Source organism: Haliotis rufescens, unplaced genomic scaffold, assembly GCF_023055435.1.
Source record: "Haliotis rufescens isolate VD_foot unplaced genomic scaffold, xgHalRufe1.0.p SCAF_60, whole genome shotgun sequence".
NCBI classification, from domain to species: Eukaryota; Metazoa; Mollusca; class Gastropoda; order Lepetellida; family Haliotidae; genus Haliotis; species Haliotis rufescens.
In genome coordinates this window covers 180,419-252,507 of record NW_025964335.1, presented here as the reverse complement: position 1 = coordinate 252,507, position 72,089 = coordinate 180,419, and the positions used below count along the sequence as shown (strand labels likewise).

The 72,089-nt window shown below is 40.0% G+C and overlaps 2 protein-coding genes across 2 annotated transcripts; both read left to right on the top strand.

Moving 5' to 3' along the window:
- The first annotated feature begins 23,133 nt into the window (after positions 1 to 23,133).
- On the top strand, positions 23,134 to 47,109 carry LOC124140812. The gene is made up of 5 exons (XM_046508586.2): positions 23,134 to 23,534; positions 43,134 to 43,309; positions 43,746 to 43,831; positions 44,733 to 44,928; positions 46,846 to 47,109. Exons 1-5 carry the CDS (start codon positions 23,240 to 23,242, stop codon positions 46,960 to 46,962), a joined length of 870 nt encoding a protein of 289 aa, XP_046364542.1. The 5' UTR covers positions 23,134 to 23,239; the 3' UTR covers positions 46,963 to 47,109.
- Positions 47,110 to 53,413: 6,304 nt separating this feature from the next.
- Positions 53,414 to 57,906, top strand: LOC124140811 (C-type lectin lectoxin-Lio2-like). Its single transcript, XM_046508585.2, has 3 exons — positions 53,414 to 54,113; positions 55,935 to 56,129; positions 57,497 to 57,906. The coding sequence occupies exons 1-3, from the start codon at positions 53,825 to 53,827 to the stop codon at positions 57,706 to 57,708; spliced, it is 696 nt and encodes a 231-aa protein (XP_046364541.2). The 5' UTR covers positions 53,414 to 53,824; the 3' UTR covers positions 57,709 to 57,906.
- The last annotated feature ends 14,183 nt before the right edge of the window (positions 57,907 to 72,089 follow it).

Below are 72,089 nucleotides of genomic sequence, written 5' to 3'. Positions count from 1 at the left end.
AGTAGGGACTGGCAGCTTGATCTGAGAGATCTCCCAGGAGAGTTCTATATGTCTCCAATTGAATGCTTGCCGTATAAGGCGACTAACGGGATTGGGTGGTTAGACTCGCTGACTTGGTTGATGCATGTCATCGTATCCCAATTGCGTGGATTGATGCTCATGATGTCAAACACAGGATTGTCTGGTCCAGAGTCGATTGTTTACAGATCCCCATCATTTAACTGGAATATTGCTGAATAAGGCGTTAAACAAGAAACAAACAAAAGAAAACATACAATTGAGTAAAACGTACACTAATGACTGTGTCACAAAGATACACAGCTTCACAGGCGATGGGCCGACTCGTCTTCAGGAGAAAAAAAACGGGCGTATTCCTTCGCCAGCAGGATTCTTCTACCAGTAAAAGAACTGCACATCGGGATTGTCCTCTAGTGCCATACAGTTTGTTCTGACGTTTACTACACAATATCTGAAAAACTATTGGACCTACTCCAGTCAAAATTGATATGAGATTATTAAACAGTGATACATAACTGGATATTACATTTAAAGACAATCGGTGCATGAATAAAAAATCTGTCTATTTAGCTATCACTTTATTTCATCAACAACCAGACCTGTTCGTCACGGGTGGAACGAGCATTCATTGTAACAGCCATCTGCATAAAACTATCCCTGCGTCACAGGGCCGTATGACACAGTTGAACCAATCAACACAGCTCGAACGGTTGCACGGGAATCACGCACGCACGAATACGGTGTTAGCATTAAATTTCATGATGTCTCAGCGCAAGCATCTTTCCGCTGATGCGAAAGGTTTTTTAGTTAAACTATTTGAATAATTTAAGGCTGAAAGCGAAAGACGTTCGCCCTTCTTTTACATTTCAAAGTACATGAAAAGAACAAGTCATGCGTTACAGCTTCCCAAACAAACCGTAGTTAAGATTTTGAACTCTCATAAAACACATGCTCCCCTGCACATCCCTTAGGGGGCATATCAAAACAGGATAAGAAATTAAATTAAGATTCCTTTGATAAGAAAGTTGTCAGGGACACGAAAAAATGAATTTTTTTCAACACGAACACCAAAACAAATTCTCCTTACAGAGCATGACTTAGATATTTCCAAATGAACCATTTGTAAACTCCTTTCCAAATTTGGATATCAGTACAAAAAGACGAAAAGGGTAGAAATTACCAATGTGTGAACGACCAGATATCATTCGTTTGGATGAAGCTGGGTTAACGCCTGCCACACAGCGGTTTACCAATGGTCTCACCCAGATACCAGAGAGCCACAGCGCAAGATCCCCCTGGTAAAGGGGAGCGCCTGATTGTCCTCCATGCAGGCTCCCACAAAGGTTTCCTCCCTGGGTGTGATCTAGTGTTCAGATCCCGATCTACAGATGGTAGAGACTACAATACCGAGATGAATAGTCAGGTTTTCACTGCGTATGTTGAGGAGCAGCTCCTCTTAACACTGCCTGATAAATCCTTGGTGGTTATGGACAATGCTCCCTATCACAGTTGTCAAGATCCTATTCGGGGTTGTCCAACTTCTAATTCCACCAAAGGTGAGATATGTCAGTGGTTGGACATCAACAGCATTGCTCGGCCCACGAAAGCCAAAAAAACTGACTACTACAAACTGGTTCTTCAGAACAAACCCCCGCCCTCTTATTTGATTGACAACACGGTTGAGAGAACACGGTCACGAAGTGCTTAGACTTCCTCCTTACCATTGTGACTTGGATCCCATCGAATTAATCTGGGGTGATTTGAAAAATATGGTAGCACGGCAAAATAAGACCTTCAAGCTTGCCGACGTCATGCAGATTGTCTTGAAAGGGATGGGGGAAATTATAGATGTACGTTGGGCAAACTGTGTCCAACATGTTATCAAAGTTGAGGAAGAGTATTGGAAACGAGACTGTATCCGATCTGATACTGTTGACTCCGAATCTGACAACGAGGGCATATCGTGGGACCAAGAATAGTGCAATACATATACCCCTGTTTCACTACGACATGTAAGAACCCGAATTACCACGGATATGAATTCTTACATATTCGTACATATTCTTAATAATTTCTTAATAATCTTAAATATATCTTATTTGATTCCCAAACATTTTTGTAGTTCTTTGGATTCATGAGAAAAAATTTGTTTATCAAAGAATTTCTAGGAATTGCTACGAATTTCAGGTTTGTGCTTTGTAGTACATGCCGTAACCGGATCTTGTCCACTTTGTGCAATTCTTGGCTCAGAATTTGATTCTCTTTCACCCACACAGCCCCGAAAGTCTCGAATCATCTTCGAAAATACTAAAATATTTTCTTGGAAACCATAAAGCAATGATTTGTCTAAATGAATAATTACGTATGATATATTACACCTAATAACGTGATGCATGAAATATGATAATGTGGCAAGAAATGATACATTCAAGTCAATAACACTGACCTGAAAAAGAATGCAAACATAATTGGATAAATATAATTTTTTTTATCAAATAACTCCTTGAGACGCCCAACGCTAACACCGTATTCGTGCGTGCGTGCGTGATTCCCGTGCAACCTTTCGAGTTGTGTTGATTGGTTCAACTGTGGGCATTATGCAGATGGCTGTTACAATGAATGCTCGTTCCACCCGTGACGAACAGGTCTGGTTGTTGATGAAATAAAGTGATAGCTAAATAGACAGATTTTTTATTCATGCACCGATTGTCTTTAAATGTTACACTGCAAAAAAAATCCATATATACAAGCTTGTATATCCTTTGGAAAGATGATATTTCCAAAGGATATACAAGATTGGAAAGATGATATATACAAAATATACAAGTTTGTATATATGACATATACAAAATATACAAATTTGTATATATGGTGTATCCAAATTTGTTTTGTTTGTATATATTGGTAAAGGGAGATAATTATTATGTATTTGTGTATAATTATGATATATGTGCAAATTGAAGTGTTTTAAGTTGAGCACTGTGTTTCTTTGTATATGTTGGTAAAGGAGGATAATTGCTATGTATTGCTCTATAAATGCTTTGTATGTGCAAAATAGTATCAGCAAGTTACAAAAAACTGATTTAGTGGCGGGTAACATTACTGGAAGGTTTAATTAGTACTCCACACTGTTAGCGGGAGTACATACTGTCCTTGCAATGATATTGACGGGTGGGCGGTTGAGGCGTCTGGTACTTTTCCTGGCGCGGTGCTTGGTATGTGAGTAGACTTTATGGTCAAATGCACAGAGGGGATTAGCTGTCGGGGGCGATTGCTTTGGCGGTAACTTCTGTATTGAAAGTGTTTGAGCTTGGATTTGTTTTACGGGGAGGCCGCGATGTGTTTTGTAACATGCTCTCGTGCACATATGCCAACAGAGTGGATTGCACAGAGGATGAAAACTATTTTATCACTACTTAAAAGTGTTGAATTTGGTTTGTTCTGAGCTGTCGGTTTCATTGTAGATCTACATTGTTATAATGTGAAATCTCGGCGGAAACGCGGAAAATCGCGTTTTGTAAAACGGTAGTCCTTGGGGAAAATTGTATTATGAGCAACCGGATGCGTAAATAACGTGCGTAATATATTCCCGTATTATATTTTATAATACTTGTTCTTTAAATATTGTTATCAATGCGAGAACGAAGATTACCTTGAAAAAACACAACAGCATGCATATGTTCTAGAAAAAGGAAACTTGATATATATTCATTTGGCTTAATTTCTACTTTGGAAAACTTAGTTGGCGCTCTAAAAGCTTGACGCTGTATAATTTGGCACGCGCATGGTTGGGTGCAAACCATATGTACATCAATAATAATAGTAAAAATAATAATAATAATAATAATACATCATGATGGCAGTTTCAATGTAAAGATTAAGTATTTTTAAAGATATGGAAAATAAATCTTGATAACTGCTTTAATCTTTGATCTTTGGGAAAATAATAATGGAATTGGTTGAGTGACTAACGTATTCTACTTTAAAAGTGACAGGAACGTGATTTACATAATTAAAATATAGAATAATATACAAATTATAAGAAAGGGTTTGTGATTTATTTTGGGATGAAGTCAGTATTTAACTTGCGCTTTCCGACATTATGCGTATTTCGCACACGGTTAAGAAAAAAAATGCAATTCATTTATTTATAAAAAGTACGAATGCATCAATCCTACATCACAGGACCATGTACATAATTTGTTGAATGTTATTTCATGAATACACAAATTGCATAACACATTCCCTGAGGACAAACCCAAATTGCCCGAATGTATTGCCACCATATTATGTCCCGGCACTTTTATGACATGTAATGAACCTAGTCAATCCCTGGGTCTGTAACAACAACATGGGTCTAATAAAATCAAAGTAACATAAATGTTACGTCATTCGAATTAAAAAAGAGACTGAAAAAATGTAACATGAATATAATTGCCCTTTTGAGGGTAATATAATTTTGGGAAAATATACGTTTTCTTGTATTTATGGACGACTTCACACAAGCTGAAAAATTTAACATATGTTTATATAGCTATATTTACATACATGGCATTAACATGTAATAATAATATTGATCATGTTTGTTAATTTGTACATTTCGTTGTTATTGGTATCCTGAGTATGTTGTAATAATGCATGTGTTCTGATCTTATTTGACGTAGATTACATGAACTAGTAGAGTGACTTTCTTTCATCAGCGTGGAAGGATTACCCACACATATACCCTTAATCCTTTGTCAAACAGAAAGAAGTCATATAGATATCATATCTAACTGGTACTAAAAGTTCACTATCAATCTCCTCTGATAACAAACTTACATTTAATATCCCATAGCTACAATACCAAGCATGCTCATGTAGTAATTATGAGAAACCCGAATGATATCCTGTCTACGTGGTCACACCCGGTGATTGTTAAGACATTCAGACAATATGGCAGTCTGTATTCATTTCTTATATCCCAAAAGTCCCCACCAAGCTTCCTTTTATTAACATTGGGATGAGGGGAGATATACATATTGTATTAAATAATACATCAATACATCAAAACAGAACAAAAAAGATAGGTCAACAGTGCGGTTGATGGAAAGGGGTTTGCTAAGAAAAGTTATTTAACTCTTTAATACTTAATACGTGTCTCAAAGTATGTATTAAGTCTTACTACTAGTTATTATATATGTGCAAATCCACCCGAACGTCGGATGTACATGGCCGATTTCAAAATAGCTAAATTAGGCACTGTTCAAATTGTTTCCAATAAACCACTGATTAGAAACTCACTTAACCTTTAGAATAGAATCGTTTCTAAATATATTGTAGTTGGGGCATGTGTAAAAATTAATGCAGTGTACCATTGTGACAGCCACAAGAGCATGCATGATGTGTTATCTGAGATGTGTTTTTTAAGCCGATGGAAGTTTAAAGTGACAAAATCTGGTATCATGGCTTAACTGAATATAACATTGTCTAAGTTTAATAATCCTCTTTTTCGGGTGACTATTCCAATTATTAATGGTTTCAGGTAGGAATGACTTGCATTCAGTTCTACAACGTATAGCCTGTGAATTGGTTAGATTTCTTTATATGTAATCACTAACAGCAAAGATGTTTTCCATCTTGTAAAAAGGTGTAATGGCTACGTTGGTCTCACTCTACATTTTCACGTGGCTTGTACCTCTTATTGGCCCACAAATAGTCCGTAATCAGTGAGTGGGCGAGGTAAAAATTAACGTCTCATCGGCATTATTTCAGCGTCCGTAATGAATTAATGTGTAGACATTCTAGGATTAATTCTTTTTCTTTGGTACAATTATCCAAAACATGGGAGCAAAATATTGGCAATATATATATGCTTGTTCATGACTTATGTAAAAGGGGTTATTTATCTGAGTGATTGAGTATGGTTCACGGCGGTGGACACCAGAAAGGTATTTAAGACAATTAATCATAGGGCTTACCTCGTTAACTCGCCAATATCATAATCTGACTGAAATATTAATACCAAAGTCCTTTCATTTTAAGATTAGGTTTTGCACTTGGGCACACTTTGACGTGATATTGAACAGTTTTCTTTTTCCCTGGATTAAGTTTTACTTGCATTCATTCATTTGGTAATTTTCTCCAAATTGGCATTAATATTTTATGCAGTAGTATTTGGAACTGTCCATTTTGGGAATAGGGTTGACCCCACCGCAAGCACAGTAAACAGAAATTCCAAGGTGAATAATATGTACTATAGTTTGTTGGCTCGACATGCAAGACTCCATAATTTTAGCTATAAATTCATAGTAATATTAAATTAAATTTTTTTATAAAGAATTCCTTGATGTATTTGACATGAGACGTAGCGACACTCATGTATTTTATAATAATGCACAATTTCAATGCCTTAAATCTGTTGCATTAAACAAATTCTTTGATTTGATGTTGTCATATTGTGACTCAATTTGTGTCTAGTCTTCCAAATGTTCTATTGCGAATACATATAGTGTCAGCGCTCATGATCGCCATATCTATGAATGGATGAAAATATCATCATTAATAAACTTACCTGAGCTCAATATGTGTTCTGAAGACAAATCGCTGTAAAGCATCTTGCACGGCTTCGTTCACCCTCAAATGTACGAAAGGAAAATCTGCAACTGTGCGTGTTCAATGTTCGTTTGCATTTTTGTGACAGGCGGTCGTTATTTTCATTAAGATTCCACAAATTCATAAATCACAACTGATGTAGCTGCCTTGGTTAACTGGAGTCAGGATATAACTAATTACAAACTCTGTTCTAATTATGCTAATCGAGGAAGTGCATTATACTGGATGACAAACTTAGTAATCCTTTCACACTAATCCTTGTTTACAATGAACGCATGTTAAATGACTAAATAAACATCCTTTTTTATTTTCTTAAGTAGAAGTATCACAATGGGCGGTGAACACAACTGTTTGTAGAATGATAGTTTCAGAAAGGAATACAAATACAAATATACAGAAAGGGGTTTAAAATGGTTTCTTTCTTTGCATCCACGCATTGTTGTTGTGGATGCGGTTATTTGCTGTCGGAATTGTTTTTGCAATTCAATTAGTTAATTACATGTCACATGACAACTGCATGTCATGGGGGCCTGGACATAAATCACGTGGTGCACTATTAGGCCTATAATAACCCCCAACCTTGATTCTGCATCAATTCAAAAACTCCCGAATCCTCATCGACTCCTGAACACTTAGATTTTGACGTTGTCATCTTGATCATCAGAACCATCAAAGGCGGCAAAATACAGTAAGCAACTTTTCTCCCACTTTTCAATTCAGATGTAGACAAGTACAACACGTTTAGTAATGATTTAAAAAATTGTACGAGTTTCTTAGTGTCAATAATTAGTAGAACAGACGTAAAACAGACATACGAATGGACACGTTATAGACAACAATCCTATATATTTTAGTAACAATGATTAGTTGGAGTGACCAGTATATATTTGCAAAAAATAGATTTATAAAAGTTCAGCTTATTAAGTACAATACACCCATCAAATAGAGCTGCATGTGTCAGGGACCCAATCTAGATAGCGCCAACATCTAGAACCGCTGCGCCGGAAGTAGGTAACGTTTCTAGCTCTTACATCGAGTAAAATCAGAAATGATTCGCGTGATACATATATGATGTACATATATGTGAACAGCCTCTCGTTATTAATGCCCTTTAATTGTAGTCATCTTACTATTTGATCGTTTGTGCCACACAAAGCTATAAGTTCCGTAATAAAAATACGGAAAAATGAACAGATTAATCTCATGGACATATATTCAAAAATGGTAGCATAACGAATGAAGTAATGTTTTAATTTCCGTTCCCATAATACTGTTTAGATGAAACACCGTTAGCAACATGAATGGGAATAAACAGTGGTAGCTGTCACTAGCCAAAGGATACTAGACTATACAAGAACAGTTTTAGCATCTCACACCGTCCCGACAGGCGCCAACCTCTCAAATATTGCACAACATATATTGATGGCGTAGTATGATATTAATATTACATTGTTTCTTGAATACTGTGCGAAGAATATTTTGTACGATGGCAAGATTCAAAACAAGTATCATTATCTTCTTTGCGAGGAATTTAGAAGTTGGAGTATTGAGAGAGGATAAGATCTGTGGATGAACAACATCACTTGCTTGATAATGGTGTTACAACATACACCTAAGCGTCGCTCCTAACTGTAATAAAGACGTTGTTCATCAATATATCTTATCTCTACTCAGTTTTCATTATCGCTAAAATTAGACAAAACTGTAAAAATGGTTTAACATGTGTGGTAGCACAGCTAGTCCCTGTAAAATTTTCATTAAAAAAAATAAATAAAAAATCACAGCGCACAGGGAAATTGAGCGAGGCTCAATTCGAACGGTATTCCCATGTTATGTTATGTTTTTCTGAAAATGTACATGAAGCGGATTGGTCAAGAAGTTTATATGAAGACCACTCCGGAATACAATGATTCAAAAATGCATACATGATATTGTAAATATATCTAGATTTTTAGACAGGATAATGCATAGATAATATTCCAACAGTCAGATTAACCAGATTAAACAGATTCCTCTACGCTGGGCAAACACTGGTCTATGTAGAATCATATCGTTATCTGGGACTACGGGTTGACGAGCATCTAGATATGTGAAACTGTGAAAGAGTTGTACAATTCTGCCAGCCATGCTTTGTCTTATTCTGTTGGGTGTATGTCTTATGATGTTTTTTATGAAACTCTATGAAAGTCTTGTTGAGCCGGTAATGATCTATGGCTCTGGTATATGAGGATAAAACATTAATCTAATCCACAATAGAGCCCGTAATTATTTCTTGGTGTTAGTAACGGTACCTCCAGTATAGCCACTAATGGAGACATGGGTCTCTCCTCCCCGTTTGTTACATTACATGCTAATGTTTTTAGACTACCCCAAGATTTAATAACAGTACTTGTAACGCTTTGATGAAGAAAATCGTTACTATGTAAAAGTTAATGGAGTACTAAAGTTGTTAAAATTGCCTGTAATCTTAATATTTATGATGTTATGAATATTATGACTGCTCCAATGTCCCGAAAGAAGAAAATTGCCCATATTAAAAACGTTCTCGTAAACAAAGATGAACTGAGCTGGAGAACAGAGCTTTGGAACGATAAACATAACGTTAAGGGCAATACATTAAGAACTTTCATGATCGTAACGTTGTTGCTCCTTATGTTTTAAATACAGGGACCACCGTCGCATTTTAGCTAGTTTGAGATCTGGATCGAAACAGGACCATTTACACCCCCCCCAAACCTTTTAGAAAATAGAATCTGCCCGCACTGTTTTAAAATTGTTCATAAAAGTTTGTCGAAAATGAATTTCACTTTATTAAATGTTATGTCCTTTATGATCTCAGAAGTATTTTACTTAGATAATGGTCATCTCTTTTGAAACACGTGACGCATTCATAAAATAACTTCCTCTGTAAGGTTCACACCCAATTGTCAGACATCCCATTTGGCAGGTGACCGAATCATCAGACAGACCAGTCAAGTGTGACCAGTGTATTCGCCTCGTCTAAACTACTAATTACTGTGCTGCTCTCGACTGTGGGCAGAGTAAGCTATTCACCACTCGTTAAGTGATACAGATTAACCAGATTCCTCTTCGCTGGGCAAACACTGGTCTATGTAGAATCATATCGTTATCTGGGACTACGGGTTGACGAGCATCTAGATATGTGAAACTGTGAAAGAGTTGTACAATTCTGCCAGCCATGCTTTGTCTTATTCTGTTGGGTGTATGTCTTATGATGCTTTTTATGAAACTGTATGAAAGTCTTGTTGAGCCGGTAATGATCTATGGCTCTGGTATATGAGGATAAAACGTTAATCTAATCCACAATAGAGCCGGTAAATTATTTCTTGGTGTTAGTAACGGTACCTCCATGTATAGCCACTAATGGAGACATGGGTCTCTCCTCCCCGTTTGTTACATGACATGCTAATGTTTTTAGACTACCCCAAGATTTAATAACAGTACTTGTAACGCTTTGATGAAGAAAATCGTTACTATGTAAAAGTTAATGGAGTACTAAAGTTGTTAAAATTGCCTGTAATCTTAATATTTATGATGTTATGAATATTATGACTGCTCCAATGTCCCGAAAGAAGAAAATTGCCCATATTAAAAACGTTCTCGTAAACAAAGATGAACTGAGCTGGAGAACAGAGCTTTGGAACGATAAACATAACGTTAAGGGCAATACATTAAGAACTTTCATGATCGTAACGTTGTTGCTCCTTATGTTTTAAATACAGGGACCACCGTCGCATTTTAGCTAGTTTGAGATCTGGATCGAAACAGGACCATTTACACCCCCCCCCCCAAAACCTTTTAGAAAATAGAATCTGCCCGCACTGTTTTAAAATTGTTCATAAAAGTTTGTCGAAAATGAATTTCACTTTATTAAATGTTATGTCCTTTATGATCTCAGAAGTATTTTACTTAGATAATGGTCATCTCTTTTGAAACACGTGACGCATTCATAAAATAACTTCCTCTGTAAGGTTCACACCCAATTGTCAGACATCCCATTTGGCAGGTGACCGAATCATCAGACAGACCAGTCAAGTGTGACCAGTGTATTCGCCTCGTCTAAACTACTAATTACTGTGCTGCTCTCGACTGTGGGCAGAGTAAGCTATTCACCACTCGTTAAGTGATACAGATTAACCAGATTCCTCTTCGCTGGGCAAACACTGGTCTATGTAGAATCATATCGTTATCTGGGACTACGGGTTGACGAGCATCTAGATATGTGAAACTGTGAAAGAGTTGTACAATTCTGCCAGCCATGCTTTGTCTTATTCTGTTGGGTGTATGTCTTATGATGCTTTTTATGAAACTGTATGAAAGTCTTGTTGAGCCGGTAATGATCTATGGCTCTGGTATATGAGGATAAAACGTTAATCTAATCCACAATAGAGCCGGTAAATTATTTCTTGGTGTTAGTAACGGTACCTCCATGTATAGCCACTAATGGAGACATGGGTCTCTCCTCCCCGTTTGTTACATGACATGCTAATGTTTTTAGACTACCCCAAGATTTAATAACAGTACTTGTAACGCTTTGATGAAGAAAATCGTTACTATGTAAAAGTTAATGGAGTACTAAAGTTGTTAAAATTGCCTGTAATCTTAATATTTATGATGTTATGAATATTATGACTGCTCCAATGTCCCGAAAGAAGAAAATTGCCCATATTAAAAACGTTCTCGTAAACAAAGATGAACTGAGCTGGAGAACAGAGCTTTGGAACGATAAACATCAATGTTTAAAACTACTTTCAACTACTTGTTGCTGGCGTACGCATTTTATATTGATCAAACTGTTATTAAGATCTGTAAAACATAACGAAATACAAATTATTTCATAACATCATATAGTTGTCATAATGAAAATAGTATTAAAGCATTATTGTCACATGCAATGATTATACTGTTCGGTATCATTAGTAAACTTTGCAACCACATTATGTGAAACATTCTATAAGAGGTGAGGAAATTGAATGAAGCAGTGGTAAAATCTAACCATATATACAAAATTGTATATTTTGGAAATACCAACTATACAAAATTGTATATTTTGGAAATATCAAATATACAAAATTGTATATTTTGTATATATGGGTATTTTTTCTTGTGTTATATCCAGTCATGTATGACTGTTTAATAATCTCATACCAACTTTGACTGGAGTAGGTCCAATAGTTTTTCAGATATTGTAGTAAACGTCGGTACCTTAGATTAACTTCCAGACTTACTCTTGTGTAATTAAATGGTAAAATAAAATACCGTTTCCGAAGCGCGCTTGTCGTCATGGTGGAATGGAGAAGAACAGTGTTTTGAAATTTGAGGTACTATAAATGTAAATTCCATCTTTATTTAATCTTAATTGAGCGCTATCGAACAGTGGCCTCATTTGATCTTGTGGTTACTTTGTTGATTGTGTATTACTGGACCTCGGCGGCGTGGAACGCTGCTAATGGTGTCTTCCGCTGATTAAACTAACTGAAACTCAATTGCAAACTGCTGATTCAGAGCAGCCGTACCGAGATATAGGGTCAATTGTGCACTGGATGACATTCCAAATATTTACAGATATATGGCCACCCCAAAAATCCAATATGGCCGCCAAATCCAATATGGTCGCCATGGAGTAATGACATTTTAGTACTTTACTCATGTGAACATGACCCACAACCTAAATATATGATGAGAAATGAATGTTTTGGAATATATTTACCCAAGACATCTGTAAACCAAATAATATTACCATAATAGACTATTTATCTTTATTTAAGTCATCAAAGTGTGAAAAAAACCCCATGAATTTCTTTCTTCTTCGGCAGATCGTTGAGACATATTTCATTGAGGCCAATAAACTATACAAATATTGTATACCCAATATTGAAAACAATGACAACAACAGAATATTTAAAGAACGGCATTTGTATTTATTGAGATATGCTTAATATGGCTAATGGATTGGACAGTCGCCACCACATTTGTAAAGTGCTGATAAAATATGCCACCACAGAGTTACACCTGGCTCTGCGCCCAGACAAAAAAATTCTTTTTAAACAACCGCCTCCGTGGTCTAGTGGTAGAGCGTCCGCCCAGAGGGCGGAGGTCCGGGGTTCGATTCCCGGCCGCGTCATACCAAAAGACGTTAAAAGATGGAACTTGGTGTTACCCGGCCTGGCGCTCGGCATTAAGGGGCTAAAACAAGGACGCGTGGCTCGGAGTCAGTATACTGTGTCTGAGTGGGATATTCATGTTTAACTACGGCATGGTATCTCAGTGGGCTAGCACTATAAATCGGCATAAGTCCCTGACCAGTACAATCAGCCACACACACACACACACAGACACACGTGCATGCACGTCTCTATAGAAGTGAAATAATCTTGGACGCGACGTTCAACCCCATTTCACCTCACCTTTTTAAACATGTCAAATACTGCCAGACAGCGAAATATCCTGAGCATCGATCGACGCAATGGAAGAGGTATCTATTCTACAGTGGGACTACATCAAATTTCAAAACACAGTAGGTTTATCTCCATTCTACCATGACGGCAACAACGCTTTGAAAACGGCGCTCTCTTGCAACGCGTAACAACACAGGTGCACAGGTCCACAATCATAGAACATTCCGGGTCTTCACGGGTCACATGTCACAAGAGCTGCAGTTAAAGCTGGTCGCAGTTGGGAGTGTTGGTTGGTTGGTTGGTTTGTTGTTTAACGCCGCACTTAGCAATATTCCAGCCATATGACGGCGGTCTGTAAATAATCGAGTTTGGACCAGACAATCCAGTGACTAATCGCCTATTGTTCTAGGTTTGTCAGGGCTCTGGGCTTTCCTCCAACACATTGAGCTGACACGCCGTGATATAAGTGGAATACTGTTAAAAGCGGCGTTAAACCCAACTCAGTAACTCACTCATATTTCAAAAAATAAAAATAAATGTTTTTGAATATTCTGTTATTTACTCTATGAATTCAATATTAGTATAGTTATTTAGCTTTAATGTTATATGTCTTAAAGATAATGATGCCAAAAGAGAAAGAAATGCATATTTGTTTTCATTTGATAACTCCTTAGATTACCTAAATCAAAACAAACAGTCTACCACAGTTATTTACTTTATATATGTAGCGTTGAGTAAATACATTCCAAAATGTTCAGTTTCGTTAAATATTTAGGTTGTGGGTCATGTTCATACGAGATAAACTAGAATGTCATTCCTCCATGGCGGCCATGTTGGTTTATTTTGGGTGGCCCAATATCTGAAAATATTTGGAATATCATTACCTACAACTGTGCAAAGTTTCATGCTTTTATCACAAAGTGCACAATTTGTCATGAAACGGCTGCACTAATTAACCTACAAACAAGACTAGGCGTTTATTAACTCTAGATCTTTGGAACAAACGAGTCGACCTTACTTCAAGAAGAACTCAAGAAGCAATATTGCAATGGTCTCTGACAACCGTAAATAAATTATTAAAAGTATAGATTTGAGCTCTGTGGAATCTATAGAGGCATAAAGCGCACGGGAAACTAATTACGACTGGAGGACACATACAAAGGCACGCCCTATCAACGTTCATTATCAATGTATCCGTTTTGTTTGTTCATTGCTTTGTTTTTTTTGTTTGTTTGTTGTTTAACGCCGCACCAACTTTCCCGTGTCAGCGGGCATCTCATCATAAGTTCCTTAAGAGTGTTATGTTTCTAGGTTTGTCAGGGCTTCGGGTTTTCCTCCAACACATTAAGCTGACACGCCGTGATATAACTGTAATACTGTTAAAAGCGGCGTTAAACCCAACTCACTCACTCACTCCGTTGCTGGTTCCTGGGCCTTTCCCATTTCCGGCTTGCCCGTGAAGATTCCGGGGTAGAATAGATCTTCAGCAACACATGCTTGCCGTAAAAGGTTACTATATTGTCGTAAAAGGCGACTAACTGGATCGGGTGGTCAGGCTAGCTGACTTAGTTGATGCATGTCATCGATCCCACTTGCGCGGATCGATGCTCATGATATTAATCACTGGATTTTCTGGTCCAGACTCGATTATTTACAGACCGCCGTCATATAGCTATAATATTGCTGGGTGCGGCGTTAAACAACAAACCAACTAATTTACCGACAGTGCACAGAGCAATATTTCATTATTTGTCATCGACAGCTAAACTGGTTCTACTGACGCAAGTTTAGCGCTTTTAGCCTACATACGACTGAGTGAAAAGAGGTAGAAATTACAGGCGCAAATGCGTAACATCCAGAGGTTGTCAAATACGAATGGAAATAAACATACGTTCACGAAAGATATGGTTTGGCCGCGAACACGTTGAATGATTGATTCATTACGCTTGGTTAGGGCCCTTGCGAAAATGAAGACTTGCCTTTAATCGGTGGAAATCATATTAACAGTAATTCAAGCGAGGTTACTCTGCTTCTGCCTCACGTTGTCAATAGCTGATACTTATTTCATAGACGGAATAAGGAGTTCGATTCCAGTGAAAGTTGTATGTGCAGTAAATCTGCTTTTGACTGAAGAAGAGGGGGAAGCAGATTTTGTTTTCTGATTAATTTTTACTAAATTGCAACTTTTTGAATTAAAAATAGTAATAATAATTTTTCGTTTTAAAAATGAATTCTTTTTTCTGCAATTTAGATGTAAAGTATTCAAATTGTCAACTTAATTAAAACGTAATTGTGACGTGTTTAATATTTGAAAGTTTGACCTTGATTTGACCTTGTACTGCGACCATACTGAAAACTAAAACTTCATACGGCCGTCACTTGTCCGTTGTTTCAAAATGCAATTAAATTTGATTTATGTGAAGTAAGTAGTTGGGCTCAACACAGATGTTTCTTTTTTGCGATATTTTGACTTTTGATATTTATTTAACTTTGCACGTTGGTCCATACTCCGAGTAATTCTCTCAAAATATATTTCCACGTTGTGCAAACATTATTTGCACCACACGAAGGGACAGTATTCCCAAAGGTATGCATGCTAGAAAGTAAACGTGTAATCCGAGCTCCATATCTCCAGCGTTTCAAATGTACGTATCATTTGGCCGCCAAATTTGCACACACTACGCAGGTCATGGAATTTCAGAAAACGTGTCTCTCTTATGCTCCATTGCATACATGTGTAGTGTTGGAATAACGATGGATGTTTTTCATTGTCTGAAATGTCCACTGTTTGATTTGTTTGTTGTTTAACGCCGCACTCAATATCATGAGCATCGATCCACGCAGTTGGGATCGATAACATGCATCAACCAAGTCAGCGAGCCTGACCACCCGATCCCGTTAGTCACCTTTTACGACAAGCATAGTCACCTTTTACGACAAGCATAGTCGCCTTTTACGGCAAGACCTATTCTACCCCGTATCTTCACGGGTCTTGCCAAGGAAACAAAATTGAAAAATCCCAAACTGTCCAAAGGCACAAATTCACCACAAGACCTAACAATGTGCCAAGTTAGGTGAAGAAATATTGTAACTTGTTGCTATGGAAATATTGAAACTTGTTGCTATGGAAACTCGAAAAACATTTTTTTGAAAACAAAACAAAACTTTATAAAACACACCAGTTTGAGCACAAGTTAATCACTGGGCCTATCTATGTGCCAAGTTTGGTGAAGAAATAATGTACAGTTTTTGAGATCTGCTCCGGTAATGAACACTCCTGCCATCTTCAGTCCAAGTCAAAGTCGTTTATACTGGAGGGGTGGTCGGGTAGCCTAGTGGTTAAAGCGTTCGCTCGTCACGCCGAAGACCCGGCTTCGATTCCCGACATGGGTACAATGTGTGAAACCCATTTCTTGAAATTGCTGGAATATTGCTAAAAGCGGCGTAAAACCATACTCACTCACTCACTCACTCACTCACGTTGTTACTTGATCTACCTCCGGCTATGAAATTACTCAGAGATGAAGAATATTAAATTTCCTATCTGATGGTATACATTTACCTGCAAATATTAAACCGGTTTTGAAAAAAAGACATTTCTAAGTGTTGTCCGAAGAATTATTCTGCATTGAAATACAGCAAATTTCGCCGCTATTTATCGTACACAGATAAAAGAGAGCGGAAACTGTGAGCGAACAAAATACTCCCTAATATCTGAATGACCTAAATGTACATCAAATGAATTTATATATATATATGCTCATGTATACAAAAAATAGCTTGCCGTAAATGACGACAGAGAGGTTACACACGTACAAGGAACAGGGGGCGCAACAAGGACAATTTATTTTTGTGGTGTTTTGTTCATGAGGAACCGTACTATTCCAACACAAATATCGATAATGAAACTGTATACGTTTAGGCGTAAACAAACCCATAAGAAACGATGAAATCGTACTTCATAAAAAAAGTAGTAATAGCGAAATGGATGGCCCATACTAACCTATAAATTAGTCCTTAGATTCCAACATTCTCCTGATAGTGTAAGTGAATTTGATTATTCCATTATTAATGAAGCATTAGCCTTATCATCAAATATAGTGACTTACTAAAAATGACACCTTTCTATTTGACAGTGGTATTTTGATTAATATATATCTCCCCTAATTTTCGTTCATGGTATGGAAAATCTCGATGTGTAAAACGGAATTTGACGCTTTTTCGATAAAACATAAATAGCTGATTTTACCATGTAAATAATGTCTTGAATAGATAAACAATTAATCATATAATAGATCGTTTGCCATGTATCCTAACTGGACAAGACACGCACCTGTTTAGCATCAATTTTACGTAATCAAATACCCAAAAGAATAATTCAAAACAAACAAACGTATATTCAATTTTGAACATATATTTGTTCATTATTATGTAATTATTTCTCTTAATCTCGTTTCAGAATAATACAATAAAAGATGCGAAGAAAGATTCTTTGGTATAAAATTAACAGGATAATCGAAAAAGGTTCCTCCAGCGGGGTACAGGACACGGTTTATATTGTTTAGACTTTTTACAGTTCTTGGAGAAATAAAGAAAACAGTTTATTATCCCGTGATCTCAATATTTAAAAAATGGTGAACCCATTGAATATATAATACAAAACGAGAGGAATAATTCGTAAATCGACGGGCTAACGCGCACCTGGCGAATCGTTAGGCATCACCGTTCTGTATATCAAACGACATAAGATAACAATTCCAGACCAAGACAATTCTTTTAAAAATTGTGTGTAAATATTTTAACAAAAAAATATTATCCACTTTATTACAGTTATATATTCAGTTTTAGTTTTAAAATAAAATGAAACGGCCATTCATTAACCTGTTTATATGAAATTACAATACTGATTATTACATTCTAAAGTTACATTTACATTTACATCTTCTTACACATCTTCTAACACTTGTCTGATGGAAAGAAATATCGCATACGACACTAAAAACTTTTTAATTTCTTGTTCAAATGTACAGAGAAACAGGGTATTATCAAAGGTTCATAGAATTTGTTGCCTTTATCTACGTATGATATCATACAAAACATTGATAAATAATTATTGTGAAATTACTTGTGACAAAATGTATGAAAGATATGCAAAATCAACATCATAATTGAAACTGTAAACAACAGGATACACTGATCGTGTACACTGTCATTCAAGGACCTTCACCTCAAAGAAATTACCAAATGTATACAACAATGTTGACGTATGACATCACTTCCGGTGACCGACTTTTACAAAATAGCGTGTTCAGTGACAACATCACGCGGGACTTTACGAGGGGACTTTCGTTGATTTAGGGATCGTGTGTACTTAAATGTGACAAGTAAGTAATCAGACACATTCTGACAATCTGTTTACTGTTATTTGTTGTTATATTTTTCATTGAAACCGAGAGAAATAGTAAAAAATGCCGATAAATACCGTTGTCGTTGTAGATCTACGTGATTTTGCATCTGTCATGGCGCCACGTAGGACGGAAACGTAAACAATTTCTGTTCAATTTACCAAATCATTGCGATGTATATTTTTTTAATTCCCGAATTCTTGCTACGATTCTCTTACCATGCATATTCTGAAAATGTTGAGACAATGCATGCAAAGAATAGACGAATGGATAGCTCAAAATAGTTGAAAATGCTACAGTGAAAAAATCTGAATTTTGCTTTGTTTACATTTCATAACAAGCGCAGTTTTCCGAGCACAGCGTTCGTTTTCACACCAAACTTCTTACACGCTTGTGGGTGAGAAACCCATTTGAGATAACTGGCATCAAACATATGTGTGAGATCGAATTCCAGGCCCGTGATTGGCTACTCCATGGTGATGACCTGAGGTCAGATTATGACGGACTACTTTCCTGATGTAAGTAATTGATAAGTTGCTCGTGCTTCAGTCGAGTGTTCAGCTACGTCTGTGTTGAACGTTATGGGATTTTTTAGTGTAAAGCCCCTTATTGATTCCACATCGACATATATGCCACTCCTCTTCAACCCTCACTTCCAAGTCGAAAAAAAATTAAAATACACTACGCACACTAGGCCTAGCACACTTCGCAGTTTTGAATTCGGTGGGAAATTCCCTCTTCTGTGATATCATATCCACTGTCATTTTAGGCAAAGCAAAATTACCATTCACGGCGTTATTTACTCCGTGTTTAGAAATCTAAATATAGGATATTTACTCAAAGAATTGAATTTCAAAAGTAGCATATTCTGTATCTGAATCTGGGTATCTGTTTTTTCATCTAATCACTAATGATAGATTTGAAACGTCGCCTAGAATCGGTTAGAATGTTTTGGAAAATTCGCTCACACAAACGCCGAAGTGTACGTGCCACCATATTGGATAGTGTTTACAAAATCACGTTTCAGGTGCCGATTATGAGACGCCTATTAGATCATATATATTTCCAACTCAGCTGCGATACATGCATCCCTGAATTCCTCATACATTTTAGAATAAAATGGCAAGTGGTCTTTGTCACAATGCAACTTATCTAGACGATTGGTTTGTTCGACGATCGCCGCACTCAAAAATATTTCAGCTATATGACGGTGGTCTGTAAATAGTCGAGCCTGGACCAGACAATCCAGTGATTGATATCATGAGCATCGATCCAAACAATTGGGATACGATGACATGCATCAACCAAGTCAGCGAGCCTGACCACCCGATCCAGTTAGTCGCCTTTTACGACAAGCATAGTCACCTTTCACGGCAAGCATGGGTTGCTGAAGACCTATTCTACCCCGGATCTTTAAGCAGCACACCTTACTTAACATGCTGATGAAATAACATACATTGGAACAAACTACACTTGCATACAATAGGCCAAGTTTGTTGGTTTGTTTGTTGTTCAACGCTGCACTCAGCAGTATTCTTGCTATAAATAATAAATAATTAATCGAGTCTGGACCAGACAATCCAGAGATTGACATCATGAGCATCAATCCAAACAATTGGGATACGATGACATGCATAAACCAAGTCAGCAAGCCTGGCCACCCGATCCCGTCACTCACGACAAGCATAGCCGCCTTTTAAGGCAAGCATGGGTTGTTGGAGACCTATCTTTACGGGACGTGAGATGAGTTGGGTCTAACGCCGCTTTTAACAGTATTCCAGGTATAACATGGCGTGTTAGCCAGAGGTGATATGCTGTTTGAAAATGTTGTTTTTCGAAAGCTTAATGAAATCACAATAACCAGGTCTAAGTGGTTGGTCACGTTTGTCACAGACAGGCAGTTTATATCCAGATGCGAAAATGACATAGAACAAGTCAAGTTAACTGTTCGACAATTGCTGACTCGTCAGTATGTTTAGCCGAGTTTAGCCGATTGCATACCAGTAAGTGAGTATGGTTTTACGCCGCCTTTAAGCAATATTCCAGCATTATCACGGCGGGGGACATCAGGAATGGGCGTCACACATTGTACCCATGTCGGGAATCGAACCTGGGTCTTCGGCGTGACGAGCGAACGCTTTAACCACTAGGCTACCCGACCGCCCCCGATTGCATACCAGGCAGAAGCGATCATTGCTACCGTTTGTCAGGAAGGCACTAAGTTTCCTGTTTTTTGTAGTATCTGATGCATATCTGAATACAATTAAACGGAATATTAAAAAATAGCAGACAACCAGATAGGATTAGCCGCCATAGTAAAGGAAGAATTTTCGATTCCAAACACATCCAGAGCACGAATCTCAGAAAACAGGCATGCCATTCATGAAGTCATTGACAACCTGGGTATAATTGAGGGAAAGATTTCAAATGTTACAAAAGAAGTGGACAAACGAATCTTGGAAATAGAATGGGCAACCAAAACATATTTACAAATTGAATTAGTAATCGAGGAGTGAGTGAGTGGGTGAGTGAGTGAGTGAGTATGGTTTTACGCCGCTTTTAGCAATATTCCAGCAATATCACGGCGGGGGACACCAGAAATCTGCTTCACACATTGTACCCATGTCGGAAATCGAACCCGGGTCTTCGGCGTGACGAGCCAACGCTTTATTCACTAGGCTACCCGACCGCCGCAATAATCAAGGAAATTAGACAAATGTTACAAACCTTGATTTAATTCATGAAACACCTCAAGTTAGAACTGAATTTGCTGGCACTGTGACATTTATCCCCGAGTACCATGACCCCTAGCCATTTACTGGCCCTTCTGAATGATGCAAAAACCCAATTTCCTGCAAAGTTTAAATTGCTGGCATGCCAAAGGAAGATTTAGGGAACTTCTATAAAACATTGACGTGTACCACGGTATTAGATGATGATAAAAGTGTCATAATTACATCGATCCCCTTGTTAGATATCAATGGGAGAATTTAAATTTATCAAGCTTTTAACTTACCTATGCCAATATGACAAACGCACTGCCCGACAGGGCTGAAGAAATGAGCCGTATGGTCGCTAAGTATCGCGTGGAAAACCACGTGTTAACTGTAATTGCAGAACGTACTAAGTGTGCATTTTTAAGAATTCGGAGGTCGAAACATGCACCCAGCCTTAAACAGGCTACTGTCATATCCAAAGTCCTATATACCCCACCAAGTTAAGTCAACTTTGCATAGTGGCTCTGTTTATGAAAAAGGAAGATAGAGTCAAGCAGGCATGTCAAACAGGAGTAACGTCTAATGCTTTATTGCCGATGGCAGAGTATTTAACAGATAGCCGCTGGATAGTTAATACTGATAAGAGATTAGACTTTGCAGTCGTGTGGGGAGAGGGCGACAGATATTCTCAAACCATAACGGTTTTCCCCACCTTTAGGTGTGAGTGAGTGAATGAGTGAGTTGGGTTTAACGCCGCTTTTAACAGTATTCCAGTTATATCACGGCGTGTCAGCTTAATGTGGGAGGAAAGCCCGAAGTGATGCAGGTCTCAGACGTTTACCACTTCGGTGAAACCCACGAGCACGGGTATGGTGCTGACAAACCTAGAAATATAATTGGGGCGAACCGGGATTCGAACACACAATCATAAGTTTCTGGCGTGCCCAAGGGACGCAACTCTGCACAGCAAATCGCGGCGCCTAAGACGACTGGGCCACCCGTGCCCCCTCCCCACCTTTAGGGACAATAAGGCTAAACGCGCCATGTTCTGCCTCAAACAGTCATTTATGTTTACCTCCGTATTACCATAATGAAACTAAACATGTGCAGTGTAGACCCGTGAAGATCCGGGGTAGAATAGGGCTTCAGCAACCCATGCTTGCCGTAAAAGGTGACTATGCTTGTCGTAAAAGGCGACTAACGGGATCGGGTAGTCAGGCTTGCTGATACTATCGTGAAATTTCAAGATAATAAGTTAACATCCTAAGATGTAAAAATACGTTTGAAGTGAATAATCTTGAGATATCAAGATCCTACAGAAGCCTTTTAGGGCCATTTGTTTATTTTCGATACTAAGTTAAAATTTCAAGATACTATTTCAACTTAGTATCTTTAATTTCAACTTCTATATCTTGAAATTTCAACTTAGTATCTTGAAATTTCCACTTAGTATCTTGAAATTTCAAGATAGTATCGAAAAAAAACAAAAAAAACAAATGGCCCTAAAAGTCTTCCGTATGATGCACATGGACACAGTTAGTTAATATGGTGCATCTGAATATTCATCAACACTACGAAGATAGTGTTGCATAATTATGCATGATAATTCTATATACATCCCTGAAAAATTGACAATAGTATTAGTACTCACCTGTAGTATCATGACTGTAGTTTTATTGTTTGTGAGGATGGGTTTACTGTGGAATCGATTGATTCTTCTAGACGGTCAATAATGTAATTATGATTTGTTACACTTGATGTATAATGGAAGTATGTGGAATCACGTATCGCCAGTTTCTGTAGTTCTACTGTGTTGATAAACAAACAGTTCTCCGCCACCACCACGGCTTGGCGTCCTAAGTGCACGGAGGTGTCACCCCATCCCTCTCACAAAGACGCATGTTTTACTTATGAATCAATAAGAGTTGAATGTTGATTCGAACACAGTGCTCCCGGATAGGAGTCCTGTTACATGCATAATGTTTATTGATCTGGGACAGAGTCAGAACTGACAACACGTCTTTTGAACAGACGAGTCAACCTCGCAGTTACGTAGATCCCGGTGTTGAAGTGTGGAGGAATCACTATGTTCAAACGGGACATCTTTCTCTTGACGCTTGTATTCCATAAACTGATATCTGCCCTTCAGTCTTGTGGTGGGTTTCATGTTCGACGTCACTCAAGTTTGGACAATCTGTTGTTTAATGAGGCCTTTATGTCTGAACACGTCGTGGAAGGAAAATTATCATGTACAGGACGTTGTTACCGTCACCCCCTCTGTAACATGCTGCTGTACAACCCAACGTCCAAACGATGTCGCCTGTACAAGTCCTCCATCAACACAGGAGGCACTGAAGAGCCGGGCTGGCAGTATTATGCAGGTGATCTTAATTTATATAAGGAGAGCGTATGTGAATTTATTTGTATATCACGTGAGCAATTATTCAGTTATATGCGAGTGAGTGAGTGAGTGAGTGAGTTAAAATGTAAAATCACATCGGCACTGTTGCAGCCATAAAATGTCACGAACAATTTATACATTAACAATTGAGACATTTAGATTAAAAAGACCCATGTCAACAATGGACTGTAAAACAACTTGAGCCTTTTACGACAAGCATAGTCGCCTTTTACGGCAAGCATGGGTTGCTGAAGCCCTATTCTACCCCGGATCTTCACGGGTCTACACTGCACATGACTCACGATGCATATCGTGTAAAGAGACAATGAATGAAGACGGTTTCGTTACTATAATAAGAACAATTAATCCAACTAAGTACTTCCAATTAAATGTCTCATAATAGATCAGATAACTGTTCGATCAGATGCCCCATGGGAATGCGTTCTATTTGTTTGAATTTTGGAGGTAGTTTCATTACACCCAGTTCTCGCCCAGCCTGGAGGAATAGTTTCCATAGTGACATGTTTGAAACATTTGGGCTACGAGCCAATTGAAGGAAACTGTTCTCGAACTCGTATTTAGTTTCATTATGGTAATACGGAGGTAAACATAAATGACTGTTTGAGGCAGAACATGACGCGTTTAGCCTGAATGTCCCTAAAGGTGGGGAGGGGGCACGGGTGGCCCAGTCGTCTAAGGCATCGCGATTCGCTGTGCAGAGTTGCGTCCCTTGGGCACGCCAGAAACCTGTGATTTTGGGTTCGAATCCCGGTTCGCCCCAATTATATTTCTAGGTTTGTCAGCACCATACCCGTGCTCGTGGGTTTCACCGAAGTGGTAAACGTCTGAGACCTGCATCACTTCGGGCTTTCCTCCCACATTAAGCTGACACGCCGTGATATAACTGGAATACTGTTAAAAGCGGCGTTAAACCCAACTCACTCACTCACTCACTCACTCACCCCTAAGTGCCGGGGAAACCGGTTTGGTTTGAGAATATCTGTCGCCCTCTCCCCACACGACTGCAAAGTCTAATCTCTTATCAGTAGTAACTACCAAGCGGCTATGTTACGACGTAAATTGTAATAAAAAGGTAAATTTTAATACTTGCAGCAAATTGTAATAATTTTGACGTAAATTGTTATAACAACGTAAATTGTAATAAAATTGACGTAAATTGTAATACGCAAATTGTAATAAAAATTGACGTAAATTGTAATAATCTCAACTTGCGGTAAAATGTAATAACTTTTTACGTAAATTGTAATAACCTTACTACCGTAGTGTCCAAGATGCCAATTGACTAGAAATGATCACAGGAAACTTAGTGACTTCCTGACAAACGGTAACAATGATCGCTTCTGCCTGGTCTGCAATCAGGGGCGGTCGGGTAGCCTAGTGGTTAAAGCGTTCGCTCGTCACGCCGAAGACCCAGGTTCGATTCCCGACATGGGTACAATGTGTGAAGCCCATTCCTGATGTCCCCCGCCGTGATAATGCTGGAATATTGCTTAAAAGCGGCGTAAAACCATACTCACTTACTGGTATGCTTTCGGCTGAACTCGGCTAAACATACTGATCAAGCCTGTTGACCTGTCCGAGTCAGCAATTGTCGAACAGTCAACTTGACTTGTTCTATGTCATTTTCGCATCTGGATATGAACTGCCTGAGAGGTGCAAAGTCTGTGACAAACGTGACCAACCACTTAAACCTGGTTATTGTGATTTCATTAAGCTTTCGAAAAACATCATTTTCAAACAGCATATCACCTCTGGCTAACCCAAATAAGAAAAGTAACAGTGGTAGACATGTTTGTCTGTCCCCTTCAATGTCATATGGGGTTGACTGTTCCTCCTGAGCGTCTGTCTGTCCGTCAGAAGACATGTCATCGTCACTAGTCCTGAGCTGGTCTGGCTCCAATTTCTACCTTAGGCGTGTCCTGTTCTTCTCTGGGAGGGTTGGTTGGTTTGTTGTTTTACGCCGCACTCAGCAATATTCCAGCTATATGACGGCGGTCTGTAAATAATCGAGTCTGGACCAGATAATCCAGTGATTGACATCATGAACATCGATCCACGCAGTTGGGATCGATGACATGCATCAACCAAGTCAGCGAGCCTGACCACCCGATCCCGTTAGTTGCCTTTTACGACAATCATAGTCGCCTTTTACGGCAATCATGGGTTGTTGAAGACCTATTCTACCCCGATCTTCACAGGTCTCAGGAACCCCTGCAACACCTCCGTGCACTTAGAACGACAAGCCGTGGTGGTGGCGGAGAATGGTTTGTTTATTAACACAGTAGAACTACAGAACCAGTCGATCAATAGTTACACAGTCGAACATAGGAAGTCGACGAAGTCACGTTGACACTTTGGCAGCTGAGGGCTGGGCTGGCTGGACAGTGCTCGTCTCTCCTTGTCCCTGGTTTTCCTCTCTGCTATTGTGACTGCACTTCTCCGATTGTTTGTTAACACAACCTGCCTGCTTTTAAAGGCAGCTGACCGATCATTATTCTGCTGAGCTAGTCAGTTCTGATTAATTTGACAGTCGCTATGTCAGTAGTTATGCTGTTTATATAAGTACTTGACATTTGCTATGTCAGCAATTAGGCTGCTTATATAAGTACGTCAGCTGACCAATTATTATTCTGCTGAGTTGGTTAATTATACAGTGCAGTTGCACGACTCTTCAGTGCAGTTGTTAGGGCTCACAAAATGCCCATGGCAAATAGTGTAACAATGGCGAGGCATGGACATGAATCGAAATGTTGTTTGAAACATTTGAATTGCGTCTGGTAATTAGACATATTCAAATATGTACTGTTTCTTAAACACAAGGACAATCTACCTAATATTTGGAATCGCCTATATGATATATAAAGGTAAACAAAACGTACATTAAGAGTATTTTAAAGATATTCATCTCCACAGCTAACATTGCATTACTGAATGAGTTTATTTGTTTTTTAACGCCGTACTCAACATTATTCCAGCTATATGACGGCGGTCTGTAAATAATCGAGTCTGGACCAGACAATCCAGTGATTGACATCATGATCATAGATCCATGCAATTGGGATCGATGACATGCATCAACCAAGTCAGCAAGCCTGACCACCCGATCCCGTTAGTCGCCTCTTACGACAAGCATAGTCGCCTTTTGCAGCAAGCATGGGTTGCTGAAGACCTATTCTACCCCGGATCTTCACGGGTCTACACTGCACATGACTCACGATGCATATGGCGTGAAGAGACAATGAATGAAGACTGAAAGAAGGTATAATATCTTCAATGAGGTAATTCGCAAATCTTGTTAATGTAATTCTGAAAAGGATCTGCTATTTTAGTTTGCGAAGCCCAAGGATTGTCGTCCAGCAACGTTTCATTTTAAATGCACAAGCTTTCAGATGGCAATAATAATCCATAAGAGTGACAAAGCCCTTTCCATAAGAAATCTCCATATTGTACGATTCCGACTATATGACAATGGCAAGGGGGGGGGAGGGGGAGGAGGAGGAAGGGGGGAGGAGGAGGGGGGAGGAGGAGGAGGGGGGGGAGGGGGGGGGGGGGGGGGAGGAGGAGGAGGGACGGGCCCCAGTTGTCTGAGGCGCCGTGATTCGCTGTGCAGAGATGCATCCCTTGGGCACGCCGTGAGACCTGCATCACTTCCGGCTTTCCTCCACTGGGCCACCGCGCCACCGCGCCTCCGCCATGGCCAAGACTGTCACGTCAGAAACAGTAACTGTAGATAAAACGAAGGTACCATTGTAGCTGCTACACCATCCCCCTTATTATTTTAATTTAAGGATCTTAAATGAACTTATTTCATATCCTTGGACAGAGAAACATTATCCAAATATGACACGATCAAAAGAATGTTCCAAATAAAGGAGGTCCTTTATTGTTTGCATTACTTAATGTGTAAGTAAGGCTTGGATTGGATTGGGTTGGATTGTTGTTTAACGCCGCACTCAGCAATATTCCAACTATATGACGGCGGTCTGTAAATAATCGAGTCTGGACCAGACAATCCAGTGGTTGACATCATGAGCATCGATCCACGCAATTGGGATACGATGACATGCATCAACCAAGTCAGCCAGCCTGACCACCCGGTACGACAAGCATAGTCGCCTTTTGCAGCAAGCATGGGTTGCTGAAGACCTATTCTACGCTAAAGACGGATTCTTCACGGGCCTATCACATCAAGGGACAGAGAAACGTTTCACAAGGGAACCAAGTCAGCAAGACTGACCACCCGATCCCGTCGCTCACGACAAGCATAGTCGCCTTATTCTGGCAAGCATGGGTTGCTGAAGACCTATTCTACCCCGGATTCTTCACGGGGGAGACAAGCATGGGTTGCTGAAGACCTATTCTACCCCGGATTCTTCATGGGGGAGACAAGCATGGGTTGCTGAAGACCTATTCTACCCCGGATTCTTCACGGGGGAGGCAAGCATGGGTTGCTGAAGACCTATTCTACCCCGGATTCTTCACGGGGGGAGGCAAACATGGGTTGCTGAAGACCTATTCTACCCTGGATTCTTCACGGGGGAGGCAAGCATGGGTTGCTGAAGACCTATTCTACCCCGGATTCTTCATGGGGGAGACAAGCATGGGTTGCTGAAGACCTATTCTACCCCGGATTCTTCACGGGGGAGGCAAGCATGGGTTGCTGAAGACCTATTCTACCCCGGATTCTTCCATGGCCTATCACATCAAGGGACAGAAACTGTTCACAAGGGAATGTTCCTACTTTTCCTGTACCAGGTTAGCTACAGTGGCACAATGCTCTTTCGTAAATGTTCAGGAACTGAAATTATCTGTTAATTATGTATTGCTCTTCAAGCAAGTGGTGTTTGTTAGGGTAAACATGACTTCGCGTCTCTTATCTGGTTGCATGGATACTACCAACCGAGTTCTCTCAAACACAAAGCCATTCGTGGATTCTGACGACATGTCTACTAAATAACGGATAAGCTGTTTTGTACAGTGTGTTTGACAGTGGCTTTACATCGATCAAAAGGAGGAGGAAAGTCAGATTTGTTTGAAGTATTTTACTTGTATCAATTTGGTTTAGGCGAGGCCATATTGATCACATGTATTCTCTTGTCCACGTGAACAATGCCACTGTGGTTATACTCTTCAACATGAACTGTGTTGAGTACAAGCAGGCAATTTGCACCCAGCCCGTAAAGATCCGGTGTAGAATAGGTCTTCAGCAACCCATGCTTGCCGTAAAAGGCTATGCTTGTCGTGAGTAACGGGATCGGGTGGCCAGGCTTGCTGATTTGGTTTATGCATGTCATCGTATCCCAATTATTTGGATTGATGCTCATGATGTCAATCTCTGGATTGTCTGGTCCAGACTCGATTAATTATTTATTATTTATAGCAAGAATACTGCTGAGTGCAGCGTTGAACAACAAACAAAGCAACAAACTTGGCCTATTGTATGCAAGTGTAGTTTGTTCCAATGTATGTTATTTCATCAGCATGTTAAGGAATGGTGTGCTACTTAAAGATCCGGGGTAGAATAGGTCTTCAGCAACCCATGCTTGCCGTGAAAGGTGACTATGCTTGTCGTAAAAGGCGACTAACTGGATCGGGTGGTCAGGCTCGCTGACTTGGTTGATGCATGTCATCGTATCCCAATTGTTTGGATCGATGCTCATGATATGAATCACTGGATTGTCTGGTCCAGGCTCGACTATTTACAGACCGCCGTCATATAGCTGAAATATTTTTGAGTGCGGCGTTAAACAACAAACCAATCGTCTAGATAAGTTGCATTGTGACAAAGACCACTTGCCATTTTATTCTAAAATGTATGAGGAATTCAGGGATGCATGTATCGCAGCTGAGTTCGAAATATACGTGATCTAACAGGCGTCTCATAATCGGCACCTGAAACGTGAGTTTGTAAACACTATCCAATATGGTGGCACGTACACTTCGACGTTTGTGTGTACGAATTTTCCAAAACATTCTAACCGATTCTAGGCGACGTTTCAAATCTATCATTAGTGATTAGATGAAAAAACAGATACCCAGATACAAATACAGAATATGCTACTTTTGAAATTCAATTCTTTGAGTAAATATCCTATATTTAGATTTCTAAACACGGAGTAAATAACGCCGTGAATGGTAATTTTGCTTTACCTAAAATGACAGTGGATATGATATCACAGAAGAGGGAATTTCCCACCGAATTCAAAACTTCGAAGTGTGTTAGGTTAAGTGTGCGTAGTGTATTTTAAATTATTTACGACTTGGAAGTGAGGGTTGAAGAGGAGTGGCATATATGTCGATGTGGAATCAATAAGGGGCTTTACACTAAAAAAATCCATAACGTTCAACATACACGCAGGTGAACACTCGACTGAAGCACGAGCAACTTATCAATTACTTACATCAGGAAAGTAGTCCGTCATAATCTGACCTCAGGTCATCACCATGGAGTAGCCAATCACGGGCCTGGAATTCGATCTCACACATATGTTTGATGCCAGTTATCTCAAATGGGTTCCTCACCCACAGGTGTGTAAGAAATTTGGTGTGAAAACGAACGCTGTGCTCGGAAAACTGCGCTTGTTATGAAATGTAAACAAAGCATAATTCAGATTTTACACTGTAGCATTTTCAACTATTTTGAGCTATCCATTTGTCTATTCGTTGCATGCATTGCCTCAACAATTTCAGAATATGCATGGTAAGAGAATCGTAGGAAGAATTCGGGAATTAAAAAAAGATACATCGCAATGATTTCGTAAATTGAACAGAAATTGTTTACGTTTCCGTCATGTGTGGCGCCATGACAGACGCAAAATCACGTACAACGACAACGGTATTTATCGGAATGTTTTACTATTGCTCTCGGTTTCAATGAAAAATATAACAAGAAATAACAGTACACAGATTGTCACAATGTGTCTGATTACAACGAAAGTCCCCTCGTAAAGTCCTGCGTGATGTTGTCACTGAACACGCTATTTTGTAAAAGTCGGTCAACGGAAGTGATGTCATACGTCAACATTGTTGTATACATTTGGTAATTTCTTTGAGGTGAAGGTCCTTGAATGACAGTGCACACGATTATTGTATCCTGTTGATAACAGTTTCAATTATGATGTTGATTTTGCATATCTTTCATACATTTTGTCACAAGTAATTTCACAATAATTATTTATCAATGTTTTGTATGATATCATACGCAGATAAAGACCACAAACTCTATGAACCTTTGATAATACCCTGTTTCTCTGTACATATGAACAAGAAATTAAAAAGTTTATAGTGTCGTATGCGATATTTCTTTCCTTCAGACAAGTGTTAGAAGATGTGTAAGAAGATGTAAATGTAAATGTAACTTTAGAATGTAATAATCAGTATTGTTATTTCATATAAACAGGTTAATGAATGGCCGTTTCATTTTATTTTAAAACTAAAACTGAATATATAACTGTTATAAAGTGGATAATATTTTTTTGTTAAAATATATACACACCATTTTTATAAGAATTGTCTTGGTCTGGAATTGTTATTTTATGTCGTTTGATATACAGAACGGTGATGCCTAACGATTCGCCAGGTGCGCGTTAGCCACAAACGATTTACGAATTATTCTTCTCGTTTTGTATTATATATTCAATGGGTTCACCATTTTTTAAATATTGTGATCACGGGATAATAAACTGTTTTCTTTATTTCTCCAAGAACTGTAAAAAGTCTAAAAAATCTAAACCGTGTCCTGTACCCCGCTGGACGAACCTTTTTCGATTATCCTGTTAATTCTATACCAAAGAATCTTTCTTCGCATCTTTTATTGTATTATTCTGAAACGAGATTAAGAGAAATAATCACATAATAATGAACAAATATATGTTCAAAATTGAATATACGTTTGTTTGCTTTGAAGTATTCTTTTGGGTATTTGATTACGTAAAATTGATGCTAAACAGGTGCGTGTTTTGTCCAGTTAGGATACATGGCAAACGATCTATTATATGATTAATTGTTTATCTATTCAAGACATTATTTACATGGTAAAATCAGCTATTTATGTTTTATCGAAAAAGCGTCAAATTCCGTTTTACACATCGAGATTTTCCATACCATGAACGAAAATTAGGGGAGATATATATTAATCAAAATACCACTGTCAAATAGAAAGGTGTCATTTTTAGTAAGTCACTATATTTGATGATAAGGCTAATGATTCATTAATAATTGAATAATCAAATTCACTTACACTATCAGGAGAATGTTGGAATCTAAGGACTAATTTATAGGTTAGTATGGGCCATCCATTTCGCTATTACTACTTTTTTTTATGAAGTACGATTTCATCGTTTCTTATGGGTTTGTTTATGCCTAAACGTATACAGTTTTAATATCGATATTTGTGTTGGAATAGTACAGTTCCTCGTGAACAAAACACCACAAAAATATATTGTCCTTATCCACCGCTAATTCTAAGCATAGAGGAGTTGCGCCCCCTTTTCCTTTACGTGTGTAACCTCTCTCGTCATTTACGGCAAGCTATTGTTTGTATACATGAGCATATATATATAAATTCATAAATTCATTTGATGTACATTTATGTCATTCAGATATAAGGGAGTATTTTGTTCGCTCACAGTTTCCGCTCTCTTTTATCTGTGTACGATAAATAGCGGCGAAATTTGTTGTTTTTCAACGCAGAATAATTTCTCGGACAAAATTAGAAATGTCTTTTTTTCAAAACCGTTTTAATATTTGCAGGTAAATGTATACCATCAGATAGGACATTTAATATTCTTCATCTCTGAGTAATTTCATAGCCGGAGGTAGATCAAATAACAACGTGAGTGAGCGAGTGAGTGAGTGAGTGAGTGAGTGAGTGAGTGAGTATGGTTTTACGCCGCTTTTAGCAATATTCCAGCAAATTCACGATGGGGGACACCAGAAATGGGTTTCACACATTGTACCCATGTCGGGAATCGAACCCGGGTCTTCGGCGTGACGAGCGAACGCTTTAACCACTAGGCTCCCCGACCGCCCCTCCAGTATAAACGACTTTGACTTGGACTGAAGATGGCGGGAGTGTTCATTACCGGAGCAGAGCTCGAAAACCGTACATTATGTCTTCACCAAACTTGGCATATAGATAGGCCCAGTAGTCAACTTGTGCTCAACTGGTGTGTTTTATAGAGTTTTGTTTTTTTCTTCAAAAAAATGTTTTTCGAGTTTCCATAGCAACAAGTTTCAATATTTCCATAGCAACAAGTTATAATATTTCTTCACCTAACTTGGCACATTGTTAGGTTTTGTGGTGAATTGGTGCCTTTTGACAGTTTGGGATTTTTTTCTGTTTGTTTCCTTGGCAAGATCCGTGAAGATACGGGGTAGAATAGATCTTCAGCAACCTATGCTGGCCGTAAAAGGCGACTATGCTTGTCGTAAAAGGCGACTAACGGGATCGGGTGGTCAGGCTCGCTGACTTGGTTGATGCATGTTATCGATCCAAATTGCGTGGATCGATGCTCATGATATTGAGTGCGGCGTTAAACAACAAACAAATGAAACAGTGGACATTTCAGACAATGAAAAACATCCATCGTTATTCCAACACTACACATGTATGCAATGGAGCATAAGAGAGACACTTTTTCTGAAATTCCATGACTTGCGTAGTGTGTGCAAATTTGGCGGCCAAATGATACGTACATTTGAAACGCTGGAGATATGGAGCTCGGATTACACGTTTACTTTCTAGCATGCATACCGTTGGGAATACTGTCCCTTCGTGTGGTGCAAATAATGTTTGCACAACGTGGAAATGTATTTTGAGAGAATTACTCGGAGCATGGACCAATATGAAAAGTCAAAATATATTATACACGTCACAATTACGTTTTTCAATTAAGTTGACAATTTGAATACTTTACATCTAAATTGCAGAAAAAAGAATTCATTTTTAAAACGAAAAATTATTATTACTATTTTTAATTCAAAAATTTGGACAAAGTTGCAAATTAGTAAAAATTAATCAGACAACAAAATCTGCTTCCTTTCTTCTCCAGTCAAAAGCAGATTTACTGCACATACAACTTTCACTGGAATCGAACTCCTTATTCCGTCTACGAAATAAGTATCAGCTATTGACAACGTGAGGCAGAAGCAGAGTAACCTCCCTTGAATTACTGTTAATATGATTTCCACCGATTAAAGGCAAGTCTTCATTTTCGCAAGGGCCCTAACCAAGCGTTATGAATCAATCATTCAAAGTGTTCGCGGCCAAACCATATCTTTCGTGAACGCATGTTTATTTGCATTCGTATTTGACAACCTCTGGATGTTACGCATTTGCGCCTATAATTTCTACCACTTTTCACTCAGCCGCATGTAGGCTAAAAGCCCTAATATAAGCTTGCGTCAGTAGAACCAGTTTAGCTGTCGATGACAAGTAATGAAATATTGCTCTGTGCACTGTCTGTAAATATTATACTTCTGGTCCACATCTCCATTATTAAAACATCCGAAACATTTCCACACAGGAGATTAAAATACATCGTCAATTCTTGTTTCTCGGTCCAAGGGGCGGTCGGGTAGTCTTGTGGTTAAAGCGTTCACTCGTCACGCTGAAGACCCGGATTCGATTCCCGACATGGGTACAATGTTTGAAGCCCATTTCTGGTGTCCCCCACCATGAAATTGCTGGAATATTGCTAAAAGCAGCGTAAAACCATACTCACTCTAGTTTCTTGGTCCATGACGATAACAAGATTTTAATAAAATATTCTCTGCGATGCGATCGACAGCAGATGTTGATAAACTGGTGAGTTGTTTTTGTCTTTTTATCATTTATACGCAAACAATAGCAAGTAAGTATTCGATGACTTGATAATATATCACAGATTTAGGTAAACAATATTAGTGCAATTAATTTGACAGACTGCCGTCATATAGCTGGAATATTGCTGAGTGCGGCGTTAAACAACAAATAAACAAATAAAGCATAGGAATACGAGAGTAGCTGAATAATATTTTGCTTCCTTTTATAATCATTTGGATATGGAGTGTTAGAAACGTAGTTATAAGCAGAACTGGAAAGATTAGAGCACAGCCACACATTGCTAATCTCCGTTAATTTTTAACTGCTCTCTCCGCATAACATTGGGGGTTCAGTAGCCTCTGTATGAATACTGTCTGTCTGTCTGTCTGTCTATCTATCTATGAAATAAACGACGAGGGGTGTGTGTGTGTGTGTATCATAATTCAAAACCCTGCTATCTATCTATCTATCTATCTATCTATCTATCTATCTATCTATCTATCTATCTATCTATCTATCTATCTGTCTATGAAATAAACGACGAGGTGATGGGGGTGTATCATAATTCAAAACCCTGCTATCTATCTATCTATCTATCTATCAATCTGTCTATGAAATAAACCTCGCGAGCAAACAACCAACGACCACGAGCGGTTTATTTCTTATATGAGCATATGAACATCCCTATGGATGTTAATAAAATTTACAAGCTATAAATATTTTTAGCCGTATTTAAATAATGGTGACTCTCTGAATACAATCAAATCGTGGCAATGGCGGACGTGTCCATTTTGTGTACGGTGCGTGGGGGTTGGGGGTTGGTGGGGGTAAGTTTGAGATTTCCTGAATATTCTCGCGACGGTTATCTGTACCGTTTCTCTCAGTATAGATTGCCATATCCCACTTTGGGATGCGATGGTTTGGCCATTGCGGTTATTTGCGTTGCCAAGTTGCATCTAAGGGGAACAACTCACTGCCCTCTCAATACGAAATACGAACGTCGTCCAGTTGTATCGGATTGCGACCGGTGTTCGAATCTCCGGAAATGACGTCATGATAGAACGATGTTTTATCGTGAAATAAACCACATCAACTTAGTGTGCAACTTCTTGATATAAGGTCATTGAATTTCATTTCGGGACCGACCATTTCATAAAAGACTTACACTCAGTCATCATTTGGAGACCAGAGAAGATCCGGGGTAGAATAGGTCTTCAGCAACCTATGCTTGCCGTAAAAGGCGACTATGCTTGTCGTAAAAGGCGACTAAATGGATCGGGTGGTCAGCCTCGCTGGCTTGGTTGATGCATGTCATCGATCCCAATCGCGTGGATCGATGCTCATGATATTAATCACTGGATTGTCTGATCCAGACTCGATTATTTACAGACCGCCGTAATACAGCTGGAATATTGCTGAGTGCGGCGTTAAACAACCCACCAATCAACCAACCAGGGATCGTTGACGTGCATCAACCAAGTCAGCGAGCCTGACCACCCGATCCCGTTAGTCGCCTCTTACGACAAGCATACTCGCCTTTTACCTATTCTACCCCGGATCTTCACGGGTCGTGTCATTATGCATGTACACTAACTCAGTTTGGACTTTTTTGTTAAAAAAACTCAAAAAATTCTCGCAGTGTAGAAAGATAATAATGTGCCCTTTTCTTGCAGACAAATTTCCAATGAATTCAGATCGTTATTTATATTTATTAACGAAAGGAACAAATGTCTCGCAGTGTAGAAATAAAATAAGGTTACCTTTTCTTGCAGACAAGTGTTCAAAAAATTAAGATCGTTATTTTTTATTTATTTTTATCTGAATTAAAGACGATGCGATAAGTTAGAACGTTATCAGAAAACATTCACCAAAACACACCCTGTGCACACTTTTTGCAGGATTCAGTGAATTTCGTGCAGTCAGGATAGATGGGTAAAAGCAGGATTTTGGGAACTGATAAAAAATGTTCGTACATGAATGTTACATAAATACCGGTGTGGGGCAGAGCAAGGATTCGGCATCAAACAGAACATTAGAGAAATGCCGAGACTCACACAAGAGGAACGTGACAGCTACTGAGTAAGTGAGTGAGTGAGTATGGTTTTATGCCGCTTTTAGCAATATTCCAGCAAAATTACGGCGGGGGACACCAGCAATGGGCTTCACACATTGTACCCATGTCGGGAATCGAACCCGGATCTTCGGCGTGACAAGCAAACGCTTTAACCACAAGGCTACTCGACCGCCCCGACAGAGCATCTGGTATGGCCGATATTGGGGCCTCTCAAGGGCACACTGCAAGAAGACTTAACTGCAGTCAAACCAGTATCAGCAACTTGTTGAACCGTTATCAGCAAACAGGCTCGACACAAGACCGTCCAAGATCGGGAAGACCACGTTCACAACGCCAGTTGATGACCGCTAAATCCGTACAAACCACCTGCGGAACCGGTACGTGACGGCGACGTCAACGGCGGCGATGGCACTGAGACACCCCATCAGCAGACGAAGAATCTTACGACAACTCCGCATTGCTGGTATCCCGACCGCCCCATTGTGGACAGCCAAGGGGTACCCTTTTGCAGCAGAATAATGCACGACCACATACCGCGAGACTTGTTCAGCAATATCTGCACAACGTTAACGTTAACCGACCGCCCCATTGTGGACAGCCAAGGGGTACCCTTTTGCAGCAGAATAATGCACGACCACATACCGCGAGACTTGTTCAGCAATATCTGCACAACGTTAACGTTAACATATTGCCTTGGCCAGCATGTTCTCCAGACATGAATCCCAAAGAGCATCTCTGGGATCATCTCGATCGACAGCTGAGACAACGCGTATCTCCCCCAGCAAACAGACAGAAGCTTGAACAGGCTTTATTGGACGAGTTGCGCAGAATTCCTGCTGACGTCATCCGTTGACTGACGACACCCATGAGGAGGCGTATTTTGGCGTGCATTGATGCAGGGGGCTGTCACACACGCTACAAAGGACATGTCTTGTCACATGATTTGACTTTATGAGCACCTTTGAACTCGAAGTGGACACTGTTTGACTCGTGTTAATGTATTTTTTTAATTTTGACCCCCCAAGTCTCTTTCGCTCGGCCTTATGGCAAGTACACTATTGATATGGCATTGCAATTTTGTACGGACCACGAAAAATGATTCCTTTCATTAAACTAATCATCATATAGTTAGCAACTGTCTTTGTTTCTTTTTACGGAGCTACTGAACAAGGTGATAAGTTTCTTTTGCCCGGTATATTTAAAAAATATAATCAGTGAGTTAACAGACCCGTGAAGATTCCGGAGTAGAATAGGTCGTAAAACGTGACTCTGCTTGTCGTAAAAGGCGACTTACAGGATCGGGTGGTCAGGCTCGCTGACGTGGTTGATGCAATGCATCGATCCCAATTGCGTGGATCGATGCTCATGATATTAATCACAGGATTGTCTTGTCCAGACTCGATTATTTACAGACCGCCGTCATATAGCTGGAATATTGCTGAGTGCGGCGTTAAACAACAAACAAACAAACAGTAAGTTTACAAATCAATACAAATTACTGCACATCAATTACAATGGCAGTATACAATAGATCGGTAGTACAATATTCAGTGGCACATCGGCAGTATTTCAGCCATATCGTGACGAGTTTCAAAGAATGACGCACAACTCAATTGGCATAAAGACTCTGGTACACTGTTTGTAATAGACTCAATTTCATTTTCAATAAAATATCTTAATTTTAACGCTCCCTTAAAATGATAACCATTCAACAATATCAAGTTCCCAAGGCAGATAAGATACTGTATCTTTATTTAGATAGCGAAAATCTCAAAGATCAGAATTCGTGACTTTAATTTTAGCTCGGAAAGAATTAGTGGTTAACATTCTTTGAATAATTCTGCACTGAAACCTTAACTTTGTACAAGTGTCTACTAGAAATAGGTTTTTTAGAAGATTGGAGTCCAGTCTATCTCTGATACTTTGAACCCTTCTTAACTGAAAATAAAAGCTTTGCACTCGGAGAATTATCACCACAACACCCAATCTCTTTTGTCGGTAAATTAAAATGTTTCAAATAGCCTTTTGTACACTGAATAATGCCAAAATAGTCAGGTTATACATATAGTACACTACGGTTATAACAAACTCAAAGGGACCACTAATTTTAGTTCGTTATAACCGTAGTTCGTTATAAGCATATACACAGCAAATGGAAGGAACCAAGAAGAGTTCGTTGTATCCAACAGTTCGTTATAAGCGTGTTTGTTGTTAACGGAGTTTACTGTATTGTTAAATTCTGTGAGGGTAAGAAATTCTTCAGAATCATAAACTATGTCACAAATTTTAAAAAAATACTCTTTTCAAACCATTTCTTTCTGAATACAGACTTAAAATATTTGGGTTGTAAAAACTGTTTTCAGGCAAATAATCTTCAAAGGTTTCGCCTTTGCTAGGAGGTCAGCATCTTCCCGAGGCAACTGACTTTAATAGTCCAGTTTCAACCCTTGCCGAACTAAGCTGGAATTACTGGGCTGGATCGTAGCGCCACCAGTGGTTATTACCAGTTATGTCCCTTCTAAGCCTACCAATCAGGTTCCACCTCTCGTATCGCTTGCGTTTGCTTCACACAAAATGGTGGCGCCCAGTCAGGACGATCTGCTCGATAATCAGGATCTACATTGTGATAAAACGGGTCTTACATCGCGAAATGCATCAAATCACGTGAACACCTTGATTAGAAACATGAACAGACTTGGAAAATATTTGCTGACAACGAGTTAGCGGTGCACACGATTTGCAATCGATCGAAATCTGCACGACAGTTTACGAACCGGATTTCGATTTCGGTGCGCAATTTTGATTGGACTATGCATAGACTCGTTAGTCCAGCCAAAATGTAATTCCATAATACCAGCTTATTTCGGCAAGGGTGGAAACTGGACTTTTATAGTCAGTTAACACTCTTGCCTCGGGAAGATGAGGGGTCAGTGAAGCCATGAAGACAACCTTCCAAAAAGTGTTTCCAAGTGTTCTGATAATGTTCTTCAGATGAAAACAACAACAAATTTCAAACTTCTGACATAAGGAACAGTTTTTAGAATAAATATCTATCCACTTCAGATTCTTTGAAGCAACTTTCTGATCCATGCTTTTACGTTATCAAAGACAATAATCTTTCCTTAACCATTTATTGGTTTATAGCCCTTTTAATTTTGTCAGGCTTATCATCCCCAATACATTTGAACATCTTTTGTAATTGCTTAAGAAAAACAAGAAACAATATTTTATTTTTTGCAAACTTGATTGGTCAACAGGCGCAATTCCTATTTAAAGACCCTTCCGATACAATGATATATATATAATATATATCATAACACACAGTGGATGATAAAAGGTTCAAACATATGTACACCCTTAAAAAAAACAAATGCACAGGTAGTTTTCAGTAAATTTATTGTACCTAATAAAGTAGATATATTTCATTTAATATCATAGATACAAATATGAAATTTTGGAGCTCTACAGTCACATGTTCTCGTTGTACAAAGGCATTAAAAACTGTTCATTGTCATATCACATAAGGCCACAAGGTTACGCTGAACTCAGTATATCGTGTGACCGTCCCGGGCAGCAATCACGACTCTGCATCTCCTCGGCACTGACTGGATCAGTGTTCGAATTCTGTCCTTTGGAACTCTGCGCCATTCTGCTTGTAACGCGTTGGCCAGTTGTGGGAGTGTCTGCGGCGTATTCTGACGTTGACGTACACGTCGATCAAGTTCATCCCAGAGGTGTTCGATAAGGTTGGGATCTGGAGATCTCGACGGCCAGGGCAGACGTTGATGTTGGCATTATGAAGGTAGTCTACCGTGACACGAGCTGTGTGCCATGGAGCGTTGTCCTGTTGAAATAGCTCCCTCTGGCGGTCAATGATTGGAAGAAGGTGAGGTTGAAGAATTTGATTCATGTAGTGATTTGCTGTCAAATTTCCCTGAACCACAACCAAGTAAGATCTCGTTGTGTAGGATATGGTCCCCCACACCATGACACTACTGCCACCGAATTTGTCGAATTCACGGACACACTTTGGGTCTAAACGCTTATTTCGACGACGATAAACACGTTGTCTTCCATCTCGCCGGTGAAGAAGAATTCGTGATTCATCGCTACACCACACTCGTCTCCAGTTTCTCAAATTCCAAGGCTGTAAGTGGGCACGGGTGGCCCAGTCGTCCAAGGCGTCGCGATTCGCTGGGCAGAGTTGCGTCCCTTGGGCACGCCAGAAACCTATGATTGTGGGTTCGAATCCCCGTTCGCCCCGATTATGTTTCTAGGTTTGTCAGCACCATACCCGTGCTCGTGGGTTTCACCTGCATCACTTCGGGCTTTCCTCCCACATTAAGCTGACACCCCGCGATATAACTGAAATACTGTTAAAAGCGGCGTTAAACCCAACTCACTCTCTCACTCACTCCAAGGCTGTAAGGTATGACACTAACGCAAGCGTCGCTGTCGATGGATCGGTTGCAAAACAGGGACGATAACTGGTCTTCTGGGTCGGATTCCAGCCCCGCGAAGATGGTTCCTGCAGTCTCCATAGCTGTGGCATTCCGATGACGTAGGTGGAACAGTCGAATGTCGCGATCCTGTGCAGGGTGGTAACTCTTGGTCGGCCGGTTCTCGAACGGTCTGCAGTGGAATTGAACTGTGCATATCGGTCACAAAGGCGGCAAATGGTGCTGAGGTGGACGTTGAAGTGGCGTGCAACAGAAAACTGCGATGTGAAAACGTTTGTCGAATATCAGGCCATCAACATTTTCCAATAACATATATCCAATTTATATACAGGATTTTTTGTGTAGTCAGGTTCAATGAACTACATACTACCTGTGCGTTTCTTTTTGTGAAGAGTGTAAATGTAAACAAAATGTCCAACTATTTTATAGGCGTTCAAGGCGTCAGAGTAAAATATGCATGGAGAGATTCTATAAGTCTAATATTTGTTCCAGATGACAGACACTTACAACACAGTTTTAATATCGTAACCATTTATATAAAAGAAATACTTCTAATGTCCGTATACCTTCTACATTGGAATAAATAATGAAGATTATCTTCGTAACAGTGACCACAACGACACTTAAGGCCAGTAACAACAAAACGGTCAAACGTATGTCCATTCAGGTCACTGCAATCGAGTGTTATTTTACAGTGTGTTTTTTTCTAGTACCTTAACATTGAAATAAAGGATGTATATTGCTAATATTATGTTTTTCCTCATTCTTTTCAAATTGAATTTGTTTAATTCAAGTTTAATTCCTTTGAACATTTCTGCCACTTCCATGTATGTATCACTATCCTACAACATACTCCAGACCCGTTAAGATTCCAGGGTAGAATAGGTCTTCAGCAACCCATGCTTGCCGTAAAAGGTGACTATGCTTGTCGTAAAAGGTGACTAACGGGATCGGGTGGTCAGGCTCGCTAACTTGATTGATGCATGTCATCGATCCGAATTGCGTGGATCGATGCTCATGATATTAATCATGTCTGGACCAGAAAATCCAGTGATTGATATCATGAGAATCGATCAGCATGGGTTGTTGAAGACCTATTCTACCCCGGATCTCCACGGGTCGAATACAAAGTAAAATATCTGGGAGGAGGATTATTGCCCTCCGGACAATTGCCACTCGGACAAATAAAAATATCACTTCATCATTATTTCTTAATGAATTCAATAATCAAATATAGATTCCAATAGTTTCGGTTCGCCACGATTATGTTTCAAGGTTTGTCAGCACCATACCCGTGCTCGAGGGTTTCACCGAAGTGGTAAACGTCTGAGACCTGCATCACTTCGGGCTTTTCTCCCACATAAAGTTGGCACGCCGTGATATAACTGGAATACTGTTAAAAGCGGCGTTAAACCCAACTCACTCACTCACTCACTAATATTGTCAACTGAAACAAATACTATATATATTAATAACATTGATAATCACACAGACGGCCATCCAAATGATATGAAATCTAATTAGTTTTCAAGAAAGTAGCACCTCACCGCACTGCATGCAACACAAAGGTGTCAATGTTTGAGGTTAATGGATTGCCTTATTGCCTACCACATATTGTGGGAATAGTATCAATACAGGCAATATACTGGTATGTGCCAGATCACACTGCCAATTAGCCCTTGAAAAAAGCGACTGATGCGTGATTAAAAAAAACCCTTTTATTTTCTCTAAGTTGTTAAATTTTCATCAACTGTAGTTAGTCATACGTGTTCCATAAGATATAAAAATAAATAGGGAATTGCAAAAGAACTTTGTACTCACCATGTACTTCATAACTGCCGCCAGCAAACTGTTGTTGCATTCGTGACCAACTCGTGTTATTCCGGGACAAGTCGAATCTTCTTTCAGGTTACGGAAAGGGGCGAGTGGTGACGAATGACTGTTGTTATTGACACAACATCCTCAATCTTGGATGTTGCGGTGACAGCACATACTACTAGTTTTGACAACTTACTCACACGATCTTCCTCAAAATTACTTACTTAATCAAATTTATAGAAACTTGGTTGTTTTACTAAAAGTCCGGGTTTAATTATTTTTCATGTCAATTTCTACTGGTCTATTTACGCCTATCAATGTAATCTCTTTCGTCGGAAATTCGAGACTGGTTATTCTCTGGCATTGGCCTTCTATATGACTCTATTGTCCATTCATGTTCAGCTGAATGCAACCACTTCCGCGTGGAGAATGCCCTGTCGCTGACAGTCGTGAACCAGTCTGTGGACGTTGCCTGTGGAAGCGGGCTCACACACATCCCCTCCTCTCCATTCCACTGTTCCCTTGGCACTGAAGTCCTCAACATTGGAATGTGTGCTCAGACACGTTGGATCAATCTGGTATGTTCGTGAAGAAACGACGCTACATTTTCATCGTGGTCGTCATAAAAATAACAACATGTGCCAGAGCCATGTGATAAACATGCCAATGTGGCTTTATTAATTAAATCTTATATGTTGTATTACTATCATGAGCAATTTGAGTCAAATGAGGCTGTATTATATTCAACGATTCAGAAAAAAATCATTATGGACATATCAGTGAGTGAGTGAGTGAGTATGGTTTTACGCCACTTTTAGCCACATTCCAGCAGTATCACGGCGGGGGACACCAGAAGTGGGCTTCACACATTGTACCCACGTCGGGAATCGAACCCGGGTCTTCGGCGTGACGAGCGAACGCTTTAATCACTTGGCTACCCGACCGCCCCTTATGGACATATCAAAGGGATAATAAGTATACATTTCAAAATATTTTTCCTTTACTTGATGACAGGTGTCTCCTTGGGTCACCGATCTTCCTGCACCGTTATCCCCTGGGGCGGAGATCAAAGTGAGAGGTGCAGGTGATGGTGCTGGAAAGTAAGTTCTCAAACATTAACAACCAGTAAACATGTTCAGTATTATGAATAAATCTTTTCCCTTAACTAAAAACCAAATATGCAAGTAAGAAATGAAACTCATTTCAACAGAATCACAGCCAAATAATATGCAGATAGCCTACATCTTTATCAACGTCCAGACCCGTGACAATCCCGGGTAGAATAGGTCTTCAGCAACCCATCCAGTCGTAAAAGGCGACTATGCTTGTCGTAAAAGGCGACTAACGGAATCTGGTGATCATGCTTGCTGACTTGGTTGATGCAGGTCATCGATCAAAATTGCGTGGATCGATGCTCATGATGTCAATCACTGGATTGTCTGGTCCAGACTCGGATTATTTACAGGGCGCCGTCATATTGCTGGAATTTGCTGAGTTAATGGCCGTGACTGAAGATCAAGGTTATTAAACCGGAAATGTTTTTGTCTCTGTTGGTAAGATAGCTGGAGACATAAGACTTTCTGTTTGAAGGTCGTACTTATTGGGCATGTGTTTTACCAGTACTAATGTCATTAAACCGGACGTGCATATACGTTTTGTTAATATTTTAACAAATGACAATCTAGGCCATTGACGTTCATATATTACTGCATTGGGAATGCGTTTAGAACAAGACAGGCCCGTGAAGATTCCGGGGTAGAATAGGTCTTCAGCAACCCATGCTTGCCGTAGAAGGCGACTATGCTTGTAAAAATGCGACTAACCCGATCCAGTTAGTCGCCTCTTACGACAAGCATAGTCGCCTTATACGGCAAGCATGGGTTGCTGAAGACCTATTCTACCCCAGATAGTCACGGGGATGCTACTGAACACGTTTCAAGTTTGTATTATGTTTTTAAGGAGAAAGCTCAAAGGTCTTTGTGTTTTCCGTTTTGACTACAGCACTGACGTGAACCTGCGGGGAACTGACGACCTAATCTCTGTGTTCCTCCTGTCTATCCGTTGGTCGAGACATGATGCAATCTTCAACACAAAAATCTCCGGGACCTGGGGGACTGAACTTGGGCCATCGACCTTCATATTTTCTCCAAACGTGGTGTTTGATGTCCTCGTGAGAATAACAACAACCAATTTCCTGGTAGGTGAATTGTCCTTGGAAGAGGAGGATGTACTAAATTAATTGAAAATGAAATAATTTTGGTCAGTTGGTTTGTTGTTTAACGCCGCACTCAGCAATATTCCAGCTATATGACGGCGGTCTGTAAATAATCGAGCCTGGACCAGACAATCAAGTGATTGACATCATGAGAACCGATCCATGAAATCGGGATACGATGACATGCATCAACCAAGTCAGCGAGCCTGACCACCCGATCCCGTGAGTGGCCTTTTACGACAAGCACGGGTTGCTGAAGACCTATACTACCCCGGATCTTCACGGGTGTAAGAAGCAATTCGTGCAATGAATCACCATGAAATCCGGAACACATGCTACAGACAGTAATTCAGTGGATGTGTAATCCCCAATCTCCCTCTCACACGGGATGAGTTTGGGAGAGACAGATTAGGACCGTGAGGAAAGTAGTGAATGCATTATTGTATGACCTGCATGATGAACGGCAAGTATGGGTTGCTGAAGACCTATTCTACAAATAAAACAAATGACTATTAGGGTCCTCCAAACAGTCTCTAGTTTTATCGACATCACTACATCTTTGTCTGGTTTCTGATCACAATGAATAACCATAAAGATATTAAGCTACCCATTCTTCAGGTTATAGCCTGGAAAAAGAGGAAGGATTAACTGTAGATCAACGAAAACTGTAACATGCCCTCCTCAGATCTATTTTATGGTCTATGTTGAGACTGAGGTAACCGTTACTCCTTGCTTAGTGGGGCGGTCGGGTAGCCTAGTGGTTAAAGCGTTCGCTCGTCACGCCGTAGACCCGGTTTCCATTTCCGACATAGGTGCAATGTGTGAAGCCCATTTCTGGTGTCCCCCGCCGTGATATTGCTGGAATATTGCTTAAAGCGGCGTAAAACTATACTCACTCACTCCTCAGGGTGTGACCAAGATAACGTGGAGGTCAAGGTCACAGTAAAAGTAATTTGTTTGGCATGTTCCCTTAAATGACTTTTTGCAGATAATGTCCAAGTGGTATATGCATGTAGTGTTTTTTTCTGATTTAGAGTTGTCTTGCATTAAGCACGTGTTTTCCTAAACCGAATGTCCATATTATTTTCTTATCTATGTTTTACGAAACCTGAAGTGATGTCATTAAACCGGAAGAGCTTATGACTGTGTTGTTACCCAGGCAAGGGGCGGAGGTCGTTCGGTTTCAAAAGTGAACATCACTTGGCATGAGGAATCGCAGACCAGAAGTTATGACGTTTAAACAGAAGTGCTTACAACTCATCTATTTATAAATAAATGTATTACGAGACATATGCCTTTCTGTTATAAAGATGCCTTGTAATGGACATGTGTTTTCCCAAAGCTGCTGCTTCTGTTTTTTACAGGTAATGCAAACACCTTGCTAATCCCAAATAATGATGTTTCGATCGTTACTATATTCATGCAAATTATACACACAATAGCCAGAACTAATGCGTACGTATAGAATTTAATAAATGCCCATATCAGTGGTTGATGTCGGTCGATCCCAATTGCGTGGATCGATGCTCATGATATTTATTGTCTGGTCCAGGCTCGATTATTTACAGGCCGCCGTCATATAGCTGGAATATTGCTGAGTGCGGCGTAAAACAACAAACGAACGACAAAAAGGTCAATCAGGACCAGATTAACGTTTAACGAACAAACATTGTCATGTATTTACATTTAAATACACATTGAGAGTGAATAATAAATGCAGTACCACGCTTCTCGTCAGATACACTTTCTTTTGAACTTTCCTTCGATCAGTTCATAGAAATCTTCTCGTATCTAACCAAAACGAGTATTATATATACTTAAGTCCATTTGTATCACAGTTGAACATCTAAGTGGATAATGAGTCAATATTTATAACTCATACTCATGTGTTAATTTCAGATATTCATCGATGGCAATAACTTCTACGAAGCCCCAATACGAATTTCTGTCGATAACGCCGTGAGGCTTTACATCAGCTTCAGTCGCCTGGAGTCAGTGGAAATCAAATATCCATGAAACGTTTATTTAAATTTTGTTTTCTTCTTTGTTCTTAATCACTGCACTATTCAAACTGATTGTATAATATGGTGGCCTGTAAATACCCGTGAAGATCCGGGGTAGAATAGGTCTTCAGTTGGTTTGTTGTTTTACGCCACACTCAGCAATATTCCGGCTATATGACGGCGGTCTGTAAATAATCGAATCTGGACCAGACAATCCAGATATTGATATCATGAGCATCGATCCACGCAATTGGGATCGATGACATGCTTTAACCAAGTCACCGAGTCTGACCACCCAATCCCGTTAGTCGCCTTTTACGACAAGCTTAGTCGCTTTTTACGGCAAGCATGGGTTGCTGAAGACCTATTCTACCCTGGATCTTCACGGGTCACAGAGCATTGAGGCAAGTGTTACAGAGTAATATTGTACTAGTTGTCAATAATGAAATGACGAATACTGATATCGTCTCATTGTACATCTTCCCGAGGCAAGGGAGTTAACTGACTATAAAAGTCCAGTTTCCACCCTTGCCGAACTAGGCTGGTATTATGGAGTTACATTTTGGCTAGTCCAATCAAAATCGCACACCGGAATCGAAATCCGGTTCGTAAACTTACGTGCAGATTTCGGTCGATTGCAGGATTTGCATAGCATGTGCACCGCCAACTCGTTGTCAGCAGATATTTTCCAAATCTTTTCATGTTTTTAATCAAGGTGCTCGCGTGATTTGATGCATTTCGCGATGTAAAACCCGTTTTATCACAATATAGATCTTGATTATCGATCAGATCGTCTTGACCGGGCGCCACCATTTTGTGTGAAGCAAACGCAAGTGATACGAGAGGTGGAATCTGATTGGCCCATAGGAGAGGCTTAGAAGAGAGATAACTGGTAATAGCCACTGGTGGCGCTACGATCGAGCCCAGTAATTCCAGCCTAGTTCGGCAAGGGTGGAAACTGGACTTTTATAGTCAGTTAACTCTCTTGCCTCGGGAAGATGCTCATTGTATGAAACGTTGCACTGCTAAGTACATAAACTCCACAGTAGACATTAATTGTTGAACTGCTAGGTCCATGTTACCTTATTGTCAGAATGAGCATAATACATGTCAAGGCTGTCATGATCTGAAGGTTGTGTTCCCTGCTTCAACAGCAGTATTTGCGGAGTACCACTTCTTGTTTGTATTTCACTTTTCATATGAATGCATAGTCCCGTACAACATCTTGCAAACATATGTCCTCCGGAAATCACAATGGTGCCTACGTCGCAACGATTTTCTGTTTTTGTATTTTATGTATAAAGTGCTTTTGCTATTGTATTTAACTTTTACAACCATTAGCTACTTTGGTCGTGCTTTCTTGTTCTCACCCAATCCATATTGGCTATTTAAATATTTAAGATCGTATATTTTGTTATCACCACAATCAAGTCCCGGTAGGTAGCTTGTTATATTTATGAACCAATAAGAGTAGAATGTAAACTGTAACACTAATCCCACGTTGGTGTATGTTGTCTTATATCCTATAAATACTTATTGGTTAGAGTCACCACAAACTGCAGGTCAGTGGTGAAATGGATCTCACCTGTAGCTCACCTGTCTTGCACTAAGCAACATTACACCGGGGTGCCGTGGACTTGCATATTCCCTTTTCACTGCATCCTCCAAGCAAACGTCACTTGGTTTAAGTTCAAACCTTATAATGCCATTTACAATGTATGTTCTCACCCAGTTGTCACCGTTTAGATGCTTGGACATTTTTAAAGACAATATTCGAGTTTCGTGATTGGTTGGTTGGTTGTTGTTTAACGCCGCACTCAGCAATATTCCAGCTGTGTGACGAGCGAACGCTTCAACCCCTAGGCTTTTAGAATAGGTCTTCAGCAACCCATGACTGCCGTAAAAGGTGACTATGCTTGTCGTAAGAGGCGACTAAAGGGATCGGGTGGTGAGGCTCGCTGACTTGGTTGGTCGGGTAGCCTGGTGGTTAAAGCGTTCGCTCGTCACGCCGAAGACACGAGCTCGATTCCTGACATGGGTATAATGTGTGAAGCCCATTTGTGGTGTCCCCCGCCGTGATATTGGTGGAATATTGCCAAGCACGTGGATATAAACAGAATATGAAATGAACTTGTGTAGGGTGTAAAGGGCCCATAACATTTGTAAGTATTAACAATATATATAGTGGGTGAGTTAAAATTTATTTCAGCCATATAGCGATGAATCCAAGTTAATATATTTACAATTTAGTTTTTGATGCAAAGTTTTATTTAAAAACAAGTTGAGCATACTATATTTAGAAACAATTTATGAAACATATTTGAGCATGACAATATTATAGATACAGTTTTAAAACACAGGCTTTAGGCCACCAGTAACCAAAGCTAGGCCACCTCGCTGGGGATCATGGGGATTTACAGTAAAAGAAAATATATAAGTAGCAACTTGTAAATCATAACTAGCAATGCTATAACAAATGTAAATGGTGTAAAAGGGTAAATTACATGTTGAAAAGGTTGGAAGCGTGTATCACAGATGTTTCGTTTAAAATCCGGAAAGTATTGTTGGTATGATAATAACATGCACTTGTCACATTAGTTACAAGTTGTAATATTTCACATTTGTTTTTATTATAGCTTGTACCTGTCAAAAATAAGCCTTAAAATTAAAGGGCCAGTAAACGAATTTGAAGGAAATACATAATACATAATATTGGTCACAATGTTTCAAGACTGAATCAAGAATGTATGATTCAAGAATGTATGAATCAATCTATGCTGAAGTTTGAAATAAACCGTTCAAGACAGTGTACAGAATTGTGTGTCAATGGCCAAAGTGTATCCCCTACACTTACCATTGATGGAACGGGGTCCGGTTAATTTCTTACAATGTTCTCAATTCTCTCATGATAGTGGGGCGGTTAAGGCTGGATTTTAGTCAAAATTGTGCGTTTTGGGTTAAAAGCACCAAACTTGGCACACTTATACATTGAATCATTCCGAACATTTCTGGATATGGGTCCTTCTCAGCAGCGCCACCTGGTGGTAGAAAATCCAAGATGGCCATCAAAATGGATAAAATCTCTTATGACGTCAATTTATATTCAATATACCATCATTATTTTGTCAGTTTTAGTCATTTATGTAAAATTAATTGCAACAGTGTTGTATATAATTCAGATCTAATATGCAGCGCCCATTGGCCGCCAAAATGACTTAATCTTCAAAAAATGTCAAATGTTTGTCCACAATATCAGTATCATTTCTTCATTGCAATTATTTCAATCAATCTTTTAACCCATAGTGCACAATTTTAGCCTTAACCGCGCCACTATGAGAGATATTTACTGTATTGGCTATTTCACGAGTGGCGAGTCGTCGTTCATCTAAATAATATTATGTTTTTTATCAACATTGTTCTACGTAGTGCCAGTTGAAGGTCTTTCTTTATGTTGGATCATTTTGAGGCTCTTTCGTGCCCTCTTGAAATCCGCTGCTCACCTCGTAACATTGGCAAAAGATGAAGCATCATCCCCTGAAGTTGACCACCACATCAACTACAACTATATGACAGCGGTCTTGTTGTAAGAGGCGACTAACGGGATCGGGTGATGCATGTCATCGATCCCAATTGCGTAGATCGATGTTCATGAGATCAATCACTGGATTGTCTGGATTACTACATCATTGCCTGCTGTCCGAGTCGTCTAAGGCGCCGCAAATTTCTGAGCAGAAACCTCTGAATGTTGGTTCGAATCCTACTATACTCCGATTATGTTTCTAGGTTTGTCAGCACCATACCTGTGCTCATGAGTTTCACCCAAGTGGTAAACGTCTGCATCACTTCGAGCTTTCCTCCCACATTAACCTGACACGCCGCGATATTACTGGAATACTGTTAAGAGCGGTGTTAAACCCAACTCACTCAGTTTCAGCATGATAACGCCCGTGCCCACATTGCGAGAGCAACAAGAGACTTCCTCCAACAGAATGGCATCAGAACCATGCAGTGGCCTGCCCTCAGTCCCGATTTAAATATTATTAGTCCCTAGCACCTGTTGGGCGAGATTCAAAACGGCTGAATGACATCCGATCAAGGCCGACAACTGCAGCTGAATTGTGTCAGGCGTTCCTCAGAGTGTGGGCTCAAGTGCCTATGGCCTTTATCAACCGCCTCATCCATTCCATGTATCGACGTTGCACGGCAGTCATTAATGCACATGGCGGACACACGAGATACTGACTTGTGATGCCATTTTCTCAGAGACTAGAGTTGTGTTTCACTTAAAGAACATTTGACACTTTAATTTCAACCTTGATGATCAGTTTTCCCAAGTTTTACTTTTTAATATGTCTCAAAGTATGTTTGCAGTGTTTTGACAAATAAGGTTTCTCATATATCTATCCATGGTGACGTTTATTTTGCGCTTCAGTATATAATGGACGGTCATTGTACAGGTTCCACTGTATATGTAAGTATATCAGTGTGAGGTAAACAATATACGATGGACGCCAATTATATGGCTTGTTTGTTTGAGTATACCAGTATTGTAGGCTAGACATCAATTATGGACGTTCATTGTGTAGGTTCCACTGTATATGTGAGTATATCAGTGTATATACATGGTGGACGGGCATTTTTAGGTTCCACTATATTGTGGACGCCCGTAAGATGCATGTTTACACGTGTTTACGCATGCATGAAGACCATATTTCAACAAGCACGCTGTATGTTTTATCAACTGTGGCAACTAAAAGTAACGTTTACTTACTTAGGGACGCTGTTACTGCAGTGACCCCCCTTCCCCCGTTCAATGCCCACCCCCGTTAATTATGTTTTTGTTCAGATTTCCGGGAGTTATTGAGTGTTCGATGCTCAAATTTTAACATTTGAAACTTCCTAATCTAACACCTTGGTACATCGATCATTTTGTTTCTTCATGTGGCAATAAAAATCTTGTTGGAATAGAAACACAGATTTGCAATCATGTCCCATTTAAAGGGAATGGCTATTTTGTACAATTTAATTCAATTATTCCTGAATAAAATCTACCTATTGAATGACTAAGAATTTTTGCGTCTTTCTTGAAGATTGACTTCTTGAAGAGTGGTTACCTTTATACTTGTAAATATAAGCTTTGAATACTGTTGTTAGGAATTGAGATCAGCAAAATTCCGAGGGCCACCAGACAGCTGGACTGTCATACACACTTTGAGATCATAAGATCTAGTGAGTGTGGAAGGTTTTACGCCGCTTTTAGCAATATTCTAGCAATATCACGGCGGAGGACACCAGAAATGGGCTTCACACATTGTACCCATGTCGGGGATCAAACGAGTTTTCGGCATGACGAGCAAACGCTTTAACCACTAGGCTACAATCCTTCATAAGATCTGGATTTCTTTGGTCTGAAATTTTAAGATTCTTTGGGTTAGCTTTTGGTTTTGTACACACCTCAAGAAAGATATGCACATTGAGAATGTGTCTTGACGCGATGTGCATCAGGACTCATGTGTAGTGTAGACCCGTGAAGATCCGGGGTAGAATAGGTCTTCAGCAACCCTTGCTTGTCGTAAAAGGCAACTATGCTTGTCGTAAGAGGCGACTAACAGGATCGGGTAGTCAGGCTCGCCGACTTGGTTGATGCATGTCATCGATCCCAATTGTGTGGATCGATGCTCATGATGTCAATCACTGGATTGTCTGGTTCAGATTCGATTATTTACAGACCGCCGTCATATATCTGAAATATTGCTGAGTGCGGCGTTAATTAACGAACAAACAAACAAAAGTAATTTAATCTCTCTCTTTCATATTTTGGGAAATGTTAGAGTAACTTGACATTTGGTTAAGAACTGGAAAATAAATGATAAACGCCTGACGTGGGGTTTTGACGACGACGTCGGCGGGGACAAGAAACAAACAACGCTTGCGTGGTGGCCTTAGATGCTTGGGCCATAATTTGCTGCCATATCATGGCTACAGCTCGATTCTCTTGCTTCCAACGACATTGTTCCTTTGTGCTACAGTTGAACCTTTATAGGCATATTCAAGATGTGTTTGGATTATACAGTTCGGTCGTGATACAGGGGTGATATACTCTAGTAAATACGGCATGAATAGCTATATTTGTCCACCAAATAAAATACTATGCTGGTTCGGCTCATTCAATTGGAGACATATAGAACTCAGAGGTCGACATTACCAGATTGGCCCATGAGCCGCCGCCTTGACACAGGACTCCAGGCAGACGTGTTTATACGAAGTTTAACATTCAAAGCCCAAATACAACATCATGTAGAAAATCAAACAAGCAAGTTTCCAGCACAGTGCTTGACATGACCAGCCGATTGATAGAACCGGGCCCATTTTACCACCCGTCCAGGTGAAGTAAGGGTCGAAGTGGTGTGTTGGGCAAAAGGAACACCGGTTCCTGGATCCAGTGCCCTCAACCACCAGAATCCCGTTCTCCACCAACACAGGGGCGCAACCCACGACAAATGAGTTGCCCAACTCGGTCGCTCTTACGACCAGCAATGGGGTGCTGAGGACACAATCTGTTATACCCCGGGTCCCCCACGTGGGTCTTAAGTAGGAAACTATTACTCAAGAAAAACGTTTGTAAAAATCACATACGTGGATTCATACAGTTTACACATTGATTTGTCAATTCATCCAGCACTGAACCAGGACAATAACAGTGAATCCTTACAAGTCAATCGATATTCTTTAACTTAACACACTGTGACTCTTTCAAGAAACCCTGTGGAACTCATTGAGAGACGTAACCGGTTGCATGGTTAAAGAGAATCAATAACATAGTGTACGTTGGTAACATAAATGAGTATTTAGCGACCACATTGCACGAGAGAAAGATGAACGCTGTGCTGTGTCTAATCACTGTCTTCATCCCAGTCGTGTATGCAGGAAACGTATCGAGGCATCGTTTTGACAGACAAGTTGCACTTGAAAGTCTAATGGCAATGGAAAAGCCCTCCAGTAGACAGACGTCTCTTGATGAAAGGACCTGTGCTGATCTCTGTGTCCAGGACGGACTCTGTGCTGCTGTCACCTACCACGATGGCCAATGCGCCATGTACAGATCTACTCTCACGTCCTCTGGGACATCTTTCCCTGGAGCTAAGCACTTCATCAAGGCAGGAGGTGAGATCCTACGAAGTTTGATTTGTAAATTACACATAACTACACACTGACCTTTTAATTGTCCGTCTTGAAGGATGCATTCGTTGATGTTGATCCAACCATGCTTGTGTGAATTTATCTGTTGTCTCGAGGCTGTGAAAATGAAGACAAGAGCATAAACTTGTTTGATAAAAGTGTGGAAAAACTGTGACATAAGTCAACTCTAAAATAGTCTGGAGATGTGTCAAGTATTGTTAATTCTAGGAAGCAGAGTGTGGTAATCTCTTAATGCTGGGTTCACAATATGTTTCTAGTATCAGTAAGATATATTATATAAGATATATATATATATATATATATATATATATATATATATATATATATATATATATATATATGCAGAATACTGATTTCCTGATGTAAATCTAAGATAACGTAGAATAACTTTGGTGCATTTCAGATGGTTAAGTGCGATTGGAATAAAGATTAAAGTTGACAGAAACACATGTATGCCTAAAAAATTTAAGATTATGTATCCGTTCATTAAACTACGTGAATATCAGTGATTATTATGCCTCAAAGTATGCCTGTGAATAATTGACATGATGTCATATATTCTTCAATGATAACCCTTTGTGGAGGCACAGGGCCCACTTGCACAAAGCAATCTTTGCGCCGAGACTCTCGTAAGCTTATATTGGGCCCAAGTCTTTCGAGGCGATCGCGTTTGTTGCCGTGATAATGTTTCTTTACTCTGAATTGACAATGTGAAGATAACAAATATTTGGGCATTTACACGATTATTGAAACCAAGAAAATGCCTGCCAATTTGACATAAGATAAGATGAACACGTAAAAACCATGTAACAAGTATCTGTTGTGATTCGGATGTTGCCAATTGTTGGTCTTTACAGGTGATTACATTGTGTCAGAGGGCCAGACTAAGTGATTTGGATGATTGTATGTAATGGTGTCCAGAAAGTGTAGATCCTTCCTCATCTTGTCAGACACTGATTTGCCTGGTCCAGATGTCATAAATGGACGGCTCCAAAGTAAAATCTGTATATTTCGGATTGTGAAGTTAACAGCAATCACGCTCTCTCTCAGTTGCAGAAATCTGTGCTTGCTCGAGGCAAACAGAAAGAGAAGACATAAGTTGTTTTTTTTCTGGAAACGGTATGGATGGCCAAATCGTCTAAAGTGATGAAATTCGCTTTGCACAATAAGCGCGCTTATAACTTATCATGGTTCGGACCGCCTCCATGGTCAAGTGGTAGAGTGTCCGTCCGGAGAGCGGAAGGTCCGGGGTTCGATCGCCAGCCGCGTCATACCAAAAGACATTAAAAGATGGTACTTGTTGTTACCCTGTCTGGCGCTCGGCATTAAGGGGCTAAAACAAGGACTGGTCGACTCGGAGTCAGTATACTGTGTGTGAGTGGGTTATTAATGTTAAACTGCGGCATGGTATCCCACTGTGCTAGCACTATAAATCGGCATCAGTCCGGACTAGTACAAGCAGCCACACACACACATACACGTGCATGCACGTCGCTATAGAAGTGCAATAATCTTGGACGCGACGTTAAACCCCATTTCACCTCACCGATGATCATGGTTCAATTCCAGATTCGCATGTTATAGGTTTCTCAGCACCATACCCCTGCTTGTTGGTTTCGCAAAAGTGGTAAAACACCTACATCACTTGCGTCTATTTCTCCAACATCAAGCTGACAGGGGCAGCTATAAATGATTTAAACACTCCAACATCACACATATATTTGGTTGATATGGACAAAACATACATGCATACGTACATGATAAACAGTTGGTATTCCCTTTCAGCCCTTCCTGATCCAGACCCATGTCCTGTATCCAGGGGCTACACGTCCGTGTTGTCTCCCCGGCTGTGTTACAAGTACATATCAACCTTCAACAACTGGACTTCTCAAAATGATCTGTGCCATTCTGAAGGTGGCCGCCTTGTCGTCCTCAACAGTCAGGAGAAACAGGAGTTCATGGCCTCATTCCAGAATCAGGGTCAGTGATTAGTTGTCCTTTTTACACGTAACTTATCATACCAGCACCGGCACCAGCGTCACGTTGGTTGGTTGGTCGGTTGGTTTGTTGTTTAACGCCGCACTTAGCAATATTCCAGCTATATGACGGCGGACTATTTGTAATCGAATCTGGACAAGAGAATCCAGTGATTGACATCATGAGCATCGATCCACGCAATTGGGATATGGTGACATGCATCAAGCAAGTCAGCGAGCCTGACCACTCGATCCCGTTAGTCGCCTTTTACGACAAGCATAGTCGCCTTTTACAGCAAGCATGGGTTGCTGAAGACCTATTCTACCCCGGATCTTCACGGGTAGTTAGCGTCACGTAATACACAGTATCAGCGTCGGTTTATATAGTGTCCTATTTTTTGTAAATAATGAACCTCAACACAGACACACATTCACCGTCTGACAAAAGACAGTGGTATATTAAAACGTCACGCTAAAAAAAAAAAAAAAAGAAACTGTACTCTATATAAAGATCAATGAAAATATTTCTTTTCTGGCATCCTTCCGACTTTATGGGCGTGATTCACAATTTGCACGTCGCACAATTTGGATGTTTGCGTGTTTATTGGGAGCATGATATTCACAACCTGCACTGATTCGTTAGCTATCAGGTGCTCGCACAACTTGTGTGAAAAGGGCTTACACAATGGCATGCTGAAATCAACGTCAACGGTCCATGGGTACAGTAAACTACGGTTATAACGAACACGCTTATAACTAACTGACGGATATAACGAACTTGCTTGTTGGGTCCCGACTTTTTGCTTTAGTTATGCTGTATATATGCTTATAACGAACTACGGTTATAACGAACTAAAATTAGTAGTCCCTTTGAGTTCGTTATAACCGTACTTTACTGTATGTTGTTGACAGGAATGGTGCAGACATTTGGATGTTAAACAAGACACAATATCATCTCTTTGGATACGTTATCTACAGCAGGGAAACACTCGTGATTTCTCACGGGTCGGTCGTCCACGTGTTGCGTCATGTAAAAAAGACAGGCATATTCGGCTGTTGCCTCTACAGAATCGATAACAAACTGTAGCTGGAACATTTATATATACAGTAAACTACGGTTATAACAAACTCAAACGGACCACTAAGTTTAGTTCTAAATAACCGTAGTTTGCTATAAGCATATATACAGCATATATGTAACAAATGTCGGGACTAAAAAATTAAGTTCGTTATATCGGTCAGTTTGTTATAAGCGTGTTCGTTATAAACGTAGTTTACTGTAACTGTGTTCAAGTGAATAAAGCAGTCCCGTTTGCATGTTGTGTAGGTGGCAGTAGTGGCCCATATATTCACAGCGTTTTTTCTTGGCAGCTGAGATGTTTCACTCCCTCTGGGTTGGAATGCAGAGCTCCAGCAGCATCGATGTGTTTACCTGGCAGGATGGGTCCACCTATGTCTGGAAGTGGCTACCTGGCGAACCAGACTACGTTAGTTACCAGAGATGTGGACAGCTGTATCATGGTGAGATGTCTGACGCCGAATGTGACCTCCATCGTCAGTCCGTCTGTGAGATACCGCTGTAAGACTTTGGGCTATCAACGCTATCTGTGAGACATCAATGTGAGACTGCCAGATACTAACACGATGCTGTAACATACCAACATAAAACTTATAGATATTGTGGAATTCCAATTTGACAATGAAAAATAACAACGTCCTCACGTTCTCGTTTTGTATACATATAATCATAACAGATAGTATAAATTCTGTATATTGTTAAACGTTGCATTTTCAAGATAATAAACTTGTGATCAGTCGGGATGTAAAAAGTGGATTGAAAAAAATTGGTGCTAAAAGTGAGAGAATGGGGGGATGACATTTTACGCATTCCTGTAAATTATCGAGGCACGGTAACAAACATGATAAACCATGAGATACGGGACCTTATTGGTGAAAAATCACATATTGACTTTTTGTTCCATTTTAAAACAACAGTATCTTCGGAACAGAAAAATACAATTCACAAGCTTCAATTCATATTTATTACAGAGATACATGACATCAAACATTTGGACTCATTATCCGACTTAAAACTGTTAATGTAATGATTGCAGTTTTTGACAAACATGAAATGTCTGAAGAATTGAAAGTAGACATGTATGCTTAAAGGTTTTGAAACTAACGAACAAACGAGAGTAAATAAGTTTTTTTGTCCTGTCCACACACATGGCGATCTACACTGAATTAATCTAAGTTGACGTCAAACGTCTTATGACGTCACAGCATAATTGTATCCTAGTACCTATAATGTCCCTTTTCTCATGGTGGGTCACACATATTTAGTCTCACATCGTCACAACCCGATCTTAGTCCGTTTTTATGACAAGCAAGAGTGAGTGAGTGAGTGTGTGAGTGAGTATGGTTTTACGTCGCTTTTAGCAATATTCCAGCACTATCACTGCGGGGTACACCAGATATGGGCTTCACACAATGTACCCATGTCGGTTATCGATTCCGGGCTACCCAACCACATCACGACACGCAAGAAATGGTGGAGAACTATTCTGCCGTGAAACCTACGGGAATTATTATAGTATAAAATGATAAATGTATTTATATTTAGTGTAGTTCACTAATTTGAATTCTCTACAAGAAACCATTCTCCTGGACACACCTCATGTTTGATTTTCATATTAACTTCCAGATTACCTTTACACAGAAATTCTTCATAAAATGTTCACATATACAGTAGACTACGGTTATAACGAACTCAAAGGGACCACTAATTTTAGTTTGTTATAACCGTAGTTTGTTATAAGCATATACACAGCATAAATACAACAAATGGCTGGGACTAAGAAATAAGTTCGTTATATCAGTCTGTTTGTTATAAGCGTGTTCGTTATAACCGTAGTTTAATATATTGTTATAGATAATGCCATGATTAACCGAGGACGTCTAGTTATTTTACTGACCTTCGTTGGCAGTTTCATTGTATTTATTATGTTTAACCCATGATAGTCACGACATGGCTGAAATATTGCTGATGTGACTTAAACATTTAACTCACTCACTCAGTCACTCACTTACTTACTGTGACTACTCAACTGCTGGGGAGTTGCACAAAACATACTGATATTCTGAAAAACAACAACTATAAGCTATTGATTGGATCTTGATGTTATGGTGTTATGGTTTCAAATCAAATTAAGCTTGAAATAATGATTATCGGGGAATTGGTGAAGCTTGAAGGTAACCTGTAATTACCTATTATTAGGTCATTTAACATGCAGTATGTAACTTCACAAACAGATTAAGATCAATACAATATACACTAAGTACCTGCATAATGTCGGCAAAATTTTGTTTGACAACGGGGTGAAATATTGTATCCAACTACGGTTAATTTGATAGTTTTACAACTACTGTGAGGGGTTAAAATAACAAAAATCCAAATACTTTTGTTTTATAACTTTGCGCTGGTATAACATGTAATATTGTTTTCGCTATTAGTTCAATTATTTGTTGCCACTGACAGTTACTACAAATATATTGACAGCAGTTTCTACAACCATTGAAATTACTTACACATAAGACCCGTGAAGATCCAGGGTAGAGTAGGTAGGTCTTCAGCAACCCATGCTTGCCGTAAAAGGCAACTAACAGGATTGGGTTGTAAGACTCGCCGACTCGGTTGATGCATGCCATCGTATCCCAATTGCGTGGATCGATGCTTATGAGTCAAACACTGGATTGTCTGGTGCAGACTCGATTGTTTACAGACCGCCCTCATATAGCTGGAATATTGCTGAGTAAGGCGTTAAACAAGAAACAAACAAAAGAAAACATACAATTGAGTAAAACATACACTAATGACTGTGTCACAAAGATACACAGCTTCACAGGCGATGGGCCGACTCGTCTTCAGCCGAAAAAACATGAACGTATTCCTTCGCCAGCAGGATTCTTCTACCAGTAAATGAACTGCGCATCGGGATTGTCCTCTAGTTCCATACAGTTTGTAACTAGCATTGTCAAGAGTAATGGAAGTAGGTAAGTTCAGTCAGATCGAGGTTCGGGATGGGGACATATAGTCTGGAAGTTAATTTAAGGTACCAACGTTTACTACAATATCTACTCCAGTCAAAGTTGGTATGAGATTATTAAGCAGTCATACATAACTGGATATTACATTTAAAGACAATCGGTGCATGAATAAAAAATCTGTCTATTTAGCTATCACTATATTTCATCAACAACCAGACCTGTTTGTCACGGGTGGAACGAGCATTCATTGTAACAGCCATCTGCATAATGCTACCCCTGCGTCACAGGGCCATATGACACAGTTGAACCAATCAACTCAACTTGGAAGGTTGCACGCACGAATACGGTCTTAGCATTAGATTTCATGATGTCTCAGCGCAAGTATCTTTCCGCTGATGCGAAAGGTTTCCTTGTTAAAATAGTTGAAAACTTTAAGGCTGAAAGTGAAAGACGTTCGCCCTTCTTTGACATTTCAAAGTACATGGAAAGAACAATTCATGCGTTACAGCTTCCCAAACAAACCGTAGTTAAGATTTTGAACTCTCATAAAAACACATGCTCCCCTGCACATCTCTTAGGGGGCATATCAAAACAGAATAGGAAATTAAAGTTAGATTCCTTTGGTAAGAAAGTTGTCAAGGACACGAGAAAATGTATTTATTTCAACACGAAAACTAAAACAAATTCTCCTTACAGAACATGACTTAGATATTTCTAAATGGACCATTTGTAAACTCCTTTCCAAATTTGGATATCAGTACAAAAAGACGAAGGGGTCCAAATTACCAATGTGTGAACGACCAGATATCATTCGTTTGGACGAAACCTGGGTTAACGCCTGCCACACAGCGGCTTACCAAGAGAGCCACAGCGCAAGATTCCCCCTGGTAAAGGGGAGCGCCTGATTGTCGTCCATGCAGGCTCCCACAGAGGTTTCCTCCCTGGGTGTGATCTAGTGTTCAGATCCAGATCTACAGATGGCAGAGACTACCATACCGAGATGAACAGTATTCACTGCGTATGTTGGGGAGCAGTTCCTCTTAGCACTGCCTGATAAATCCTTGGTGGTTATGGACAATGCTCCCTATCACAGTTGTCAAGATTCTATTAACCGTTGCCTAATCTAAAATTCCACCAAAGGTGAGATATGTCAGTGGTTGGACAACAACCACATTGCTCGGCCCACGAAAGCCAAAAAAACTGACTACTACCAACTGGTTCTTCAGAACAAACCCCCGCCCTCTTATTTGATTGACAACACGGTTGAGAGAACACGGTCACGAAGTGCTTAGACTTCCTCCTTACCATTGTGACTTGAATCCCATCGAACTAATCTGGGGTGATTAGAAAAATATGGTCGCACGGCAAAATAAGACCTTCAAGCTTGCCGACGTCAAGCAGATGGTCTTGAAAGGGATGGGGGAAATTACAGATGTACGTTGGACAAACTGTGTCCAACATGTTATAAAAGTATCCGTCCAGATACTATCCAGCCTCTTGTAATTCATTTACATGACAGCACAGACTCCGAATCTGACGACGAGGGCATTTCGTGGGACCAAGAATAGTGCAATACATATATACCCCTATACAACTACACACGGATATGAATTCTTACATATTCGTACACATTCTGAATCATTTCTTAAGAATCTTAAATATATCTTTTTGTATTCCCAAACATACTTGTAGTTCACGGGATTCGTGAGAAATAAATTTGTTTATCAAAGAATTTCTAGGAATCGTCTACGAATTTCAGGTTCGTGCTTTATACAGTCCGTTTGACTCCAAATGAAAACGATGAATTGCAAAATAACTCGAAATCCAGAAAAGTGTATGAAACATCAATACGGTGCTTGACCATGAATACCTTGTACCCAACAAAATCTGAATTTTGTTTATTTTAATACCCATGACGGATGAAGTTCTTTAAGAAACTATCATGTAATTTTGTATAGAAATGTGTACATGACACGTAGGGGGACAAACCGTGCAAGGAACAGCGCAAGCACTGCACGTGCTACACAGTGACCTGTTCATTCAATGACAAGATGCGCTCCTCAGCAGATGTTAAACAGTTGATGTTAAATGTGTGTATGATTTCTTTAGGAGTGAAGCAGAAAGAGCAAAGACTTTTTATGCAATTAATAAATTCTTGAAAAGAAATTCAAAAGCTCTTGGTATGTCCCCTCAGAAACTTAAAAATGTTGTTAGTCGACGAAATACAAATTGTCAGGCCAAGGAGGTAGGGAACATGTCAAAACCACGCAAGGTTGATAAATTAGACAGTTTTCAGAGGGATCAAGTCAGACGTGCAATTGTTAAACTGCACTCAGAAAATAAGTACCTGTCCCTTAGAATTTTGAAGAAACACCTTGAAAGTGACCATGATTTACGTGTTGTACAAAGTACAAACTATGGCAGCTGTTGCATACATTCGGTTACAAATACAAAAAGATAACTGGAGAACATAGGGCTGTGTTGTGTGAACGGTCTGACATTGTTCGTCTCCGAAATCATTACCTTTGTACCATCAAGCAGAAACGTGAAGAAGGATATGAGCCCGTCTTCTTAGAAGAGACATGGGTAAATGCGTGACACACAGCCAGCAGTCAGTGGGTACCCAGTGGTGACTGTAAGGAGTCTGGTAGAAAGTTACCAATGGGAAAGGGTGAAAGACTCATAGTTCTCCATGCTGATTCTGCTAGTCAGCGTTTTCTCCCAGACTGTGACCTCGTCTTTAGAGCCAAGGCCAAAGACAACTGGGACTATCAAACAGAAATGAACGGCAATGTATTTCTGGAGTGGGTGAAAGATAAATTAGTTCCTGCTTTGCCTACCAAGTCTCTCATTGTCATGGACAATGCACCGTATCATAGTGTGCAGGATCCAGAAAGCAAGACTCCAACCTCTAATAACCGTAAAGGAGACATGGTTGCTTGGCTGCAACGGAGGAACATTACCTTTCCTTCTCGAGCGACGAATCCACAGCTCTATGAAATCATCAAAACTATGAAACCTGACCCCGTGTATAAAGTTGACAGTTACATCAAGGGTCAGGGTCACGCTGTCTTACGACTGCCACCTTATCACTGCGACCTGAATCCAATCGAGTTTGTATGGGGCATCGTCAAGGGTGACGTTTGACGATCGAACACAACGTCTAAATTACGAGACGTTGAACAACTCGTAAAGGAATCCCTTGGTCGGGTAACAGTAGAAACATAGAGGCGTTGTGTGGCCACAGTCGTTGACAAGATAGAGCCACGTTATTGGTCACGAGATGGACTACAGCCAGCAACAATCCAACCTATAATAGTGGGAGTCGGTTCAGGCACCAGCAAATCCGACGACGAGATCTATGGCATGAGCGAGTCAGATTGCGACTGAAATTATCATGAGACGGCCCCTCTAACGCTCTGTCATTTCCCCTACCACAGAACGTGCAGCGCTTGCGCTGTGCCTTTCACGGTTTGTCCCCCCCCCCCCCCCCCCCCCCCCTACGTGTCATGTACACATTTCTATACAAAATTACATGATAGTTTCTTAAAGAACTTCATCCGTCATGGGTCTTAAAATAAAAAAAAATCAGATTTTGTTGGGCACAGGGTATTCATGGTCAAGTACCGTATTGATGTTTCATACACTTGTCTGGATTTCGAGTTATTTTGCAATTTATCGTTCTCATTTGGAGTCATACGGACTGTAGTACAAGTACATCTTGTCCACTTTGTGCAATTCTTTGCTCAGAATTTGATTCTCTTTCACCCCAAACAGCCCCGAAAGTCTCGAATCATCTTCGAAAATATTAAAATATTTTCTTCGAAACCATAAAGCAATGATTTGTCTAAATGAATAATTACGTGTGATATATTACACCTAATAACATGATGCATGAAATATGATAATGTGGCAAGGAATGATACATTCAAGTCAATAACACTGACCTGAAAAAGAATGCAAAAATAATTGGATAAATATGATCAAATAACTCCTTGAGACGCCCAACGCTAACACCGTATTCGTGCGTGCGTGATTCCCGTGCAACCTTTCGAGTTGAGTTGATTGGTTCAACTGTGGGCATTATGCAGATGGCTGTTACAATGAATGCTCGTTCCACCCGTGACGAACAGGTCTGGTTGTTGATGAAATAAAGTGATAACTAAATAGACAGATTTTTTATTCATGCACCGATTGTCTTTACATGTAATATCCAGTTATGTATGACTGTTTAATAATCTCATACCAACTTTGACTGGAGTAGGTCCAATAGTTTTTCAGATATTGTAGTAAACGTCGGTACCTTAAATTAACTTCCAGACTTACTCATGTGTAATTAAACGGTAAAATATAATACCGTTTCCGAAACGCGCTTGTCGTCATGGTGGAATGGAGAAGAACAGTGTTGTGCAATTTGAGGTACTATAAATGTAAATTCCATCTTTATTTAATCTTAATTGAGCGCTATCGAACAGTGGGCTCATCTCCTAATTGGATCTTGTGGTTACTTTGTTGATTGTGTATTACTGGACCTCGGCAGCGTGGAACACTGCTAATGGTGTCTTCCGCTGATTTAACTAACTGAAACTCAATTGCAAACTACTGATTTGGTGCAGCCGTACCGAGATATAGGGTCAGTTGTGCACTGGGTGACATTCCAAATATTTACAGATATGGGGCCACCCAAAAAATCCAATATGGCCGCCAAATCCAATATGGTCACCATGGAGGAATGACATTTTAGTACATTACTCATGTGAACATGACCCACAACCTAAATATTTGATGAGAAATGAATGTTTTGGAATATATTTACCCAACACATCTGTAAAACAAATAATATTATCATAATGGACTATTTATCTTGATTTAAGTCATTGAAAGTATGAAAAAAACCCACATGAATTTCTTTCTTCTTCGGCAGATCGTTGAGACATATTTCATTGAGGCCAATTAACTATACAAATATTGTATACCCAATATTGAAAACAATGACAACAACAGAATATTTAAAGAACGGCATTTGTATTTATTGAGATATGCTTAATATGGCTAATGGATTGGACAGTCGCCACCACATTTGTTAAGTGCTGATAAAATATGCCACCACAGAGTTACACCTGGCTCTGCGCCCAGACACAAAATTCTTTTTAAACAACCGCCTCCGTGGTCAAGTGGTAGAGCGTCCGCCCAGAGAGCGGAAGGTCCTGGGTTCGATTCCCGGCCGCCTCATACCAAAAGACGTTAAAAGATGGAACTTGTTGTTACCCTGCCTGGCGCTCGGCATTAAGGGGCTAAAACAAGGACGCGCGGCTCGGAGTCAGTATACTGTGTCTGAGTGGGATATTCATGTTTACGGCATGGTATCTCACTGTGCTAGCACTATTAATCGGCATCAGTCCCTGACCAGTACAAGCAGCCACACACACACACACACACACACACATATAGGTATCTACTTTACAGTGGGACTACATCAAATTTAAAAACACAGTAGGTTTATCTCCATTCTACCATGACGGCAACAACGCTTTGAAAACGGCGCTCTCTTGCAACGCGTAACAACACAGGTGCACAGGTCCACAATCATAGAACATTCCGGGTCTTCACGGGTTACATGTCACAAGAGCTGCAGTTAAAGCTGGTCGCAGTTGGGAGTGTTGGTTGGTTGATTGGTTTGTTGTTTAACGCCGCACTTAGCAATATTCCAGCCATATGACGGCGGTCTGTAAATAATCGAGTCTGGACCAGACAATCCAGTGACTAATCTCATGAGCATCAATCCACGCAATTGGGATCGATGACATGCATCAACCAAGTCAGCGAGCCTGACCACCTTATCCCGTTAGTCGCCTCTTACGACAAGCATAGTCACCTTTTACGGCAAGCATGGGTTGCTGAAGACATATTTTACCCCGGAATCTTCACGGGTCGCAAGGTGTGACTGTGTTGTGGCACATTTAATGAGTACACCATTTGGAAATGTGATCACATTATATATTGTCACTAGCCAAACAAAACATTAACCACATACAAGCATATTTCAATCAAGGGGCACGGGTGGTCCAGTCGTCTAAGGCGCCGCGATTCACTGTGCAGAGTTGCGTCCCTTGGGCACGCCAGAAACCTATGATTGTGGGTTCGAATCCCGATTATGTTTCTAGGTTTGTCAGGGCTTCGGGCTTTCCTCCAACACATTAAGCTGACACTCAGTAACTCACTCATATTTCAAAAAATAAAAAATAAATGTTTTTGAATATTCTGTTATTTACGATATGAATTCAATATTATGTGGCTTTAATGTTATATGTCTTAAAGATAATGATGCCAAAAGAGAAAGAAATGCATATTTGTTTTCATTTGATAACTCCTTAGATTACCTAAATCAAAACAAATAGTCTACTACGGTTATTTACTTTATATCTGTAGCGTTGAGTAAATACATTCCAAAATGTTCAGTTTCGTTAAATATTTAGGTTGTGGGTCATGTTCATTCGAGATAAACTAGAATGTCATTCCTCCATGGCGGCCATGTTGGTTTATTTTGGGTGGCCCAATATCTGAAAATATTTTGAATATCATTACCTACTGTGCAAAGTTTCATGCTTTTATCACAAAGTGCACAATTTGTCAAGAAACGGCTGCACTTATTAACCTACAAACAAGTCTAGGCGTTTATTAACTCTAGATCTTTGGAACAAACGAGTCGACCTTACTTCAAGAAGAACTCAAGAAGCAATATTGCAATGGTGTTTCCATAAAAATAATTCTGCCGACACCACAAAGCTCTTTAATTGACCTAATATTGTGAGTCTATATACATGTATGAATTGTTTGACTGGCATTAAGGGGACACGGGTGGCCCTGTCGTCTAAGGCGCCGCGATTCGCTGTGCAGTTGCGTCCCTTGGGCACGCCAGAAACCTATGATTGGTTCGAATCCCGGTTCGCCCCGATTATGTTTCTAGGTTTGTCAGCAACATGCCTGTGCTCGTCGGTTTCACCGAAGTGGTAAACGTCTGAGACCTGCATCACTTCGGGCTTTCCTCCCACATTAAGCTCGCACGCCGTGATATAACTGGAATACTGTTAAAAGCGGCGTTAGACCCAACTCACTCATTCAATGGATTGGCATTACTGAGGAGTTGGCGGATTACACTGTAGACACAATTTATGGATAACAACTTCTTTGATTACTGTAAACGTGACGTTTCGGTATTGATCAGATACTCAGTCTTGCTCAACAGCGGTATGAGGATCTATACCCAAAAGAATGCAATAACACCTGGCCAGTTTAGATAATCCGAATGTAGGAATTACAATGAACACAAAGAACACTTATTATAATGTTCTTGTATTGAGACTTCAGCGTAAATCAAGGCTGACAAGGCACAAAATACTGCTACAAATCAGTTGGACATATAATCACATTAGTCCGGTAATTAAAGGTTTATTTTTCATGAAGGTTCAACAAAATTGACGGAAAAGGTTTATTTGTGCATTTCAGTTCCTTGATAGGTCTTATTTCAAGAAAAAAATAGTTTACCAAAATTTGACTTGGGGAAACACCCGAAATAGGTCAAATCCAATATGGCCGCCATCAAAACAAGCGAAAATGGAAAAAGTCAAAAACATGGAATCGATCAAAATTTAAACATCCAGCAATAAATCTTTTCCGTCAATTTTGTTGAACCTGGACCTTTTAATTACTGGACTACATCCTTCCACAGTTGTTCGAAAATGGCCACAGATATCGTGAACACCCTGCTTCCAATTTGGATCCCAACTTTAAACTCATTATGGAACATGTATGCCAAAAATACGGATCAAAAGTGAACCTGTTGAATGTCCACCATGGTAATATAGTAAGTCGCCTCTAACGTCATCGATTTGGCAACTAATGTGTATTAATGTCTCTGACAACCGTAAATAAATTATTAAAAGTTCTGTGGAATCTATAGAGGCATAAAGCGCACGGGAAACTAATTACGACTGGAGGACACATACAAAGGCACGCCCTATCAACGTTCATTATCAATGTATCCGTTTTGTTTGTTCATTGCTTTGTTGTTGTTTTTTGTTTGTTGTTTAACGCCGCACTCAGCAATATTCCGGCTATATGACGGCGGACTGTAAATTATCGAGTCTGGACCAGACAATCCAGTGTTTGACATCATGAGCATCGACCCACGCAATTCGGATACGATGACATGCATCAATCAAGTCAGCCAGCCTGACCACCCGATCCCGTTAGTCGCCTCTTCCGACAAGCATAGTCACTTTTTACGACAAGCATGGGTTGCTGAAGACCTATTTTACCCCGGAATCTTCACGGGTCAAAATTGCCATGTATTGAGGCTGGAAAGTAAAACATGATAACATAAGCCATAAAGATGATACAAAGTAGTGCTCGGGACAAAGCCTTTTTATTAACGTAAACAAATACATATTAGCGTAATGAACATTTTATGTAGATATTTGTTATGTTTGTGATGTACAGCACCACATAAACGGAATCATCACTCCAATGGTCATAAAAGCATTACTTTGCAAAATTTTCCAAGCAATAAAATATGTCATTTGCATAACTACATGTACATATAAACCTATCATGGTGTTGTAACCATCTCCCAGGCGACCTTTCTTTTGTAGTAAGACCACTCAGCAGGTTTTACAATTGCTCCTCAGGTTTTACAATTGCTCCCCAGGTTTTACAATTGCAATCGTAAAACCTGGGGAGCAGTTTTTTAGCAACTTCATCATATGACAAAGGGTCACCAAAAAAGTCATCCTCATCCTTTTCTGCAGAATTTTCATCAATTAACTTACTTTGAGTAAGGAAAATATCGTCATCGTCAGACATCCTCTCTTGTGAACAGTCAACGACACAATGCCATGTGGTACGACGCACGCGTCTCTTTCTGCACGTACAGCCCTCTTCTGCACGTGCAGTCCGCGCAGCGGCCCGCGATAACAACTGTTATAAAGCGTGTCTCGTTATACCGCGCTTATTTGCGACCCGTATACCGCGTAAATATAAGCTCCAAAAATGACATAGATTAATTGATAGCGGTTTATAAGTTGGACAAACCATTCCACCTCAGGAATGGTATGATTGTATAACCGGGTAGGCACAGAAAAGCCTCGGACGCTGCGCGGTGTCATGGTTTCTCCATTACATAATTTACTAACAGAAAAAGTAACTGTGCTTCACATAAAATAGTGCAAATATAATGTTATTGAAAATATATTCGTCTGATCAAAAAATCTCAACAAACAGGCAAGCAACAATATTGTGCGCTTGACATAAACATGCACTTGCAAATTGTGAATCACGACCTTAAAAGTTGTGATGTCTGCATGAATTTGTTCACTATTGAAGGAGGCATTTACATTTTTCCGTTAGTGCAAGAGCAAGATAAGGACATTTTACGAATGCTTCAGTAAATACACTAACGGACGCTACTCTGGTTTGTGAACCGGTGGAAACCATGCTTTGAGAGAGGCAGACGGCCTCAGACTACAATTAATTTCCTTCTTTGCTATCTACAGTGACACGACAGCCCACCATAATTATTATCAGTCGTAGGCTGTTCTCCTGTTGCATGCTGACCAACCTGCCACTTGCCACTTAATACACAGAGTTTCGGCCTGCATTGACCAGCTCCTTTTCGCAGTAACCACTGTCAAACATTATTGCACATGTATGTGGCTGCTTGTACTAGTCCGGACTAATGCAGTTTTTATAGTGCCAGCCCACTGAGATACTATGCCGCAGTTTAACATGAGTACTCCACTCAGTCACAGTATACTGACTTCCGGCCAACAAGGGGGCGGTCGGGTAGCCTAGTGGTTAAAGCATTCGCTTGTCACGCCGAGGACCCGGGTTCGAATCCCGACATGGGTACTATGTGTGAAGCCCATTTCTGGTGTCCCGCCGTGATATTGCTGGAATATTGCTAAAAGCGGCGTAAAACCAAACTCACTCACTCGCTCCGGCCAACCAGTCCTTGATTTTGTCCCTTGATGCCGAGCACCAGGCAGGGTAACAACAAATGCCATATTTTAACATTTATTTGGAAGGACGCAGCCAGGGATTGAATACCGGACATTCCCATTTTTCCCAGAGTATAGTGAATACGTGCGGTGTACATAGTTTTCGTGTGTTGTGTGCATTAGAATAATGTTTTAGTAAACATGGTAAACTATGTAGCATGATATTAAGTAAAAGGGTAATATTAGTTTGAGTTATTTATTGAATGTTTTAGTTCTACTTGAAACAATTATTTATTTTCTATCTGTTACAGTCAATCGTTTTGAAATTGAGAAAGATACAAAGAATAAATGGGATGATAGAGGAATTGACATTTTGTTCATTACTATATATATATATGAACATAAAAAATAACACATAATCCAGTAATTGTCAGCTGAAACGAACGTGATCGTCATCAGAGATATAACTGTATTTTACAACATCATTTTAGCATCTCAAAGTCTCAAATTGGATTCTCAAAATCTCCGAATGATTTCTCACAAATTGTGTTGGTGTCTAAAATTTTACAGAGGTATCTCACTGATAGATTGACAATTTTAGTCGCATCCTATTCATTTCACGAGGGGACGCGCTATGCGTCTGCAAAACGGCATTTGGAACTTTCATACATTGTGCTTATCGTTTCTAAACTAAAAGTGAGTTTCAGTTGGGATTTTTGTTGACTCTGATAGACATTGTAAATAATTTATTGTGCGATTCAAGCTTGGACGGGTGTTTATTCATACACTGAAAAGGATGGAACTCACCGGTGATGAATATTGTCATGGGTTTCAAGAAGTTTGGTGTTAAACACAAAGCGGACACCCGAGAGGAATTTGCGACATGGATGAGTGAGTGAGTGAGTGAGTGAGTGAGTGAGTGAGTTGGGTTTAACGCCGCTTTTAATAGTATTCGAGTTATATCACGGCGTGTCAGCTTAATGTGGGAGGAAAGCCCGAAGTGATGCAGGTCTCAGACGTTTACCACTTCGGTGAAACCCACGAGCACGGGTATGGTGCTGACAAACCTAGAAACATAATCGGGGCGAACCGGGATTCGAACCCACAATCATAGGTTTCTGGCGTGCCAAAGGGACGCAACTCTGCACAGCGAATCGCGGCGCCTTAGACGACTGGGCCACCCGTTCCCCCGCGACATGGATGAAGCAGTACTCAGATGTCAAATCAGAGGAGGATTCCAAGGAAGGAATAACCTTCCTACTGCTCCACAGCCAACATCAGTAATGCCTACCTACATGTACCAGAAGTGTCCCAGGCTTCCAAACTTCAGTGGTGACAAATCAGGCAAAGACACATCTTATGAAGACCGGAGATATCACGTGGATTGTCTAATCAACAACAAGGATTGATGCTAAAGACCAAGCAATAAGGGCTTCCTTAAAGGGGGAAGCTGCCAATATTGTCGTTCACAAGCAACCGCGTGTCGTAAAGCGGAGAGAGTGCAGTTTGATACTCTGCTACAGTGGTAGGCAAGAAGAGAAATAGGGCGTCTCTGCATGGAGCTGGGGGCTAGAGGAACAGCTCTCAAGAGCCATGAGAGGAAACGATGTCACATATGAGGCACGGAATGAGATGCTCCTTAGTATGCTGAGGTTGGTTGGTTTGTTGTTTAACGCCGCACTCAGCAATATTCCAGCTATATGACGGCGGTCTGTAAATAATCGAGTCTGGACCAGACAATCCAGTGACTAATATCATGAGCATCAATCCATGCAAACGGGATCGATGACATGCATCAACCAAGTCAGCGAGCCTGACCACCCGATCCCGTTAGTCGCCTCTTACGACAAGTTTAGTCACCTTTGACGGCAAGTATGGGTTGCTGAGGACCTATTCTACCCCGGCGTCTTCACGGGCCTGAG

Bases quoted from the DNA above. Each gene is read 5' to 3' on its own strand.
- LOC124140812 (XM_046508586.2), top strand. From the start codon at position 23,240: ATGTTCAAACGGGACATCTTTCTCTTGACGCTTGTATTCCATAAACTG. The intron at 43,310-43,745 runs GTATGTTCGTGA...ACTTGATGACAG, and splicing joins AGACACGTTGGATCAATCTG to GTGTCTCCTTGGGTCACCGA. The intron at 44,929-46,845 runs GTAGGTGAATTG...TGTTAATTTCAG, and splicing joins TAACAACAACCAATTTCCTG to ATATTCATCGATGGCAATAA.
- LOC124140811 (XM_046508585.2), top strand. From the start codon at position 53,825: ATGAACGCTGTGCTGTGTCTAATCACTGTCTTCATCCCAGTCGTGTAT. The intron at 54,114-55,934 runs GTGAGATCCTAC...ATTCCCTTTCAG, and splicing joins GCACTTCATCAAGGCAGGAG to CCCTTCCTGATCCAGACCCA. The intron at 56,130-57,496 runs GTCAGTGATTAG...TTTTCTTGGCAG, and splicing joins GGCCTCATTCCAGAATCAGG to CTGAGATGTTTCACTCCCTC.